General features: G+C 48.0%; 3 protein-coding genes across 3 annotated transcripts; all 3 read right to left on the reverse strand.

Moving 5' to 3' along the window:
• Positions 1 to 4,209: 4,209 nt before the first annotated feature.
• On the reverse strand, positions 4,210 to 5,542 carry HOXD1 (homeobox D1). The gene is made up of 2 exons (XM_036255074.1): positions 4,909 to 5,542; positions 4,210 to 4,523 (listed from the first exon to the last, which is right to left on the reverse strand). The coding sequence occupies exons 1-2, from the start codon at positions 5,540 to 5,542 to the stop codon at positions 4,210 to 4,212; spliced, it is 948 nt and encodes a 315-aa protein (XP_036110967.1).
• Positions 5,543 to 18,123: 12,581 nt separating this feature from the next.
• HOXD3 (homeobox D3) lies at positions 18,124 to 22,112 on the reverse strand. The gene is made up of 2 exons (XM_036254757.1): positions 21,489 to 22,112; positions 18,124 to 19,693 (listed from the first exon to the last, which is right to left on the reverse strand). The coding sequence occupies exons 1-2, from the start codon at positions 22,027 to 22,029 to the stop codon at positions 18,936 to 18,938; spliced, it is 1,299 nt and encodes a 432-aa protein (XP_036110650.1). The 5' UTR covers positions 22,030 to 22,112; the 3' UTR covers positions 18,124 to 18,935.
• Positions 22,113 to 37,109: 14,997 nt separating this feature from the next.
• Positions 37,110 to 38,948, reverse strand: HOXD4 (homeobox D4). Its single transcript, XM_036254706.1, has 2 exons — positions 38,284 to 38,948; positions 37,110 to 37,730 (listed from the first exon to the last, which is right to left on the reverse strand). The coding sequence occupies exons 1-2, from the start codon at positions 38,708 to 38,710 to the stop codon at positions 37,393 to 37,395; spliced, it is 765 nt and encodes a 254-aa protein (XP_036110599.1). The 5' UTR covers positions 38,711 to 38,948; the 3' UTR covers positions 37,110 to 37,392.
• Between the last annotated feature and the right edge of the window lie 14,219 nt (positions 38,949 to 53,167).

Here is a 53,167-nt window from a genome sequence, read left to right on the forward strand (position 1 = left end):
AGAAAAGGCCCACCAGGGAGAGAGGGCTTCCATTCCAAGGCAGTAAAGTAACTTGGCCATCAAGTAGCCCAAAGTGGGACTGAGATACTCAGATTGTAGGACAAAGCCCCAACCTGCCCTTGTCCACAATATCGATTTTGAATGCACTTGAAGATCAAACATAATTGTGACTCGAAGATGTTGGAGGAAATCGATCATTGTTACACTCTTACAGGCAGTGGCTGGGTAGTGGTTTTGGAGCAATGGTTTCAAGAAGGGGCAGAGATGAATTTACCATGAACCCAAAGAAACTTAAGTTTCACTAACTTGGGCCCTTCTAGATCCTAGGAGGTGCCCTAGCAAATTTGTATTTATGATTTTTGTTTCTTAAAGAGGACCCATCAAATTGTAGTTTAGCTTCTACACAGTCCCTAAGGATGGGATATGCCAAATAGTCCAGTGCCCTCTAGAAATGCCTAAACGTGTAAGTGACCTGCTTTATTAGTTATTTATAAGTCCAAATGTACACTCTTTGACCATTCTTTCCAAATTATATCAATAGCACTATTAGAAATGGAAGAGGTAATGTTTAAATCTTTACAATCTAAGTAATAGAATTCCTTTTCATATCGATATTTAGGATTTCTTTCCTCTTAGTGCATTATGGAATTTAGCCAGTTTCTATTGAGATTATATTTCTGAATAATAAGTATAACTTAAGCAGATACAAGTTAGATGTTAAATAAAACTATTTTTGTATATTTGTTGCATGTTCATGCCCCGGAAATATGCTATAAAAGTCAAACCTTGATTTCTATTTAGATGGAGATTTATCATTATTTGTGAGATATGTCCAGTATGGTTTCACTTTAAAACCACAAATAAAGTTTTAACAATGGGCATTTTTCTTGTTGAGAGGTCTGTGGTCAGACTAAACATCTCTGTGAAACTGATTAGGTCCTGAGGTTTTCAAATTCAATATTCAGCAAATATAGAGCATTTGTTTGGTCAGAAGAAATAATTAAGAACATCAGAGCTAATGCAACTCTCCTGCTCCTGCCCCCTCCTTTCTAATGACATGATAATCAGACATAACCTCTTCTGGTCTTGGGCCTTGCCATATATAAGATTGAGGCAGAATAAATCACATACAATTAATCTTTTGAGAATCTAGGTGACATCGCTTTGGGTTTTTACATCGACAAAACCTTTCTTTGCTACTATGCAAGTAATGGAAGTTTTATATGCTATTAAATACTTTATTTCTTTTTCCTCACTCCCAACTATCCTGAATGCAGAAAAATAGACACACGGTCATTCTGTCAAGACAAAAAGACATTGAATTACACAACAGCCAGAACTGTCCATTGTGTATTCATTCCCGTAATGGGTTGCTGGAGGGTGAATTAGCATGTTTCATTTAAAATCTTGTTAAATACAAATGGGATTGTTTTAGCAGTTGCACAATTTGAGTAGCAACCATCACATTTTATGGAAGATCTGACTCAAAATAACACAAGGTTCTGAATAATGAGAAGGGGACTGGTCTATAAACAATCCACATGGAATAGTTACCTCCACTGATGAGATGTATTTGATAATTTCTAAAGTCCACTTTTCCTGTATAAACACAGTATCATCATAATTCTGGGGATGGCATTTGCTTTCTTAGAACGAAATTCTCTTTCTTCCAATGATAGGCCTAAAATAAAATATGCAGAAGTCACTGAATTGTTTCTGTAGCATTTTCATATTGAAAGGGACCTCCAAAGGTCATCTAGTTCATCCCGATCTACAGCCAGGACTCTCCCTAATACTGAATATAGCTATATAGTGATCTACATTAAGAAAGCTTTTAAAGATCCCTAGGGTTGGTCAAAAAATAGGTAATATTGTCCTGATTCATGGAACAGCATTATACGTATGTCAAAATAGCCACCTTCATCAAGGAAGCCATCCATCAAGGCTAAGTGCTAGTAGTAGCTTTAAAAAAAAAAAAAAAAAAAAAAAAAAAGCTTCCTCAAAGAAAAAGGTGGTAGATTAAGGAACAAGAGTGTTGGTATTTTTTGTTTGTTTGTTTAGGTGTACACTTGAACTCTTATCAAAAAGGAAACATTGTCTTGTCAAAGCCCCACTGCAGGGGAAACTCAGAGTTGGCTGTAAACTGATCACAACTCCTTTAACATGTCCTTTCAAATAGCTACAGAGCTCAGAGGGGAGGCTGTTGTTTTCAAACAAGATCTGATTAGCATCAAGGTAGTGAAGGACAGATGGCAAAACATAAGAATAATATTGACAGATCTGCTTTCTAAGTGGTATCTTTTCCCCCTTACGAGCCGAGTTTGTTAGAGCTGATACTTTTATTTCAACTCCATTAAACTGTGAATGCAAAGGACAGGAATTGCATTATAATTTCAATCTTCTAAGACAATTAATCATATTACTGTTTTATAAGGAAAGTAATCCTCCACAATCATTAGACCTCTAAATTATTGGATTTGAGGCACTACTCTAGAATCTAGAAATCCTAGCCAAAAAAAGGAGAGCTGAGGTTCTTATCTGGATGATTTGAGCCTTTAAGTCTTTCAGTTGAATTATACAGAGAACTTAAAGATATAGCTATAGCTATCTATATAGGGAGGAAAATGACCTGCCCTGACAATTGTCCCAAGTATCTCCTTGATTTTGTGTTTTAACATTGCATTTTTTCAAATAATATTTCTGTAAAGTTACATAAAAGTTTGGTCAACCACAGGTGCCTTCATGATGGGAACTGGGGAACTGGGTAGAAATAAGGTTAGAGAAGAGGTTGTTTTTTTTTTTTACCACATACCCTCATGCCAACTTTCAAACTGTATACTGTACTTCTTCCTATGACTTCATTTGAAAGTATTTAATTTCAAAAACAGAAAGGCGCCTCTGTGCTATCTCTTATAAGGCCAGATGCTCAATCTGGGTTACAGAAAGTAGAAAGCTCTGACTACTGGCCTCTCCCAACCTCTTTATAATACTTGACTTTGGAAATGGGAATTTAGACATTTGAGAACTTTTGATGACCAGCTGCCTTTCTCAGAGAATACTAATCAACTAGGAAAGTCTTCAGGTGACCCTTCTTTTTTTTTTTTTTTTGTAAGACCAGGAGGCAAAAAAACAAAACACATCTCTCTTCAGTGTCTCCTTGGCTTTACAACATTCCCACAGTGCAGTCTACATATTTGCCATAAAACTAGAGCATTTAAGGTAAGGAAGTAATTCCTAGGTTACTCAGATATTTGACATAATAGTGTTATTTTTTTCTCCCTTAAACTGTTCAGATAATTGTCTCAAACTTGTGTACACAACCTGTAATAAGTGTTATTTTTTAAAGTTATCAACCTAAGCAAATTCCCATGACAGAATCATGAAATTCCAAATAGAAGAAACTGAATCAGCTTGAAAGGAAATCAAAATGAGAGTAAGGAAAAGCAGAGAGTAGCATATTCTGTCATTTTTATTATTAAAAAGTTCAAACATTTTACATGCTATGACATTAAATGTCATATAAGTTCATTTCAAGCAAACCTTTTTAAAAATATACATACTGTATATATTTACATTCAAGTTTGAGTAACTGGTATCAAGGTGTAGTTCAGGTTCTAACCTGTACCCACCTTGTGGATTTGTTCAGCTACTAACTAAACAGCGATTGTATCTTCACTCAGGCACACGGAGAGGTAGAAACTGCTTCTTAAAGAAAAACAAAACTGGAGTGCAAATGTGAAGATCACCATTGAAGCAGCTTAGCTACATCAAAGAGGCCCTAACTAGCTTTGGTCATCTCAAGAAGCTGAATACAGTAGCCTTGTCCTTTAAATTAAAACCAGAAAAACTTTGGGTAGATGCTCTTTTGAGCACATCAGGGGGTTGGCAGAGCTCTTCAACTAATGCACTGCAATTCTGCACCCAGGAATTGCATATTACTAAGGCAACATAGCAGCAGGGTTGGGCTGGCAGCTGGGTACCGTTTCCCTGATAAGACACAGATAATACACGTATGAGTGGCTTAAGAGGCCGCAAATTAATACCTACAGCCTGGAACTCAGAAGTCGACTGAGATACTTCCTTTCCCAAGTGAAACCTCGATTTCTGCCCAGGCCCACCTCCATCCCAAACCGAGCTAGTGAGTCTAGACAGGGGTGGGCTGGCCTATAACTTCTGCAGGCCAAGTTTCCTCAGCCTCCAGATTAAACCTCAGGAGGGCTCTTGGGCATGAGAAGGGCTCCCCGGGTTCTTGCCTGAGAGGGTAAGTTGGAGGGAAGCCACAGGGGTGGCGGGGGGCAAAAGTCCTTCTCGCTCCCTTTTCTTCTGTTTCATCCTGCGGTTCTGGAACCAGATTTTGACTTGGGTGTCATTCAGCTGCAAGGAGTTGGCTATCTCGATGCGTCGGGCTCTAGTTAAGTACTTATTGAAGTGAAACTCCTTCTCCAGTTCTGTCAGTTGCTTGGTGCTGAAATTCGTGCGGATCGCGCTGCAGGGGCTAGCAGCCCCACACTCCGAGAGTTTGCCTGCAACGTAAAGACAGAGCGTCAGAGAGGCCAGCGAACGCCGAGACCAAATACCCGCGAGCAGTGGGGCTACAGTTAAAATCACAGCCACACCGCAGCCCTCCTGGATCCCTATGAGCACAGTTGAACTTGGAGAAATGATCCATGGGAAGAGCCCCCCCCCCCCAATCTTCCTGCAATTTTCCCCATGCCTGGCACACGTTTCGGGCGTGTTTGGGGCACGGTCACTGGGATTCGCTTGCTTTAATAACACCTTGGAACGCGTTTCCTCCGTGGAACCCAAACTGCCGTCTAGAGGAACAGCTACAAGTGCTCCTAGCGCAATTCCTCGGAGCAGGCTCTGTCCCCAACCTCAGGAGCGTCTGTCCAAGACTCAAGTACTTACTTTTCTTAGTGGCGTTCCTCTTCACTTTCATCCACTCGAACGTGCTGAAAGCGGCGGGGAGGCCGGAGGCTGGGGAGGCGGACTTGGGGTAGGCGCCAGGGGCCGGGGACGCGGTTTGGAAGGCCCCGGAGTGGCCGTCGGCGGGCTCTTTGAGACACGCCGGGAAGGGGCCGGGCTCGCCAAAGGCCGCGTAATCCACCTGACCGCTGAGGAGCAAGGAGCTACCGCCCGAGAAGACGGCCGAGGTGGCGTAGTGGACGTGCGCCCCGCCATCGTCCGCCAGCCGCCCGAGCGCGCACGGGAAGTCGTACGCGGGTCCAGGCCCCAGGAAGGCGTAGTCTGCGCCCCCAGCCGCGGCAGGTGCGGTGCCCGGTTCGTAGGCACCTTCAAGAGTACACGGCACGTACGGTGGCGCGGCAGGGGGCGGCGCGGGGGTGGTCGGTGGTGAAGGCGCGGGTCCGGCGGCGGCCAGGGGCAGGCAGCTGACGAAGGCGCCGTCGCCACTGCCCAGTGGGAAGGCAGGCTGCAGGGCCACCGGCCGGGCATCGGCGTGGCGGAACTTGGGCGCGAAGCTGAGCAGGTCCCCAGCGCCTCCGGTGCTGCCGCAGGACACGTACTCCAGGTAGGAGCTCATGGTTCCAGCCCTCCCACCTGAGCGCGCGGGGTGCGGGGCTGCGGGGCTGCGGGCCCGCAAGACCGCCGCGCTCTGTGCTGCTCCGCCTTTCTTCTCTACCCTAGATGCCCTCACGGAGCCATGGCGAGCGAACCCGAGGTAAATAGTGGCCTAATATAGCGGCCGGAGTGGCCACGTGGCGCTGGCCGGCCAATGGGCGCCTTCCCCGCACGGCCTGGGACTCCCTCCACGCGCCTGCCCCACCGCCAACTTTGCCGAACCTGCGGGAGGCCGCCACCCAGTGGCCCCCGGCAGTGGGTAGAGCCGGCACGGCCCTGGGGCGGCCTGGGTAAGGGCGGGGTTAGGGCGCGGGGCGAGAGCCTGGGACGCCTGATCCCTGGACAGGTATTGGATGAGGTGTGAGGTGGAAGGTAGGACTGGCCTCTCTGGTGAGGATGAGAGGATGGAGGGGGCGACTTTTCTGGGTCATGGTTGGCTAGTCGCTCAGGTGCAGATTGTAGGTGTCGCATTATGGAAGGGCTTAAAAGGGAGCGCGGAGCTCAGCCGGTGGGGACTGGCCCTGGCCTTTCTCCAGGGAATGCAGTTATTCCTCTTTTTTTCTCTGTACGTTTGGTTTTCTTGGCCCTGATGGTGTTTCTCTCCTAAACCTGGAGCAGAAGTTTGATTTTTTTCCCCATTTCTCCGATTTACAGGACTACATTTTATACTGTAAATGTTGGATACCTGGGGAGGCACTACATGTTCACTTTTAGACTGGAATCTCACATTACTTCGCAGTATTCCCTTCAGCTTCTTCATTCCTTCCATTTGTGGCCACAAAAGTGCTAGTGTTGGAGTGACAGATTTTGATTTGGACAGAAGAAAGTTTCTGCCTTGTTCGGGAGTTTAACTCATTTCCCCCTCTGACTAGGTTGTGGAAATAAAGAACCTGCCCTTGTGGTGGAATGCTCATTGTGCTCCTATATGGGAGGTTGGCACACGCACTGGTGCTGGGCACGCTTTCTCCTGGGCACTTGGCTCAAGGGCGCAAAGGCTTCCTAGGGACGGGTCAGACCTCAGAGGTTTGCACAGGCTTGTATCACGAAGCAATTAAAGCTTCTGTTCCATCAGATAAGTGCTGCGTTGTCTCTTGCGAGTGAAATCTGAGGGCTTACAATGTTAATGGGCTCATATCTTTCCCTTGATAATATGGTTTTGTTTACTGAGTGTAGAGAGACGGGAAATAAAAGTGCAGTTGGCACAGGAAATGTGAAGAGTAGAAGGGTTACAAAGACAGGATTTACACTGACAAACTTTCCAACTTTCTTGAATATTTCTTTCAATGTTTCCCTCTTTCAGGTTGTAGGAAAATAACAAATTAAACAAATAAATGTTATTTACACACAGCAGTAATGAAAGAAGGCGTTTCCTAAAACTGTGTGAATCAAGAGTCTACTCTTGGCTTTTCAAGTGCCTTTGAGAACTTGATCTATTACAGCCTCTGAGTTATGGTGACCGAGGTTTTATTATTGTTTTACTGATCCACTTGTTATGAAAGAGCTATTGAGCCCTTGCCTAAAATTCCACTCTGAGGAAGTCTGGAAAATAGGAGACATTACAGTCCAGGGAGCCAGTTCCTTACAGGGATGTGAACTTGTGCATAAACAAAGCCACACCAAAAGGGTTACTGCTGGTGAGGCTGAAGTTGAGCCAAGCTAGGGGAGGGTTGAGTCATAGCGCAGAGTAGGTAGATAGAGAGGAACCAGCTCAAAGCTAAAGGGGTCTGGGATTCTTGCACTGCTGGAGTGCTTGAAAATAGAATCCTCAAAGCTAAAGGGGTCTGGGATTCTTGCACTGCTGGAGTGCTTGAAAATAGAATCCTATGCTCATAGAAAATACCCGTTCAAACTTGATGTTGCTACTTCAGTTTTCTCTTGTAGCCAATCAAATGACAAAGTTCCTAAATAGTTTTTAAAAAGAGAAAAATAAAGGCTTCTCTATCACCCTGGTTAGAAACTGCTAGCTCAGGCTTCAAATGTAGGTGCATTTCTTCACTGTCCTTCCTCTGCACCCTTAATGCAAAAGTATCAGCAAATCACATGCTGCCCAGTTCACAGTGCCCTCATAGCCACCTCTGTCTAGACTTTAATAACCAGTTCTTACCAGCATAATGTCCTAGCTCTTACACTCCTATCTCAAAACCATAAGGCCCTCTCTCAGTACATCCCTGTACTCATCAAATGACAACTGTTAGGCCCAGAGGCCCCAGGGGGTCAAGAAGGAAGGGTGGCTTTATAAACCTCTTTGAAGATGTCCAGATGGCTTCAACCCAGGATGAAGGACAGAAAACCTAGACTGACTGGCCAGTCTAACCAAAGTCTATCAAATTTAGAGCCTTTTCTCTAAGGTTTCAGGGAAAAACAAGCAGCCTAGGTGCTTTGGCAGCATTCCTTAAAACAATGACCAGGTTTTTGCTGCTAAGAACTTGGGGCAAAAGTTGGGTCCTCCCTCTCACAAGTAAACATTTATTTTGATGTATTCATGAGCTGTCCGCACTATTTCACTGAAGCAAAATTTTGAAGATTGAGCTTTGCTGAGAGAAAGGAATACCCTAAAAAAGAATGAGACTTTTAAAAATTGAGTTGTTTTGTTTTCACAACTGTGGGTGAGATGTTCACTATTTGTTCAGACTCCCTGCTAATTGCATACAGGGGGGTACATTTTGTTCATTCTTCCCTCTACCCCCTTTAATCTCCCAGTCTTTGGCATATTCTACATCTTGGGATTCAGAGTTGTCAACTCCACTCCTGGACTGGTTCTTGACTTACCCAGATTAGCAGTCAGAACTAATAATCTCAGTCTCAGATTCAACAAACATTTGCCAAAGACCTACTATGTTAGAATATTTTGTTAGGGGAGAATTAGGCTGAGGGGAAATATTCACAAACTAAAGGACCAAGGGATTCACTTCTGGCACAGGTCTTAGCTGTACTATAAATCTCCTCCAGAAGAATCTGTGTCTGTAGTTTTCTAAGGAGAAATTGGAAGATATTATTAGGGGAAATGTGTGTAGAGAGATGTGAATATAGAGTTTTGTGGAGTTTCTAAAGAGAAAAGGAGGGCGAGAGAGAAAAAAACATTGATGTAAGAGAAATACATCAACCCGTTGCCTCCTGTTCATGTCCTGACTGGGGATCGAACCCACATTCCAGGTGTGTGCCCTGACTGGGAATCAAACCTGTGACCTTCTGGTGCTTGGGATAATGCTCCATCCAACTGAGCCACACCAGCCAGGACAATATAGGGTATTTTGAACAACTTTAAAGTTTGTCTCCTAGATGTTTGCAGAGTATAGGAGAAATGTCTTACCGATTTTATTGCTTGTTCAAGTCATGAATTCCTGAGAGTCACTTGCCCTGCTGGGTCTTGGTGCTGAAAGTTCTCAGCAGGAGGTGAAAGCAGAGGGGCCTGATTGTCAGGTTGTGTTTGATGTAGGGATGCTTTGAAATCTTTCCCATCCTGCTCACAATAACAGCCACCCCCTGCTCACCTCCCATGACTACTTTTCCCTCCCATTCCAATGACAAGCTTCTTTTCTGCAGACAGAAGTGATGCAGGGTGGCAGTCTGGTCTTCTGTGTGTTTACAGTTGTTCCTAAGAAGCCTCTTGGCAACCTGTCTCCACAAGCCCCACCATGTTATCACGTGGAGACACATGAGCACATGCAAACTGTTGACTCCACAGCACCGAAGCATGCTTGTTGGAATAGAAGGGATGGGAGAATGGGGAGGGCTTTTCCCAGGGTGGAGGAAGAGATAAAAGGGATCCTAAGAACAGAAAGTTTAAACCTATCAGGAGTCTGATAACATGACCCTCCTCCTGGAAAGCAGTTTAGAGTTCTGTGCTATTCCCTGAGAACTTTGTGAATGAGAGGCTCATGGGCCAAGCTTGTGCCTAGCACACAGTAGGCATTCAGTAAATATGTGTTGGCCAGAAATAAAGAATAGCTAGAATGGTGTGTCTTCTCTGTGACTGATACTAGCTAAAGGATAGGTTTAGTTTATTTGCTCCCAAAATGACTTCATCTGGGTAGGAATCACCATAGAAGCTTGTTAAAAGTGCAGGTCCCTCAGCCTACCCACAGAGATTTTAATCCAAAAGTTCTGACTCAGGAGTCTATTTTTTTTTTTAATAAACCTCTTGGGTGACTCTAAAACAAGTTTTTTTGGAACCACACTTTGAGAATTTCTGCTTTAGGAGCTGGCTGAGGGAACTCTGTGGGGAGAGAGGTTTATTCTGTGAGAGGAGCCCTAAACCAGTAAGCTGAGAACTCATGGCTAGTTGGAGTGTGAGTATACCTGAAAAGGGTCCAGTATCGTGTTGGATAGTTGAGGCAAAGAAGTCAATGTTAAGGTCAAATTTAAGTCGAATTGGGCTGAAGTTCCAGAAAATATTCTTAAGAAGTAGCCAGTAGAAGTTTCCCAAGTTGTGCTGACAAAATAGTGCTTTGCAGATTGGACTCACTTCTGCTCCTGGCCACCCCTCTAAATTGGCTTTGATGATGCCAGTGGGGTAGAAAGCGAAAGGGATTTATCTCTCCTAGTTTCTTCAGAGAAAATTTAGAGTGGTTCTTAGGAGTGGGAATGGGAGTTTCAAGAGGGAGGAGCCAACCCTCATTTCTTTCCACCTCTCCCAAGTTGTCTGGAATGAGCATTTGAGCTTCAGGGGGCCAGAGAGGGTGACATGTCCCTTGGCCTAAGCTATAACTTTTTCTCTTGCTAAAGGCTTACCTTTCACAACCTAAGATATCCATGGTAGAAGGCCCCAAGAGATAAATGACATCAAACCCCTCATTTTAGAGAGAAAGTCACTTTACTCAGAGGTTAAAAGGCAAGCCATCCTGCAAAAACGAGGGAACCAACTTGAGTCTCTGACTCCCCACAGTCTGTTGCCTTTCCACAGTGTGCAAAAAGCAGGGAGTAAGGCAGCCCCTCCTCTGCACTGTGGCAACCTTGATGCTGAGCAAGCAGCACAGTGATCAAGGAGGCACCCTCATTTCTGGAAGACCACACCACCAGTGTGGCTGACTGGGAGGCCTACTGCCCTCCCTTTGCTAAACTTGGGCCCCACACTTCTGAGGCCTCACCTTGAGCTACTCCTGCAAGAGAGGGCAGGGCAGTGATGGACATAGATCTCTATGCACTCCATCACCAGGCAAGGGTAAAGGATCCACGCATTTCCTGCTGAACTTGACCAACATCAGGGTCCTGGGGGAACAAAACAAGAAGTGTCCCAAGATTAATGTAGCTGGATAGAGCAAGTACAAAGGATGGGTGTGAACACACAAGGTACACCCAGGTTAGTTACACTTGTACTGATATTTTTCCTTCTCATTTATTTATTAAATAGGTAATAAATTTAAATCTATGTGGTTCAAGTTGCAAAGGGTATGCAGTGAAAGTCTCCCAACCCTGTCCCCAGCCACTTAGTTCCCCTTCACAAAGGCAACCAATATTGAGTTTCTTATATATCATCTAGAGATACTTTATATATACCCTTTTTAACACTACAGTGCTATTAGTGCTCCTTACTCCAGGAACGTTTTGGCCACACCTCTATTACAGCATTTGTCACACAGTTTTAGGATTGGTTCTTTTTCTCCCCCCGGGCAGATAGAAGGATACTCACCATTAGCGACTCATCTTTGTATTTCAGAGGCCAGTACTGTGCACGTAGGAGATGTTCGGTCAGTATTGGTGAAAAGGCAAGGAGAGGGACAGGTACCAAGTACTTTAATTGCCCAGTGAGTTCAGAACACTGTGTAAGGTTTAATGTTTCAGCTTATATCCATATGAAGCAAAATGACAGTAGAACATTTCTCCAAAGCAAGCTAATTTCCACCCAAGAGGACGATGAGAGAGAAGAGGACTGAGGGAAGGGAGGAGAAAGCTGGGATTTTCTGTCCTTCAGAGGCTCCTTCCAACAGGCAGAGGCAACACATTTAACTTCAGAAAATTCTCACCTGATCTCACTCAGAAAAAGGTAAAAGAAGGGGTAACCTGGAACTTTCTTAGAATTTATAAGCAGGACATTATGTACCACTCAAGAGGGGTAGAAGAATGCTTCATCACCCACTCACCCAAGCCTCCTGCTGTGAACAGCTTTAATGCTAATGACTGCCCCCCAAACTTGGAGTCTGTCCCTTTATGGTGTTTCTAAAATGAACCTTAAAAAGCTGAAGTAAAAATACTCATACAGTGTGATGACTATAGTTAATAATACTGTATTGCCTATTTGAAAGTTGCTAAGAGACTAAATCTTAAAAGTTATCACAAGAAAAGTTTGTTCCTATATACGATGACATGTTAACTAAACTTATTGTGGTGGTCATCTTGTGGTGTATTCAAATGTACTCCTGAAACTAATACATTGTCATATATACCTCAATTAAAAGTTATTTGTAAATACTCAAGTCCTGCCCTCACATCAAAAAAAGACAGGAGAAGCATATCATTGTGGTTGGTGTTTTAAGTATATTTTTATTGTTTTCCTTAAATAGCATTCAAGTTTAGTTCCAAGTTCAACAGGAGTCTTATCCTGCTTCCTCCCACATAAATAAATACTCCTGCAGGTAAATAGAACTAAACTAGTTGAGACTTTCCCTTGAATTCTAGTCCCTGGGGATATCTTTTTGTTTTTTTTTAATCCTCACCCGAGGATATTTTTCCATTTTTTGTTCAGATAGAGCGGGAGGGAGAGAGAGAGAGAGAGAGAGAGAGAGAAACATCGATGTGAAGGGACACATCGAGTGGCTGCCACCCGCACTGCAACTGAGGTACGTGCCCTTAGCGGGAACCGAACCCGGGTCTCTCTGTACCACAGGCCGGACGCTCCAACCGCTGAGCCAAATCGGCCAGGGCGGGATATCTTTTTTAAAACTCTTAAATAAAAGTGTCTGCAAGAACCTTCTGACCCATTGAGATTTCTCTTGTCCTGTCATCTGAGATGGATTGGACCTTCTGGGGGGTAGAACAGTGTTTAAGGGTGTCACTTGGTCAAGCAGTGGGGGGAGGGGGGGTGAAGGGGATGCAGAAACACTGAGGGGCAGGGGCGGGTGTAGGGGCAGGCATGTTGGGAGGGCGCTGGGTACCCTGAATGGGCTGAGGGCAGAGCTGGAGGGAGGTAGTTTCCACCACTGTGTGAGGAAGTGACTGGCCAGTGCTTCTGTTGGGCCTGACACAGCAGAATTCTGGGCTGGCTTCGCTGCTCTGGGTACACGGGGTGGCAGGTCTTGCCCTCCGTTGGTGCTCACTCAGTGTGCCTGCGTCTCCTCCGCTTCTGGTCGGTCCCCAGCTGGCCCAGACTTGCTCTGAAGGAGGAGGAACCGCTGTCTAGCGAAAAAAGTGCACACCGGTGATTGATGAACTCTTAATAGGACTAACCTCTCCCACCCTCCCCCCACCCCCAACCCTAGACAAACACTGAGAAATCTTTCACCCCAGACCTCCTCCCTGGCCAGAAGGGGCTGGGACGCCAGCCTGTTGGGTGATTTAACTCACCGTTTGTCTTTCCAAAGTGTTCCAGGTGGATTCAGGAACACCCATCCACCACCCAGCCGCAGCACCCTGCTGCCCGCGCACGCACAGGCAGAAACCTGGAGCAAGTGCACATCGCATGTCACATGGTGGCACAACCAAAAAGGTTTTCGTGCTGCCTGATGACCGACTGCCTAACCACCCTGGGGAGGCAGGAGCTTTTGTTACCCACTGGGGAGGGAGGTGCTCAGATCCGGGTCCAGGCCAGTCTCCTACCCAGAGTGTCCCCAAGTCCCAGGACGGGCAGGGGGAGTTCCTTTGTGTGTTCTCTGCCTGCCCTGGAAATGGCATTCTTGCCAGCCCTAAGGGGCAACAGATTGGGGGAGGGAGAGTAGGGTGCCAGTTCTGCCACTTCCTGGAGTTCAGCTCATCGGATTCAGTTTCCTCACTCCTCCTTGCGGAGGAGTTGGGGAAGAATATGGTATTTGTAAGGCAATGCTTTGAACAATAGATCCATTAAAAAAAAAAACCTCCTTGTCTACTTAAAAGCCAGGGATGCTCTTCCCTCCTTCAAAAAGGCCCTGGTCCAACAGGTCCTCCCTCTAGGCCTGGTTTGAGACTTTCTTCCCTGGCAAAAACATTTCATTTGTACCAAGGTTCTCCATGAATCCTGATTTAAATTAAGATCTCCTCCTTGGGCTCTTACTAATGTTAATACCCTATTTTCATGATTTTCCAGATATTATTCTTCCATGAAAATGATCCTGTCTAGCTATAGGAACCAGTCAAGATATTTTGCCACAAGATCTAGGACAAGAGGACTTAAGCAATATCTCCCATCTTGCAGATTTCCTGGGGACCCCTCACCTGCTTCTGCTACTGCAAATGATTGGACATCCATTTACCTTGGCTCTTCCTTCATGTGTGGAAACCTTTTGTTCACCGTGCATCATGCTGAACCTGGCCTGAAAGTTGGTCTTTGGATTGGTTGTCTTTGTACCTTTCCAACTTGCCAATGTGGGTATGAGACTTGAGGGGAATGTTTAGGTACAGGCTTTAGGCCAAGTATATAAATACACTTGGCACCAACTCTGGGTCCCAAAGATAAAGGCATTTGTAGCTGGAGTAGAAGACAAAGGAACAATGAGAACTAAGGTTTTATTCTGTGTGATGATCCTCTCTGACACCAGCTAGCACCACCAAATGCAGTAAGTGCAGAGGATTCATCTACCCAACCCTTTTTCTCTCCTCCAGGCCTTCTGCAAGAGAGATTTAAATGAGCCAGTCCTCAGAGGTGGTGAGGGCATGGGTGTCAACTGTCTTGGCTTCTTGTGCCCAAAGTGTCTAGGGATAGAACTACTCTCCCTCTCTGGGAAGTGACAATGCCCTGAAGTGATCAGCCTTTAGACTTGTGGGGAACTAGAGCTTTCTGCTCCTCTTTATTTTTATTTAATACCACAAACTTCTGTTCATACTATTCTTTTCTTACAGTTTTTGAAAGAAGGATCAAAGTAATGCCGAGAACTCCCAGATGAAGAGGACCTTTCTAGATCTGTTACTGGGATTAATCAATTCCTAACTTCAGGAGGAAATTTCAACTAATTCTCAGGATAAGTCAAAACAGGCCTGTGACTGTCCTTTGAATACTGAAGGTGTAAACAAGCTTCTCCCTTCCCCAGCTCAAGCAGAAAAACACTTTTTAATAGAAGTTGGGTTCCTTCTTTGTTATTCAAACATACACCCACACCATCTTCTTCACCCTCCCTAAAGAAAACAGATGGAGAGCCTAGGCTCCCAAGCCTTCTGGCTGAGAAGATGCCTTTCACTCAAGGGTCAGTCAGCTGGTACAGAATGGGGGAGGGAGAAGGGAGTAGCCAGTATAGGTAATCACTATCTTTTAAAACTCTGTTCAGCAAGGTTAGCAGCCTCTGGGTTCTGGGAAACCAATTTGGCTGATGTGTCTCTGATAGGGACTAGGCTTGGGGCTGTACCAAGTGGAAAGTACTAGCTCTATATTCTACCCCTATCTCGTATTGGAAAGCTTGTACAAAGAAATGGTACAAATGGTTGGTTAACTTAATGATTACATCAGAGGCATATTTTTCTCTGTCAGGTCCCTGGATGAAGCTGAGAGCTGAAAGCCAGGAGGCAGAATATGTATTTAATCGCCCTTTCTTACTTCCTTTCCAGGGGCCAGGACTACTCTTCAAGCCTTTCTTCTGCACCTTCCCCACCCCCATGGCTAGCTCAGTTGGGTCTCTTCCCCATCACTCCAGGCTGGGTCCTGAGTTTCTTTTGGTAGCCAGGGCTGCTTAAATGTCTACCCCTACTGCCACCTCCCATTTTGCAGTGGGCTGTTCCTGCTGCCTCACCTCTAGCTTGCTTTAACTCACACCTAATTGAAAAGAACGACTGCCACTTCCCATCCATGGGCCAGGCATGAGGCCCTAACCCCTTTCAGGCCTCGGGAAGATCCCTCACAACCTCCTTGATCGCCCACCTCTCCCAAAGCGGTCTCTGCAGAAAAAAAGAAGAGCTGGTCAAGGCCTGAGCCACAGAGCCATTTCCTCTCCGTGAGCAAACGAAATGAACCTCCCAGAGACCAAGGCCCAGAGCTAGGCTAGGCCCTTCCCCACCTCCAGTCGTCAGCCCCCACGTTGCCTTTGTGTAGCCTTCCCCGCCTCTGCAGAGCCCGTGGGGAAGCTGTGCACACAATGGTGCAGCCGCTCCCGGAAGACCCTCCGCTCTGGGCGCGCTCAACCCTGCGCCCGACGGCAGCGGCAAGGGCCAGCAGCCTCGAGGCCTTGGTGCGTTCTCTCTTGTCCCCGTGCGCGCCAGTCACGGGCTAGGGTGGAGGTTTGCTTCCCTGCCAACTTGCCCCTTCCCGCTGCAGATCCTCCCCGGGAGTAGAAGCCTAAATCCAGAACGCCATTGCCAGGCCCAGGCTCCCCTCCCCCACTCTTCTTTCTCTGCTTCTGGCAGGGGGCGGGGGAGTGCCTCCGTGGATAGAGCAGCTATTGTGACCTTCCCTCGAAGAGTGGGAACCCAGCCGAGTATGTACCGCCGGCGGGGGATGGAAGGGAGGAGGAGATTGTATGTGCAAACCTCGGGGTGCGGAGGAGAAATAAAACTTTGCAACCTCGGGCAGTTGGGCCTTTCAGAGGGCGTTTGGTTGTGCTTAGACTCTGGTGCTTCCTAACACTAATTGCAGGCTCAAAAGGAGCAGAATTTATGGTGAAGGCCAAGGCAGCTTGTTTATAATTTATGAAGTTTTAAATGGCTGTGTCGCAGGCCTCGCTCTCGTCCTGGCCTGTGGCTACACGGGGAAACGCCCTCCCCAGACTTCCCACCCGCGCCAGGAGCAACTCACTGTGGCCCATCTGAGCCATTCTTAGAAGCCTAGGGGATCCTTTCTCCAGGAAGTGAGAGGGAGCCCTAGATTTGTCCCAAGAGAACTCCCCCACCCCACTAGAGAAGGTTCCTTGGCGACTGTGGCTGCCTGGGGAGGGAGTCCCTAACCTCGCAGGTCTTCGGAGCTTGAGTGTGAGAGGAAGCTGATGTCAGCCTGGCTAGACACCGTTAAAGTCTGATCCATGAAACCCTAAGCCGCAGATGACACTTGGGGCCTTGCAGACACCCGCAGACTCAGCAGATACTCCTGCGGTAACAGACCGCACTGGAAAACGCCTGGAGCCATGATGCATTATGTATTTTTATTATTACTTATGGTAGGAAGAAGAGAGGAGGGAAAACCGGGCTGAATCTAAACAGCCGAACAATTCATCTATTTAATATTTAGCCAGTTAAGAAAGGTGGTTGTTATCCCTGCAAGGCAGCAAGCTCTTCTTTGATTTCCCTAATAATTTTTAAAATAATTCCTTACAAGACAATTAGAAATTCTGTCTATGGACGCAAATTTCATAGAAAACAATGTTAAGCCTTGAAAGTGGGTAAACTACCCCTTCGGTTGAAGTCATTTATTCTTGCTGATACACTTCTACAACATGTATACTTTAAACCTGCTCGGAAAAGATGAAATTTAGCAAAAGGATAACTCCCTCCCACCCCCAATCTAACATGCCATTTTTAAAACAGCACAAAAGAACAAGGAAACTAAATATTTTTGAGCCATCATTATTTAGCGAAACACAAACATCCAAATAGAAACGATTGTTATTCCACCAGATTAGAAGTTAAATTATTTCCACACAATAGGAATTTCACCTCATGTCACCCGGGATGTAGTAGGAGTTGCATTATTTGTCAAACCAAATAGAGATGTGTGGGCCGACTTTGCTGAAATACAAAGAATTGAACCTTATCTGAAGGCGTTTTCCAAGTACCTCCTCCCAGAGAAGTGGGTGGAAGTTGTCCACCCCAAGCTAAAGCCAGGCTATTATTTACAAAATGTTTATAAATCCTTGGAGACGTGTTTTGCCCATTTAGTACAAAGGAACAGGAGTAAACAAGGTGTTTATACTTATGTTCCATTAATGAAACTTTTATTACTTTACATCTTGGGGAATGTTTGTTTTCTTTAGAAATGAACCACCAACCACTATAAAGGAAAAAGTCATTTCCTAGAGAAAAGGCTTAGGTGCGTGTCTCTGAATGATCATTTCTTTTTCTGCACCTTAGCTTTTTCGTAGCTCATTTCTTCTTTCGACTTCTCTTGTGTCTTTTCTTTGATTGTCAGTTTTCTTAAAAAATTTATTTTTTATTACTTAACACAGAAAAGTGAGCTCTGGCCTCCCCAATGTAAATGCAATCTAAAAAAGTCTATTTGTGTCTAGAAAGATTGGGGTAGAAACAGCAAAGCAGGCACAGCCCAAAGCCCTACCTAAATCACCCTGCCCAGAACATTTCTAGGTTTGCATCCTCAGATTCTCCCCCCCCCCCATGTCAATAGATGGGATGCAATAAAGTGTCCCAGAACCAACGTGTGTACTAGATTCCAAACACATGAAAAAATATTTCAGCTTATTTGGGGCCTTCCATCGAGATTATGGGAAAGATAAAGGCAGTGATCTACTTGCAAGTGTGTGTGATTAACACAGATACTCTTCCGACTGAGAAATTTTTTATTCTAAATGTTTGTTCAAATAGTACCAGGCGATTTGAAATCAATAAACTGTGTCGAGTTGGAGGGCTGCGGCTGTTGAGAAATGAGTAAGGGGTGTCGTCTGACTCTACCCGTGAAGGACAATTTACGGTCTTAATCCTTTACATCAACTACAAACACCAGCCACGGTTACAACTGTTCAAAACTACTCTCTCAACTAGTTCAGACCAAGGGGACTAAAGAGGTGAAATGTGGACCCTGAGGCCTGGGAGCATGTTCCTAAGCTGGCTGGAGAATTCTACAAATACACACATAAATACATTAAGACGAGGATAAATAATCAGAGAAACGAAATGACTCGCTTCAAATAATAAATACAGATTGTTGAGTCCGATTCAATCCTTACAGGACGAGAAGGAGCATATAAATTAAGGTCTCCGCAACTAGGCTAGACACGGGCCAGGCCCAGAGCTCTCCAGGCTCTGGTCCCTCTGCAGAGTGCTCTGCCGGTGAATCTCAGACTTACCTTCGGGACACCATTACCAGATTAGAGCCCTTCGGTCCGCGGTATACGGCACTGTCAGGCTTACAGAGGAGAATCCTCGCGGCTGATTTATGGCAAGTCACCCAAAGGAAGACGCGCCTGGAGGCGAGGCCCAGTCGCCTGAGCCTCGGCCGCTGTTGGCCCGAAACCTGGGAGGCAGCGACCGGGACAGGGCGAGGGAGAGGTCACCAGCTGCCCCGCGGGCCCCGCCCGCCACCCCCGCCACCAAAGCAAACGAGGTAATTGCGCCACAAGTTCGGGCATTGGCGGCCGCTACAGATGCGTCAGTTTGGGGGCCTCAGGCAGGCGTCCCTGAGACGAGTGGTGGGCCGAGAGATCTGTGTAAGTGGGATGAGGGTCGCACGGTCCATGGTGGTGGTTGCCAGGAATCTGCGCGGAGCAACTGTAGTCCACGCTAGCGGAAGACGGATGTGAGAGGTGACCCAGGTTGAAGACCGGCCCGGATGCGGGTGCCATGGAGTCGACGAAGTTACCGCCCACATACACCGGGCTGCCCTGCAGGTTGGCGCTGGCGAAGCCACCGCCGTTGCTCGCCATGGGGTGGGGCTCGAACTCGGGCGCCGCGTAACGCTTCTGCTGTGGCAGGCAGCTGCTGAGCGGCGCCGTGTAGGCGGCCAGGCCGTACATGTTGGGCTGAGATTTAGCGAAGGCGGGAGGGGACGGCGCGTCGTAGGCTAGGCCGTGCACGGGTGGCAGCTGGCCTGAGTAAGCCACGTGGCCCGCGGAGCCTCCAAGCGGCGGGCTGCGCTCCGGGGACTGACCCGCTGGCGAGTGCAGGATGCCCTTGGCCTTCTGGTCCTTCTTGTACTTCATGCGTCGGTTCTGGAACCAGATCTTGATTTGGCGCTCGGTGAGATTCAGCAGGTTGGCCATCTCCACGCGGCGTGGCCGGCACAAGTAGCGGTTGAAGTGGAATTCCTTCTCCAGCTCCACCAGCTGTGCACTCGTGTACGCAGTGCGCACCCGCTTGGACGCTGGGCCCGGCGGGCTCTTGTCCTCGCAGCTCTCTCCTGGGCAGGGAAGGAAAGAGAGGGGACGCTGAGAGGGAGAGGTGGGACATCCGGAGCTGGAAAGGGGTGCTTCCCTCCTCTTCCCCCCACCCCCCTCACTTTAATCTGGCTGGAATAGGGGAGGCCGTTAGAGAGGTGAGATTCTATGGAGAAACTCACCGGCCCCAGGCCTACCAATCAGTCGCACCTGAAACCCCCATCTGCCGTCAGAGGTTTGATTCCTTCTGCCCAACCCCTCCCCTCCAGCCTAGTCCATCATCCCGTCCCAAAGGCCGGAGTTTAATGGGAAACTAGTAGCAGCTGGTAAGGCCTCCCCTCTTTCAAAGAAGGACCAGTCTTCTTTGAACACTCCTCCTAGCCTCTGCTGGGGGAGGGGAGAAGGGAACAGCCCCAGCCTGCCTTGCTCAGGGGCTGGCTTCTGGGCAAAGCACCCAGGAAGCATGGACTGAGGGTGGAGATCTTAGCAACTCACTCCAGCCCAGCTGCACCCAAGAGCTCTGCATCCAAATGCAGCAAAGTGATAAACCATAAAAATACTGCCCCAGGGTTTTGGGGAACCCAAGGCCAGGCTGAGAGCATTTTTAGTATTGCAGTGCTAGGACCAGCAGCCCCAACACTGGTTTCCACCACCCCTGCCACCTCTCAGCAGCTTGTCCACTCCCTCACTGGGAAGACAAATGGATTTCTCATGGGAGGGAGGGCCTGCGCCTGCAACTGGGAAGGAGGGGCAGGAGAAGGAGTTTACAGGCTGGAAGATCCTTTCCTCCTAGGAGCAGCAGTCCCAGAGAGCAGCAGGCAAACCAGAGACCTGGTTTGCTAACAAGCTAGTTACATCCCAGGCTTCAGACTGGCCCTGAACCTGCAAGCAGGTTCATCTACTTGAAGATAAACCACATCTGAGAACACAAAGCCAAAAATTTCAGGAACCAAGCAGGCTGAGAAGAGAGAGGAAGCAGGCCTCAGAGCTCCTGTGCTCTTCTTTCACACACCCTGAATGGACCTACAGAAGATCTCAACTCTAGGATCTCCCTTTCCAGCGAGAGGAACACAAGGCTGCTCCTGTTTCAGAACATATCCTCTTCCCCTAGAATATATTCCTCCCTATATTATGGATTTGCTGGGATGGGGAGAATTGGACTGGGGTGGGCCAAACAGAGTCTCATGGTTATGCCTTGGAGGCTCTGGTGAGATTCAAGTGCACCATTTTGTTATGTTATGGTCTTGGGCAAGTCACTTATCATCTCTAACAGTTTTCTTATCTATAAATGGGGATATTATCATATACCTACCTCAAAGAGTTCTTTGACAAATTAAATAATACTTGCAAAGCACTTAGCATGGTTCTTAATATAGCACTCCATAGACTTTAGTTCTTATTAACTCAAGAAACAGGGATTCATGTGATAGGGACTATAAAACCACCTGGGCTTAGGGACCATACCTGTCTTCAAGTTTTGAAGAGCTGTTGGACGCAAAAAAGAAGCTGTTATGACCAGCAGCCCAGGAAAGCGGATATTAGGTCAGTATAAAGAAGAGCTGTCTATTAATAACTATGAGACTTGCCCAGCAATGGCACCAACAGCCTGGAATGGTAGTGAGACCCTGTCACTGTAAGGGTATAACCCGCAATCAGGGATACTAAAAAGAAGGGACATTTCTGTATCAGTTGGAGTTTAGACATATGGCCTCCAAGGTTGCACTTCCAGCCAGAGTCTCTTGGTTCCTAGGTGAGCTAGCTTCTTGGGGTCAGTGTGGAGGGGACTTAGCCCAGGGGTAAGCTCCCTCAAAGGGCTACCTGCAGTGGCACAGCTGTTCTTCTGCTTGGAGTTCTGTCGGGACTCTTTCATCCAGGGGAAGATCTGCTTGCTGATGGTGGCTGAAGAGCCAGAAGCATTGGGCCCACCCTTGGCCTTCTTGGCAGGCACTCCACCTCCAGGATTGGTGGGCGAGGATGGGGGCAGGGTCGGTGGTGGAGGAGGGGGCTGTGGTGGCTGCTGCTCTGAATTCAGACCAGGAGGCTGGCTGCCACTACCCACACCCTGGCTGTTCCCAGTACCAGGCCTCATACAGCTGCCATTGAGTTCAGCCCCCTTGTGGGCTGGTGCTCGCAGAGGTGCAGAGCTCTGGATGGAGCAGGCAGAACCTGGGTAATCAGTGTCCATGGAGTTGGCAGCAGCAGGGGGTGGATAAGGCTGATGGGGGGCACTGTAGCCATATGTGTCAGTGGCTTTGCTGTAGCCATAGCCTCCAAAGAGTCCTGGATTTTCATAGTAAGCAGCCTTCTGCATCGTGCACTCAGGAAGCTCCAGGGCCTGCTGACCCTGCTCAAATAACATTGACCACCAATGTCTCCTTCACTGCCACCTCCAGTGTCTGCCAAATCCTGAGAGAGCTGGGGCAGCCCCAGGCTCCAGGTGACCTGCAGAGAAGAAAAGTGAGAGGCCCAGCAGCACTGTCAGTGGCAAGACCAATCAATATAGAGGAACTAGCTTAGGCTCTCTGCCTCTCACCCACTTAATAGTGGGGGATCTGTAATTTTATGAAATTCAACTTATATGAACCCTTGGAAAAGTAAAAAGGAATTCCTCATAAACATAAGAATATAATTTTCTTTCTCTTTAGCTACATCCAAGGGAAGGGTTTTATTTATTTATTTATTTATTTATTTATTTATTAGATACAATTTCTTTCTCCAAGAGTGTCAATATAGCATTTAAAACTGCATAGAAAAACACATGGCCTCATACATTTTAATGGCTGATTCTCCCACTTGACTTTGAGCTCCTTGCAGGCAGGGACTGTGTCTTACTCATTTATATATTCCTAACATTTAGCCCAGTGCCCCACATGTAGTAAGTGTTGAATGAGTGAGTGAATGAATAAATGGATCAATCAACTATGGGGCCATCTTTTTGATGGGCAAAAGAGAGCCATATAACACACTCAGAACAGCCAGAGCTCTGGAAAAAAGTATCTCCCCCACCTGGTTTCAAAATCACAGCATCCTTCATGAAGACCCAGATAGTCCACTTCCCGGTGACAGGGTGAGAATCAGCCCAGTGAGCTCTGTGGGTCAGCACAGTGTAATCCACTAGGAGATAAAAACCAAGAAGAAGGCTTAAAGACTCCCATACTTATTTTGAGGCTAGAAAATGTTTCTTCTTTTTCATCTACATAGTTTTAGACTCTTAGCTTTGTTCTCCACTACTTTTAAATGGACACTACTGAAAATGAGTGAAGAGATTTAGAATTTAAAATGCATGGAGTGCAGGTGAAGGGCCGACAGTTTACATTATAATTATCATTTTTATCCTGCATCTATTGTATTGATATTATTATTGACCTCTGCTCTTGATCCTCCCTTCTACCACCACCAGTCAACTCACAACCAGTGAGAGAGCCTCTTTTGGCATGATGAATTAGAAGAGAAAAAAAAAAAAACTAAGAAAAATTCTTTTGTGTTCTCTGATTCGTGATGGGGGGTTCCCTTCTCACCCACCCACCCCTTCTCCTGAAAGGCTCCTAAGGAGTTAAAGTATAACTACTACCATTCAACCACGTTTGTCTGCTTGATAAAGAAAACTCATAGGTCAGCTCCCTGGTTTCTAATTCTTGATCTCTTCTTTCAGGCAACTTTTCTTTCCTACAACTCCCTGGCTTACATCATGATCATCATGATGGACCACATTATCTAGACAATTTCTGGTAGTCTAATGGTACCAAAATCACTCCTCCAGTCACTCATTTCCCCTCTACTTTCACCAAAAAGCCTAACCCAATTTTAAAAAATGATTCATACTACCCTTTATTTGGTAGTATTATTGCTTATTCTTGTTTTAAAATATAAGTGAATATGCCATTTATCTTGATAAGAGGCCCTTCTGAAAGGGATAATAGAATACTAGGATGTTATATTTTAGAAATTGTTTCTACTATTATTAAATGTATGCAATTAGGATATCCAATAAAGCTGGTCTTTATTTTTCTTTCAATTCATTTTCTATATCATCATCTGACTCTCAAAGTTACTGAATATCAAATAGACAGCTACCTCCTCATCTATGACTGGTATTTACATGTGTATGTCTCCAGGCAAAAGCACCAGGTACTCCGGGTTTTCCTTAAGTTTTGGTACTTTTCTGGGACCCTGCTTCCAATCTTAAAGTTTGCACCCTCTGGATGTCGAAATGGTCACATTTGACACTGAGACCACCAGAATTCCCTGCTGCTTCTGTCATTCCATTCACAACTGTGGAAGCAAAACATCCCCCTCTTGCCTCCCAGGTTGACCAAGTTTATCTTGATAGGTGGACCAGCCACATTAAAACAGCTTCTTTAGAAACTGACCCGGTCTTTGAGACAGATGGTTTTACATATGTATTTGTTCCTATGGCATATTCCTAGAAAACACTGTGTATACAGACGTCAAAAGTGCAAATACTGGGAAGCTTCATGAATAACCACAGAGTCTGTTCTCTGTTTTCATTGTATTAAGAAATTTCAAGGCCCACACAAAGATGATTGCCACCCCAATGTCCATTTCCCCCAGAAGCCAGGGCAATAAACTTCTCCAAAATGAGAACGATTTGCAGCCTCCCCCCTCCCCCCAAAATATATAGTGCTCTAAAGAAAATACCTCTCCTTAAACAGAACCTGAGAATATTGTTACAAAACTGTTTTTTTTTTTTTTTTCCCTAAAGCTTATTTCTCTCCAGAAATCCCTACTCCTTGTGAACTCTGCTTGAACCTAAAAAGCAGGAATGGGTCATAAATCACTTGGACAATGGTCAACTGTTCAGTGGCTCATCTTTTTGATCACCCCCCCCCCCTTTTCTTTAGGGCTTTCTTTTCTCGCCCTTTGGTACCTCTGCTCCTTTGGGCTCTGGGACCCAAATGCCTTGGGGTGAAGACAAGCCCTGTAGGGGGAGGGGACATCTTCCAAGTACTCAGCTGCCCTTTCCTCTCACTCCTCCTCCCTTCTTCCCCCAGACTAAAGAACCAGCGGGGCAGCCTCCCCAGAACCCTGCCGGCGCCATCCTCGGCCCCTCCTGGGGAAGGGGCGCCAAACGAAGATCTATCTCGCCCTTTCTTCAGGTCCCTGGAAGTTGCCTAACATAGCTCTGGGGCCCAACCACAGGCGGGGCCAATGGGTCTCCAGCCGGAAGGAAAGCGGCCTCTGAGGGACCACCGCAGGCCAGCACCCCAGGCCGGTTGGCTGGGGGCATCCACCGCGCCTCCAAAACAGCTGAATCCAGATACTTTGTTCACTGCACTTAATTCTGCCCGGGATCAATACCTAATATGATACCGAATAAATAAAAGGCGCTCACAGCGGCCAGGGGACGGGGTTATTAAGCAGCTGGAGCTCTCACGGTGCATATCAATGCACCTGTCATTGTGGTTTGTAACAAAATTTATGACTGCGAGCACCGCGGCAGTAAACGCTTCAGTAAGGAATGAAAAGAAAAACACTTCCCCAGGCCCGGCACTTTTCAGAAGTGGAAAACAGTCTCAGCGTAGGAGGAAGCGCAGCAAAAGAATGCCCTACTCCGCACTTTTCCCGGGGCCCCCAGCCCCGGAGCAGGGTGATTATATAAAGTGCCCGGAGCCACCTCTTGGAGCAGCTCTGCTGTGCGGCCGGACGCCGGAAGGGACGCGCGCAGCCTCTCCGGGGCCGAAGACTTGCTGCCCGCCACGGCGTGGGGACGCCAGGAGGCGAGCCGGACGAGCGGAGATCGGCCCAGCGCTTGTGGGCTGCTGTGGGCCGGGGAAAGGCCAAGGAGCTTGGGGAGGGAGGGAGCCGCTGTCTCCGGGTGTGACTAGCGCTCTGCGGTCGTAAATCAGGATGAGTAGAGTCGGTCTGAGCAAATTGAAGGAAAAGGGGGAGACGATGGTGTGCTGCTTGCTTCAGTTAGTCTCAGATTTTTCTAAGGTTCGAGTTGCCCTCGCCTCTCTCCCTGTTTTGCCTAAACCAGGGCCTCGGAAGCCCGCAGATCTTTCTGGCAGACCCGACTCTTGCTGGGTATCCCTATTAATTCACTGGAACCGAGCAATGATTCACCCCTCCTGTTGGCTTTGCTACTTCGGGATTTTGCAACTACTCCTTTTCAGGTTTGCCCAGGTGGGGATATATTTACCATACAGCTTTCTGCTCAAGTTCTCCTGATCTCTCAGCCTGAGCCTCTTCTACCCTATGGGGAGCTCTGGATGGGCCTTCTAAATCACCCTTATTTAGCCCAGCTAACTCGGTATGTAATACACCCTGCATTTAAGGCACTGGGCTCACCCCATTAAAGCGCCATAAATTTGAAGGCGGATGATCAGTTACCAAAGCGGCCCTTTTGTTTTGTCTTGATGTATGGATCCTGAGATGGCTACCTTGAGTTGCCGGACAGATGGAAATGTAGTGGAAATTATTTTTTTAAATCATGCCACTCACCACAATTGTGTGTATGAGTGTGTTTATGTGTTTGTTTGTTTGTTTTCTCAAATTTTGTCTCTAACTCTTTTTGTAGGCTCTTCAGGTTCCTTTTGATATTCTGTTCAGGTGGATCTGGAACAAAATGGAAAACTCTCAGTGGCAGCCGGTTCTTACAAACACTTACATGTTGAGAGGCTTTATCATCCCCCCCCCCCCTTAAGGGTGTCATAATCAGTGTGACTATTGTGCCTGCAGCCATTCTGGGCGCCTTCTCTCAGGTAGAAAAGAGACTCGGTTGGCCCCTGGGGAGTAAGTAGCCTTTAACACTAAAATCCTTGGCTGAATGGCAGAAGGGGGATTTGGACCTTAGAAAAGGACCACACCCTTGGGCAGGGAGTTGGCCAAGTGGGTCAGAGGTGCAGGGAAACCAGTTCCTCTTTTCCTGCTCCAACCAAGCTCTAAATGCTCCAGGTTTCCCAATCCCCCAGGCCAAGTCCACCCTTCTAAAAGCAGAAGCGGGGGGGGGGGGGGGGGGGTGTCTGACAGAGTTGGAGTGGAAGGGAGGCTATGGCATAGTACCAGAAAAGGACAGTAAATATGTAAATGGACCTGGGTGAGTCCCAGTTAACAGCTGCCAAAGCAACCCCAGTGAAGAGGGAATTGGGTGGTTTCCCTGAATTTATTTTATTTCAGTAAGTACCCACCCCACTCCTGGCCTGGGTTGCCCATACACCTGGTTAGGGATCAGGCAGCAAATCGCCTAAGAAACAAACATCCCTTCCACCTTTAGCCCAAAACAGACCGAGCTGCCCACCACTGCCGCGTTCAGCGGGTACTCGGTGTGGTCAGGTGAAAGTAAAGACACAATCCCCCCTCTTGCATCTGCCCTGTGCAATTTGTCGTACTCAGTAGTTTGAAAACACTAAACCGCGCTGGGAAAGCCCCACACAAAGCGTTTTGGGCCCTTCTAAAGACCAGAGCGCGAAGCCATAAGCCTTTGAAGTGACCTTTGGCTCACGCGGCAATAACTCACCCTTAATGAACACCCAACGGAAGCGCCTCGGAGAGATCCCGGCCCTGTACAGATCCTAACATCAAGCCTCGACTTCAGCTCCACAGCCAGCCGGGATCCAGGGGTTCCACACGCTGGGCCAGCCCCGAGGGTTTAGCGATGGAGGCGCGATGTACCCTGGCCCACTGACTGGGCCAGAGAATCCCCAAGTCTCTTTATATGATACATTCACGTGGGCGGACGTCCACTTTCGCCGCTTGATTGTTTTTTGTTTTTGTTTTTGTTTTTGAAAATATGGTTCTTTAAAAGCAGGAGCTTCCCCTCCGAAGAAGAGCTAAATTTGGGAGACCTACCAGGGCCATGATCCCCGGACCCAGGTAGCTAGATTTTGTTTTCTCAGCAGCGGAGAAACAGGGTAAGTTTGCGCCTAGGCTTCTCGGGTTCGCTTTGCGCTCTGGGCACAAGTGCCTTGGGGAAAGTAAAGAAGTCCCAAAGGTGACCAAAGGTGGCCTCTCAGAGTCCCCACCACCTTCTCCTGCGCTCCCTCCCCAAACCACCCACCTTTCAGCACTGACGGACTTCAACCTCCTGCTTGTCCAGAATCGAAGGCTTAAAACGGCTGGCTCTGGGCCACCAGCTCAAGTACCCTTTTCCACAGCCAGAAACTGGGGGAGCCAGAGGAAACTCCGTCTGAGAGCTGTCAAGGAGGAGTTAGTCCCAGATAGGCCCGGTCCTATACCCTATCCCTTACTAGTACTTCGGAAAAGTCTTTAGGATAGGATGCGGATTATTGAAAATTTCGGGAAGTTATAAGTGAGTGTTCCGTGGGGCCAAATGAAATGCTGCTCGTAGTAATTGGATTCAGCTGACTAAGTTGGCAGGCACGCAGCTCCAAGGCAGCAAGCGAAGAAAAATGTCCAGTGACTTTAAGTTCTGATGGAGCCCACCACAGGCGAATGACAAAACAACTTTACTACTCTCCTTTGATGGTGATGCCCCTGGAAGTCAGTCCCTCTCCTGCTGGTGCCAGTCACAACCTAGAGGAAGGGAGTGCTCCTTGCTTTCTAGGTACCTTCCCTACAGAAGCCCAGTCTGATTTAGCCCCTTGGTTTCCCAGGAGCATGGAGCCCTTCACTGGGATTCAGGTTGCTGCTTCCTCAGGCTTTGGCCCCAGTAGGTTGGATTGTCCTGTCCTCCCCCAGCAAACAGCCACCGGACATAGTAAACAAAAGGATAAATGGGATGCTAGAGTCAAAATACAATTTAGCTTTTATTCCTGGTTCTTTGGGGAAAAGGACGCAGAAGCTCTAAACCTTTTCTCAGCCGCTCTTGCAGTCAAAACCTCGGATTAGTGAGGGTGGCATGTGCAGGAGATACCCAAACTCTTCTGGGTAGTTTGGGGGTTCTCCTGAATTTGGGGAGAGAACCTTGAGTGGCACTTCAACATTCCAAGAAAAAGGAAAAAAAAAAAAACACAAAAAACTAAGACAAGAGCAAGAGATAAAGGCATAGGTATATGGAACTAGCTCCCAGAACAATGCAGGGAGCTGGCTGGCCAGAGTTTATTTTAAATACATATAAATCAAACCTGCCTGTGCCTGGCCCGGGCAGCCCAAGACACAGAATTAATACGATGCTCCATCTTACTTTGGCAGTGACAGTGTAAAAAAAAGTTTGTTTTTATTCATTTTCAGCCCATTCTCATAACTGCACATTTATCCCCGAAATACTTCCTTCAACCCCCAGCCCCCTCACTGACCTTCTCGTCAAATTGCCACGTTCCTCTCCCCCACCAGCCACCCTCCAAGTCTGGCAAGGTAGTGTGTCCTCCTAACCTTTGGGTAGGCAGGGAGCATTCCCAGAAAGCGCGTCTTGTTACGATTAATCACCGTCCTCGATGTATATGTGGAAGTGTATCTAGGTCTACGCGGGCTGCCTCACCAATTGGCAATAATCAAGATCACAGATTACGCAAAATAAATCATATTTAGTATCCCGCTCTGGGCAGCAAGCAGCCCTGTACCCAAAGATTTTCATTTTGTCATGCAAGTGCTTACCTGGATCCCAATTTATCATAAACCCGGTGTCCTCGGCCTCAGAATGGGCGCCAGTGGGGGGCAGAGCTAGCCTTCCCCCTTTGTCTGCAGACAACACTGTCCCAACCCTGGTCTTGCGTGCTCGCTGACGCGGCCATATACCCAAGCACACGGAATTCCCGGTAGAACGGAACCAGGCTGAGGTTCAACTACCAATAAACGCAGGAGGAACGAGTTCTTAGTCCCCGAGCTGGCTTTGCTGGCTCTGCGCGCCCTTCCATCCACCCGCCCGCCTGTCCGTTCCCAGGCCCAGAGCAGTGGCCACCGGTGCCCCCACCCACTTCTGGGTTCCTGCCCAGCCCTCCCAGGCCCCCCAGAGCTCGGGGTTTGTTTTGCTTTCGGAATATGGTCCTTTCTGTATTTGGAGAGAGCCCCGGAAATCCCCTCATAGTCCGCAAATACAGACGCTGCCTTCAAATGCGAGCATATTTGTTCACGTGACCCCGAGAGAAGATTGTACTGATTGAGGCTGAAACTTTCACACCATCCAGCTCCGGAGCGCAGCCAGGCCTGGGGAGGAGGGGCAGGAGGCGTGGGATCTGGCCCCCTTCCCTGGGGCTGACATGGGTGGGTATGAGGATGAAGGAAAGCTCTCATCTCCCTGCTCGGGACCTAGTCCCAGCCTGGACGCCAGCAGTGGATTGGGGGCACTGGGAGTCTCTCCTATGATCTCTGACCCTGGCCTGGCCTTCTATCAGGATGGTCTTAGCGTGGAAATTTTAGAGGCCTGTCTTAGAGACTTCTCTGTAGGCAGCTGCGGAGCATTAGCTGCTCCGGGTTCCCTTGGCTCCCCTCCGGGTCTGCGCCCAATTCCCACATCCTCACTCACCCAGTCAAGGCGCCCTCCTAAGCCGACCCACCATTCTCCCCTTTCCCTGGTGAGATGATTATGTTGTGGCACAGCGCAGGCTCTGGTCCTAAGGTAGGAGCCTACAGCTCACAGACCAGGCTGGTCACCTCACCACAACCACCTCATCACCACTGCTTGCGGCCTTGGCTCAGCCCCTGGACGCAGCAGATGCGCTGCCGCTTCTGAGAGCCAGAACAGTCATACGCAGCCGACCAGGATCTGGAGCCATCTCCGCTCTGCACCTTGCTCACTCCACCCGGGTCCTCTGCCGGCCAAAGCAGGCCGAGGTGCTGAGCTGCCATTTACGGTGACCTGTGCGCCTCCAGATTTGGGCAGGGCCCACAGATCCCACAGGCCCAGCGACTGCCAGGCTATGCCTTCCCGCTTCCTGCGGTGCCTCCAAGAAGGCACAGGCCGGGTTTATCTGGGAGAGGAGGCCACTATAGTTCAGAAACATTAAATCAGGACAGGTTCCCAACACTCTGCCAGTGGTCAGGTGAAATCTATGGTAACAATCAATTCTGCATGTGGTCAGGAGAGTTAAGCTCCCAGGCGACCTGGAGCCCACCGCTGGCCTCCAGCTCCTGGCCTCAGGCAACCCCCCCTTCCCCCCATCCTCCCCCAGCCCAACCTGCACCACAGAATCCCATCCCATACGGAGTTCTCCACCCCTTTCTTGAAATTTCTGCTTCTCTGAAGCAATAGGCACAGTGCAGATGCCCCGTCGCCCCGTGCAAGGTCTCTCCAACCGGCGGCGAAGGCGAATGTGCTCTCGGCAGCCGGCAGCCGAAGAAGAGCCGGGAATAAGGGGGTAAGGTCCTTCACATCCCCATCCCAGAGGCCTGGGAAAGTCCCAGAGAGCCAGAGGAGGCTCAAGCCCCCATACTTATCAGTGGACCCCTCCTTTTGTTCACCTGGCCAGGCCTGGCTGGAGGCCCACTCAGGATGCCTCTTGGAGCCAGACCATCGGGTGCCCCTTTCCACCCACCCCCCACCCGGAGAACCCCGCCCCCTAGCCTCCCACCAGGGGCGGCAGCGGGCCTGCAGCAAGTGTTAATCTCCAGCCAAAGAGGGGGGCCCCTTTTCGGGAATTTGTCTTCAGGAAAGGATCTAAGCCTTCTTCAATCGGAGCATATGTTCATAGAGCAATAAACCGGAAAGATTTACAGTCCTCGCCGGCCCCCAACAGCCTCGCACCCTTTCAGGAATTACTTACGATGATTTATCACACCAACCCGGGCAATTGTCACACTGATAAAATAGCCCAGGCCGGTGCCCGCCAAGCCTGGGCCTTGGGAGGCTGTTGGCTGCCAGGCTGCCAGCGGGGCTAGAGAGGCTTTTTTTTTTTTTTTTTTTTTTTTGTGGGTTCCTCTCTGGGCCTACCAAGAGATGTGGAGGTGGGTTAGAGTGGGTGGGGTTGGGGGTGGAGGGGAGCCAACTCTCATTGAGAAAAAAGCGAACAACTCAGAGAAAGCCCCCAGAATCTGCGACGGAGTCACTTGCAAAGCACATAAACATTTGTCATCTTTGAATAATTGAATTAATGTGTTATTGTTTGAATGTATAATTCATAACGGAGGAAACTTTGTCTCTGTCTGACGGGGAAATATACACACACCAAAAAAGAAATCAAAACACACACAATCCCCAAACAACCGCGGAAAGCAGCCAGCCTCCCTCCACTCACGGAAATCATCCTCAAAGCCACCGAGAGTGAAGGAGGTAAATAAAGAGCCTGTCCTCCCAGCATCCTGGTGGGAATTTCAAACTAAAGAAGAGTGCCTGATGCCCCCAACCCAGATCTCCTGCAAGCTAGGAATGGGCTGGAGTGGGATGGGAGCGGAGTTGGTCTGGGACCACCAATCTCCTCAAAGTGCAGAAGGAAGAAGGCTGAAATGGGAGCAAGAGATACAGCCTTTGCGTCTGCCCGGGCCTCTTTTGCATATCCCTTCCCCCACGTTTCTGCTCGCCCCAGGGTCTCCCACTCCGGAGGCAAAGACTTCTCCCCCATGCCTTTATTTTAGATCTTCCCTGCAAATTATAAATACAAAAATAAAGGGGAACAAGGGAAAACTCATTGCTGAAATGACAGAAGCAGCGGAGCCTGGGTGGGGAAGAAGGGCAGTGGGAGAAGCAACTCGGAAATCATTATCTGTTGGTTAAAAACTGCCTGGGGTAAAATTGCAACTCGATTTTATAGCCTCCTATTATGACGAAAAGAAAAATTTACGACCCTCGCTTGAAAAGAGGGCTTGGGCCTTTTCTCACCGGTTTAAGAATAGGCAGCAGATGCCGTGACAGCGACCATTGTTCCCGGTAGACACAGGCGACCGGGCAACCTCGGCCCCGCGTGCGCCAGGCGGGTCCCCCAGCCTGGCGGGTTTTTACAACTCCTGTTGTCTCAGAGCAGCCCGTGCGCACCCTCGCCCCCTTGTCCCCTCGCCCACCCTCTCTGCGCGGTTTTTCTCTCTCTCTCTCTCTCTCTCTCTCTCTCTCTCTCTCTCTCTCTGCCGCACTGAGTAATTTTTCATAAGTGCAAACCTTTGCTGAACCAAAGGTCACCATCCAAGCCACTAACAACTTCTCGCCAGTGCAGTTCCAAATCAGGAAGCAAAGGGAACTATTTGTCAGCGGCCCTGACAGCTAAATTCATTAAGGATTTAAATCTGAAGAAATAAAAGTCGCCAAAATATTTACCTGCCTGCTGCGCTCCGCTCCGGTGCCCTCCAAGGGCTGTGGGTGGAGGCCGGGGGCACCGAGCAGGGCCCCCTTGGGCGGGTGATATTCTTGGGATCCCTGCACTTTCCAAGTCGAAGAGAGCCCTTTGCGTGGCAGATTAATGACGACTCCGTGTTTCTTAAGGGACGTGCTGAATTAATTATTTCACCAATCACGTGGTCGGGACTTGTAGAAATCTATTCTTATCATCTTCCTCGCACTTTGAAAATTCTCCGGGTTATGAAAGGCCCTCCCCCAGCAGCCTGCGAGCCCGGGCTGCCAGCCCAGCATGGGGGGCAGGGAGGGCTCCCCAACATGGCGGGCGAGAAGCTCGGTCTGCCTGCCGAAGGGCCCGATTTACTGTACTGTACTCAAGCTGCTGGGCTATGGACTCGCTTCCTCTTCATCCCAGCCCGTGATTCAATACATACAGCCGTATTGATGTATTGGTGGGCACAGGAGGAGCCATTAGCCAGAAGACAGGCAAAGAACAATCATAAAATGTGTCTGAATATTTAAACGTCTGTCTGCGCACTTATAAATACACATGTCCACGCGTCTGAGGCGAGCGCTTCCATATATTAAGGACACATGTCTGATTTTATGAATTCTGCTAATTTCCTGAGCAAGTGCCCCCACCCCCATCTACTTCGGAACTGCTGTTTTGGCCCCTTTCTAGGCGAGGCCAAAACCTGAAACCGCCCTCATGATAAAAATAGCACAGGACACTTTTTATAGTGGGGAATGGTTATTGGAGAGCGAGGGGGCGCGGGGGGGGGGGGGCAAGGAGAGGCAAGTGCTGGAGGTTCCCTGGGGCTGAGCTGCATGGGAAAAGTAGAAGGAACCCAAGATTGGAGGCCAGAGGGGTCAGGCCTGTGCAGCCCCAGCTTGGCCCAAAATTCAGCACCATACAACCTCTCTTAGAGTTGGAGTTGGGGAGAGATCTCTCACCCACGTATGTCACAGAAGCTGAAGGGGTCTGGGGCTGACTGGGGCCATGGAGAAAGCCAACCTGGAGCTTCCTTTTAGACCAGCAACTTGTTTTCCTTTCAAAAATAATACCCACCACCCAGCAGCCTGAATTCAACCCCAGGCTTCCCAATGCTCACAAAATATGGTGTTCAAATTGGCAGTATGTATGTAAGGGGAGGGTGTAATGATAGAATCACTAAGCTTTACACAGTTTAACCTTCATATGCAGGCACATTGAAGAAAATAAAAAATAGTTTATATTGCATGTTAACTTTCAGAAGACTCAATGAAGAATGCTTCTGTGGAGGCACCAAAAAGGAGGGAGATTTCACTATACTTTTTATTTCAAATATAGATCAATGAATTACATCCAAACTACAGGCAACAATTAGTATAAATAATACTTTAATCAGTGGCAGCAGAACATTGGTCAATTCTATTTAAAAAGCATCTTCTGTGAACAAACACCATGGGCTGACTGACAATGTAGTCTCTCAACAAAAGGCTGCAATGGATAAAGTGAGTTGGGTGACTGAGGAGCAATATCCTCAGCAAACACTTCATTCCCCCTAGTCACAACCCCAACACAGCTTAAAAAACAAAACAAAACAAAACACCAAAACAAACACTTCTGGCTCATATTTGGGTGAACAAATTGGAAACAAATAAAGCAAATGGGCACTGAGCCTTTCCACATCTAGCTTTCTCCAGAGCACGTTCCCAAATGGAAACTCATCTCCTTCCCTGCCAGAGGTGGTTGGGAGGCTCTGCTTCTTCCCTGCCCCACTCCTGTGGGCCCAAAAGGACGCTGGGGTCTAGTTGGGACCTCAGGGTAGTGGGCTGCCCTCTGAGCCATCCAGGCTCCATTAACATTTCAAAAGACAATCCCTGGAAGCTGAGGAGAGCTGAAGACTTATAAACAAAGAAGCTGTTTCTCTGATTAAGTTACTTTCCTAAGTAATGGGTCTATGTTTGAGAATGAGCTTTGATTTTCTTCATGAAAACACACCTCTTGGGTTTCTACTGGGGCAGGGGTGACGGCGGTTAAGTACTTTTGGCATTTGGTCTAAAGCTGGGGTAAGTAACCCGAATTTCTGGGAAGGGGGGAAATCTATATAATAATCTCTATAACATTCAGAATTGGGCAAAAGTAGGTTTACAGTTGTGAGCATGCAAAGCAGAATTTATCCTTGTATTATTAATTATTGTATTATTTATTTATATTACCTGTAAACCTACTTTTGCCCACTCCTGTATAGTAGTTGGATGTTGTGAAAATATATACTTCCCCACAGCCAAGGAGAAGTTAAATGTATTCACAGATTTGTGTTTTAAGAAAGAACCTTAACAACTTTCCAACTTGCCTAAGGATAACTGCTCTTTTCAAATGCTACATCCAAAGACTGCTCTCCATGTTAGAGGGGAAAAAAAAGAAGAGAAGGGTAGTTAGAGTCCAAAAGGTTAAGGGTTTAGAGGTCAGTCCTCCCGGCTGAAATACAGCTAATCGAATAGAAAATTTGTCCTCTGGATGAACCTGATTCTGCAATTTAGCCCCGAACTTCAGTAAAATACCTTTTCAGCTTCTCAACGTGAGGGCATCAGAAAAAAGACATCTTGACTATGTATGAACTCTGTGCTTTTTGTCATAGAAACAATGATGTGAATAATGCAGGAATATCCATCTTTAATATCCCGACGTGCCGATATTCAAGTATTACCATGTGCAAGTCTGAGAGCCAGGCTCACCCCAAGGAAGAACAAAGAGCTGTCCCCAGGGTCTAATACAAAAGACCAAGGCTTCGAAGATACTTTAGAGAAGTGGAATTTCAGTCTAGGAACTCCAGTGAATACCTGCCCTCAGCTCTGAGAAACACTGAACCAAAGAACACGGCTGCAGAGAAAATCCTTTCTTTCCCCTATCATTAAATGTATTTTTAATTACCACTGAAACCTTCTAAAGTGTTCTGAAACACTGAAAAAATAACCCCAATTCTGAGTCTCTCTTTCAAACTTACCCTTTCTCCCTCCCTCCTTTTGTCACTTTTCCATAGCTACAACCTGGGGTTTCTTTTTGGAGCCTGAGGCTTTGGGGTTTAAGCCTTGTTTCATTTGAGTTTATGAACTCTGGTCATTACCTTTGACTCTTTCCCCCTTATCCCTAAGGGTCAGCATTTTAGAAAAATGAGCTTTGAACCCCTCCCAGGCAAAGGCATAAGAAAAATGACTAATGAACATCTCTCCTGTTGTTTGAGAGTGACTCTTTTAAACCACTATTCTCAAGGCAAGAAAGAGGGCCTGAAAACTTTTGTACTTTTTCAATTTCTTCTTCTAACTAATGGGTTGAGAAAAACTTCCTTAAGATTTGTTTTAAAAATAAAAACTTCAGGGAAAAACCCCTAAGACCAACTTTTGTGGATTTCTAGATTCAATTAGTTTTTTCTTTCCTTTTTAGAGTAAGACTTTCTATACTTCCAACTTTCTCCCCACTGAACACCACCTCTCCCATATAGGCCATACACCATTTCCTATAAAATATTGCTATATGGGCTATTTGGGTATTTGGAATCCAGTTGGAACAGAAATTTTGGTTATTATCAAATGACCCAGAACATAGAGGTTTTGTTTTCTTTCCTCAGAAGGAAAATGTTGGACCATTTGTTTCTTTCCTTTAACAACCTTTAATACTGGTTGTAGCACAGTGCTGAAAAAAGCACATGTGAAAATATATTTTCAAGAACACAACTCAGAGTAGACCCTTTGCTTCCCTCTAGAAGGGTTAAGGGCTCTTTCACACATTTCCAGGGAATGGGGAGGAGGTAAGATTCAAAATGCTGGTTACACCCAGAAGTAAGTCCACACATCTCTGATTCTGCTCCCTGAAACTTGGCCCCTTTCACCATCCTAAGGTTTTTGGCATTAAGATGTCAGTTATTTCTGTACCCCATTCCCCAGCAAATAAATATTTAAGCAAATATAATCTAAACATAAAATAACCCGTTTCCACTTCCTTCTTAGACTCATTTCTTTGGGCATGGAGCCAGTGGGAACTACACACACACACACACACACACACACACGTGTGTGTGTGTGTGTGTGTGTGTGTGTGTGTTTCTTCATACTGTTAATTATATAGACAACCCAGAAAGTTCACAAATCCTGGCCCAGCTCTCCTGCTTCCACTGAAAGCACCTACCATAGGGGTGGCTAACCTGCTGCCTTAACTCCCCCACATTATTAAACCACAAGGATCCCTGGAGGGGTGGGGTGGGGGAGGATGTTCAAATTCACACTGGGATAAATTATGCATACAACCTTCATTTTGCAAATTCAAAATCCAACAGCAGAGATTTTCATGAGTTTAATGACTCACCAAGGTTTTATGTTCTCAGTAGCTCCTGCCATATGATAATATACTTAGAGAGAGAATCCCGCCCCCCTCCCACCCCCATACCCGCTCCAGGTAGGGGGCTGCCCTCGGGCAGGATGCTAACCTAGTCCGAGGGCGGCCTGCTGTTCCAGGTCCACCCTACAGTACCTTAGAGCCCAGCGAGGTGACAGCAGGCCCGGCCTGCCCTCGCAACTTCGGCTCAGCCGGGAGCGCAGGGAGGGATGGGCCCAGGGTCCCCACTTCTATAAGGTCGTCAGGTCCGTATGGTGGTCCTTGGCCAATGGCTGCAAATGTTGGCCGGGGGCAGCTGAGGACGAGCAGGAGGAGGAAGAGGAAGAGGACGACGAGGACCTGCCTTTGGTGTTGGGCAGCTTGTGGTCTTTTTTCCACTTCATCCTCCGGTTCTGGAACCAGATCTTGATCTGGCGCTCGGACAGACACAGGGTGTGAGCGATTTCAATCCGACGGCGCCGCGTCAGATACCTGTTAAAATGAAATTCCTTTTCCAGTTCTAGGACTTGCTGCCGGGTGTAGGCCGTCCGGGACCGCTTGGGCTCCCCGCCGGTGTAGTTGGGGTTCACTGAGAGATAAAACAGACATCACCGTCAGGTCACCGCCTGGCCACTAGTCAGGCCCCTGGCCAGCGCTCTCACTTCCTGGCGCGCCGGAGGCCCTCGGCCCTCGGCCCTCCCAGCGCTCCACGCCGGCTCTCCCTCCCCTCCCGCCCTCTCCCGGAGCACACATTCACTCCTACCCACATCCTCACACCAACTCACTCCCCAACGCTGGCAGGCAGGGATCCCCAACTGTGCTCTCAGCCCCCCACCTCCCCCGGCCCACCGAAAGCTCCGGAATTTCCAAGCATTTTGGAAAGCCCCTTTCCTCCACCTTGTACCCTCAGTTCTGAAAATGGAGTCCTCCCCCACCCCACCCCCATCTCCACCCCTTTTTTTGCCCACAGACAAGCAGCCAGCCGCGTGGTCCCAGCCTGCTCCCTCAGGTATAAAAATTTATGGAGAGAGTAACTGAGTGACCACTAAAGCCCCACACGCCCCCCAAGCACTCACAACCCCTCCCGGGGCCCAGGCCACTGGGCTAGAGTGAGGGCTAAGGTCGCTGGGCCCGCGCCTTACCAGAATTCACGTGCACCTTCTTCATCCATGGGTAGACCACAGCCGGCTGCTTGAGTGCCGTTCCCGGTGGCGGCTGCTTGGGGCCACCCGGCTGGCTGCAGGCCCGGGTGCCTGGCAGGGGCGCGGGTGGGGGCGCAGGGGGCGCTGGGCAGGGCTCTCCCGGGGCGCCGTAGTGGCCTCCAGGTTCCTGCGCGTGACCCCGCGTGGGCAGCACCGAGCCCGGACCAGGGCCGCCGCCTCCGAAGGTCTGCTCACCGAAGTCAGGCCGAGGGTAGAGCCCCGGGGGCTGGAAGTCAGCACCCTGTGCTCCGCTGCTGTAGTAGTCGGCTCCCTGCTCGCCTAGGTAGCCGCCCTGTAAATATTCCTCACACGGAGGGAACTTGGGGTCCACATACTTGGAGTTCACCATATACGAACTCATGGCCATTAATTTCAGAAGGTAGAAAATACTAATTTTTCTCGTGTTGTCTTTTTTTCTCCTTCCATTGGGCCCTCCTACTTGCTGTCAACTGAATAAAGTTGGCGGCCATGTGACCAGGCCAGCCAATAGCAAGGGAGCGAGTTTATCACCGGGTTGGTGAGCATCACATAATTTTCACAAATTTAACTAAATAACATACGTGTGATCAAGTGGCACATTCGAGGGTCCCCACGAGATGTTAATGCATTTCTAACCCCCAGCTTCCTCATTTCCCTGCAGATAATTCCAGCTTTTGTCTGACACTGACTTTGCTAACCTTGAGTGCCCTCTCCACTCATCTACCGGCCTGAAAACAGCCCCCCAAAGTGGGCACAGCTCAAGGGGGAATGAATCGCTGTTTTTGTTGGGGTGTAGGCACCAAACGGCAGGTGGGTGAGGCAGTTTCTGGCTTGGGCAGAGTACCCCAGCAGGCAGAGCTCCCGCCAGCCCAGCCGCGGGAACGGGGACTCTACCATACAAAGGCCGAGCCTGGCTTTGTCTTCGTCAGGGTCACCCAAAAGTTATCACAATCTGGCTGGCCTGAATCAATTTAGGCAATGAGTAACCGCCAAGCTTTCTGTGAGTGCCCAAGCTGGGGTGTTCCTAGCCAAAGCCGGGCCTTGCATGTTATGACAAGAGGTCCCCACTGCCTCAGCCCATGCAGCTGAGGGGTGTGCCAGGAAGATGGTGAGGGCACCCCACCCCACCCAAATGGACTCCAAAGGACTCTACACTCCTTTCCAGTTCACTTCCTTCTCACAGGACAGTCAAAGGCCAATGAGCCTCACTGGACACCTTCCAACCTCGTGCTCCTTGACAGCAGAGCTGGGGATACTTGGCCTCCCACCTCACTCCCCAGTTCCCCAAACCTAGCCCTTTGACCCTGAAATCATGCAACCAATTAGGGATTTACACAGGAGCCTCTGTATAAAGGTGAGGGGCTTCTTGAAGAAAAGGGTGCTTTGTGTAATCAGGCTCAGTCTATCCTCCTGGAATTCAATGGAATACAAGAGAAAGAGGCGACTGACCTACCCCGCTGCTTCCAGCCTCTCCTTCCGACTCAGGCTATTTTGGAGAAAAGTGAAGTTTTTGCATCGACCATATATTCCCCTAGAATCGAATCTGTGACTATGTGGATACCACACAAATTCGGTTCTACAGGGTATATATAGACAACGTTACTACTTCCAAGTTTCATCCAGATTGGGTACCCAGACCGCTGCCAGCCTTGGCCTTTTCTTCGGAGCCACCACCAGCCCGACATAGCCACGGGCATTTTCAGAGATGGTTCAGGTAGCTGGAAGGGCTTGGTAGCAATTTGCAGCAACGAGTTCCCCATCCTTGTACCAGGGCCCGGGTTACCAAGCAGCCAAGGGGCCAGGACAGTTTTCTTAGGGAAGAAAAAATAATTCATCCCAAAAATGGCGGCTTTATTATTCCCTCTTCTTCAAATCCAAATATCACCCCCCACCCTTATCAAGTGGTATTTTCCAGAAAGGAGCAAATGCCCTTGGTGGCAGAAGAAAGGCAAGAGGGGAATATCCTCCATCCATTATTTTTCCCACTGCCGGGGCAAGCCTCGCGTTTACCTTCCTGGGCCCTGAGCCCGGCTGGCCTCTCCATCCTGCTGTTGCTGCTGCAGACCCCCAAGGCAGTCGCTGCTTGCAGGCACCGAGCTGCCCTAGGTTGGGGCCAGTGCACTAATGGGGCAGGGCAGGGCGAGGGGTCATTTGAAATCATTTACAAACATATCACAAAGTTTCATTATTTTTGCTTTGCCGACAGCAGCACACAGGAGTACAAAAGTTCACGAATTGCGTGCCCGCCCCAGCGCTTCAGCACTGTCTGGGGCTCACCCCTCCGTTCAGGGCACCAAAAGCACAGCGCACTCAAGGCAGGGAAGAATTTCAGGGGCAGAGGGATGCCCGGGCTCTGGGATCCCTGACCATAGGTCAGAGGTATTAAAATGTTTTTTGGTTGTTTTGATTTTCCCCTCATGATTCAAAAATTAGTTTTGGCCTGGTGGGGCGGAACAGGGAGACTCCCCTCTGCCCCCCAGCCTGGCCAAATGGGCTGCCTGCTTCTACAATATACTTTGTACACTCACCCCACCCCATGCGTTGGTTCCAGTGCTTTGGCAATTTCGTAGGGATTTTCTGGTGCCAATTTTAACAAGAGTTCTGAGGCTGCCCTAAACCCCGTCCCTTGTCCCAGGGAGGCTCCCCCCAACTTCCCTTAATGCCAAGTGAGCCCACACACTTGCCATCTTGGGGACACTGGACCTAGGCTTTATCCAGACAAATTGGGGGAGCCTGCTGGGCCAGGTGGGGACACCACACAGTAAGAGTACACATTTTCATATTTGTTAGACGCTGTGACCTGCATTTCACCTTATTGCTCCACTTGTTCAGACAGGTCAAAGCCAATGAGTTATTGATGAACAAAAGCGTTAAATATTCACCTCCTGCACAACTGCTCATACAAATGCTTTTGATCTCTCCAGTTTTTGTGTTGTATTCAGCTACAGGGTGCCGAATGTGGGGTTTTCAAATAAGATGTATCAGCAGAGATAAGCACCCAAGAGCCAGGGCAGCGGCAGAAAGGGAGCAAGACAAGAGGGTCCTGGGAATACCAGATTTTCCAGCCTGGAGCCCAGAGCCCGGCTCACTTGAGCCAGCCTGGTTTGTAGAGGGAAACTATGTACTGGGTGAAATTTCCACTTCTTGGGGTAAGTGCAACCTCCAGGGAGTCGGCTAGACTGCCCTGCCTGGAGGGCAAAGAAACCTGGCCCAGAGTCAAGTCCCAGCTTCTCCGACACTAGAGAGAGGGCGTCTGTCTCATCAGAGAGGGAGGGTGCCTGATTCCTACAGCTCCCGCATATTCTATTCTCATTAAAATAAAAACCAACTCCGTTTTGCAATGAGGGAGGGAGGGGCCACTTTTTTTCCTTGACTCTCCCACCACTACCTTCATCTTAATGAGACAATCTTCCTGAAACTTCACAGGGACTCCTCAGATATGTACCTTTCTTCCCTGACACATACAACTCAGAAAGATCCAACTTCCCAGCTGAGCCCAGGACCCCAAGAATTTATGCTCCCACTTCACTCCCTCCCAACCCCCCCCAATATTTTCCTGCAACATCAGGGGTTCTAGCACAGAAATTCTCCAACTGAAGCTACAGAGAAGCAGAGGTGAAAGAAAAGGGCCCTATTCCTCCCTCCTCGTTCAGCCGGTGTCCCCAGCCCAGATCCCAAACCGCTGAGGCTGGGACGGGGGGGGAGGCAAGGAGGGACTTCCACTTTTATAAAGCTCGAAATTCGCAGCCCTTCCTGGAAGCATGCCCACTCAACACACCCTCTGTAGAGTGTTTTTTTTTTTTTTCGTCTCTTTTTCTTTCTTTTTATAAAAAATAAGAGAGGGTTGGGGCAGACAGGACCCGGTTAAGCTGGGCTGGGCTGCAGAGGGAGATGGCTTTGCCTTGGTGTTTGGCAGGTTAGTTCTAGCAGAAGGCGCAGCTATCGGCAACTTCATGGGGCGGGCTGCTAATTAACTGCAAGCTCTTAACAGAAGCGTACTCCGCAGCAGAGCTGCACCTGTGCGAGCTGGGACCCCGGGAAGGCCCGGAATGTCGGATGAGGCCCAAGAAGACACGGGTAAAAGTCCGCGGCACGTTCCCTTAGTTAGGTGACTGTGAACTAGGCCCCAAAAATCTTTCCAGGAGTTCAGCTTAGAGCCTCCACCTCCAAAGCAAAGCGAACTCCTCTCCCATCGCTAGGCCAGGGGAGGCAGGGCCTTTCTTTCACCCGCCCACTCCCCGGGCGCGGCCCTTGCCCACCACCTCTCCAGCTATCAACACCGCCTCTTGGCGATTCGGAAGAAATGGGAAGGTACTTACAGCGGCGGTCTCTCCTGGTCCTGAACCTGTTGCAATGAAAACGGGGGTCACTTAAATTCCACAGGATAATAAAGCAGAGATAGATGATACACAGAAAAATGACAAGGCCCAGACACCCCACCAATACCCAGACCTCCCTGCTTCGGGTGCCCGCCCCCAGGAACTGCGCCAAGTTCTCCGCGGAACGCAGAGCGGAGATCGCAGTCCTCAAGGACAGGCCCACGGAGTAGGAGACTATGGCCCACGTCACCTCCCCCACTCCTCGGACCCTTGGGCAAAACCTTACTGGTAGCTTGGCCCTATTCAGGCTGCTTGTAACAGGGTCTCCCCAGTGGGAACACGGGAAGCCAGGAGAAAATGGGCCTTTGTGTGTTTCCTTATGCAGAATCGGCTGGGTGGGAGCAAGTCCACTGGGGAGGGGGCAGTTGCTGCATCTGTCCCCAGCCCCAGCTTCCTGTCTGTCTGGCGCTGGGAGCAATTCAGCCCCCTTTTCCAGTTTCAGATTGGTTTCAAACTCCCCAACCCCAAACTAGTACCCCCAAAACCTGTCTTCTTCCCAACGAAGGACCAGGCAATGCTGGGATTTGCCTTCCCACCTATATGCTCCAATTCAAAACAAAGAGCAATTTCCAAGGGAAATGAGAACCCAAATGATAACCTAGGAGGAGGAAGAAAATCAATGGATTTCAAAGTAAATGCAATACTTTAGATTGTTATCCAGCTCTATGGATATGGCACTGTTTTGTCAGCATTGCTGCTGGAGAAACCACAAAGCAATCCTACAAAGCAGTGGTCCTCACAGAGACTAGTGTCCACCTTTTATTTTTCAGTCTCCTCTAGTCTTATTATAGGATGGCAGTCTTCTCTGAGAAATCTCAGAGGCCAAGCCATCTCCATCCTCATTCTTTCTTTTTCCACCTAGACTACCACTGCCTTATTTCACTTCTAAAACAGATGCTTCATATGGAGAAGAAAGAGACAGTAAGACCTTCTTGTGAAGTGGGAACCCTCAATTCCTAACTTTCTGTGTCCAGAGGGAGGGGAGAAAACCCAGATTCCCCTTCTATATGTTATTTTAGGTTTAGGTTAAAATTAAAATTAACTTTGATGGAACTTCTTCCCACCCCAGGAGGAAAAGAAAGGCAGAGAAATCCCCCACCCCTGGAGTTGTCCTGGAAAAAGTAGTAAATTACTTACTGGTTTTCTCTCCTAGTGGGCAGGGGAGCTGGGAGTAGAACTGCTCCTTCTGAACCCGGCGCTAGCTGGAGCCTCTCACTTTCCTATCGCTGCTCCAGGAACCAAGCATCTGCACTTGTATGCTCTTAACCTAATTTATGGTGGGAATTATATTTTGGCTTGTCAACTCTCAAGCCATAAAACAAAGTTTATTGGAATCACGTGCTCGTAAATAGCCATTCAGGTCCCATCTCTGTAGAACCATAAATAACCTTTGGCTTTAAACTTTTATTCACTAAATAAAGGTTCACTGCAACTGTTCCCTCAAATTTAAATAGTTCCAAATATCCAGAATGCAAGGGGGTTATATTCATATCAATATCCCAGGCTTTTCAAATAGCATCTTTTCAGAGACCTCTGTTTAAGTTGGGAGATAGTACTATGGAAAAGGCTGGTTGGTGGGCATGTCTTATAATTCTTTCGCTGCATTCGCTGTGAGTACCTTCCACTCCTTTATTTCAATCATTTTCAGCTAGCTCTAGATATGGTAAATAAATAAAGAGGAAAATCAAAGGTCACTTTTTACTTGCTTATACCAGAAATTATTTGAGATTTTGTTCAAGCTTCAATAGAAAAAAAAAAAAAGGTGGTTGGGAGAGACTGGGTGGGCTTGGGGGTGGGGTGGCAGTTGGGAGTTAACACTTGGTTCTGTATTGTTGTGGATGGGCTCAACAAACTTGATGGTAGACACATGCCTAGAAGTTTCTATAATTTGCTTAGATCTGAAAGGAAAGCCTTTGCAAGTGACCAAACTGCTTAAAACAGCAAGACTTGGGGTTTGGTAAAGTGAGAAAGTGGAAAATAGCCCCATCGGAATCTTTGGCAACTGAAGCTCTAAAGAAGGTTATAAAACAATAAAACAGCCCTGGTGTGAAGGGGAGAGGGTGTGAGGAAGCAAATGAGGCTCTCAAGGAACCCAAGCCCAGGAAGTCAGATGTCCCCACTCCCACAGTGCCCCAACCACAGGGCTCAGTCCCGGACCCAAACCTGGATGGCTCCTCTCCCCCACTTCCTGAACTGCCACTCCCACCATAGAGAGCACCTAAGAGAGCAGGGGGGGAGCATGCTCTCCTGCTGAGAAAGCCCGGAAGAGGAGCTTGGGCCTGAGGGCTGCTCTACTGGAGAGTGTGACATTCTATGCTTGGGGGAGGTGGGGTGGGCAGCTCCCACCAACAGAAGTAAATACAAAGAACTGATCCCCAGAATCCTTCCATAGCCTGCCAGAGTGGCCACCAAGCAGTGTAAAAACATGTGTGATTTTTACAATTCTGATTAAAAGAATAGGTGTTTGTGTAGATTTGTAGAACACACACATATATAATTTCTAAATCAAATTCATTTGCAAAAGTTCTCATCAGCAAGTCCCATCAAGCACATGAAAGAGATCCCTCTCTACAAAGATCGCTTTGCATCGTAATTTCCACCCATTCTCCATGCATATCTAAACCTATTTGCTGATTTGACTTTCATTAGCTAGAAAGCAGGGGGGTTGTTAGTCTAGACTGTATAGCACCCACTCCCCCACCCATTAACTACTTAGGAGGATCTTTCCTTTTACCGTCGGTAGCATCTGTTTTTAAAATGAGTAAAGACTGACTCTTTAAAAATGATTTCTGATTCTGTTAGCACTAGGTGAGCAGCTTCAAAATTAGTCCCTGTTAAACCACTGTGAAAAATAATCAAAGTTTGAGGGGGTGGAAAGCCTTCTTTATTTTTTCTTAATAAAACAGAATTAATCAAAGGATGTGTGACTTTCTAGGCAAATGTGATAAAGTTTTTATAGGGGTGGGGTGAGGAGAAGACCAGGCTGAGGAGGTGGTGTTTGAAACAATGCCTGGCACCTAGCTAGTTGGAGTTTAGTAGATATTTTTTCGAAAGTATGATGATGGAGGATGGTGATTGGGACTTGCTTGCAGTCTTTATGGTGGCATACAGAAAATGAGTAAAATTAAACAACCCATTTTGTGTATTTAGATAATAACAGGAAAGTAGCACTAGAGACATAGGGGAAGGGAGGAAAGAGGAAAGTGAAGCAAACACCTTCAATTACTTTTTAATCTTAGAAGATCCAGGAAACATGATTAAGGAAAGAGTGTCCACCTTCCTACAATATTTCTTTGCCCCTCCTCCCCAACACTCAGTGTCCTGGGCTTCTGTAATAAATGAAAGAGTGGGGATGGAAAAGAGCAAACTCCATCTAGTAAGAACTTTGAGTACTAGGTGGGACAACAGACTAGCTTGGGCTAATTTGTTGGGGTTCTCCCAAGGACTTTCAGTGATGGTGGTAGTGGTAATGAAAGAGAAGAAAGGAGAGGAGAGGTTGCAGCCTTCTTAAAAACCTGCAAGTAAAGTGAGACTGTAGACACCATCCCTCCCCATTTGGCTAGAAAGAGCCAGTTCTGAATTCCTCCCAGAGAGGTTCCATAAGGTAGAGTCCCTACAGGGCTGCTCCCAACTTAGAAGCCAGAACAGCTCCCAGGAAGAAGGAGAGTATGAAGGAGAGCTACACTCCAAATGTAATAAGGTCCACCTTCTTCCCACCCTAAGGACCCCTGCTATGTTACCCCAGGAAAGAGTATTCTGATCTACTTTTAAGTTTTCTTGACCAGAGGTGGTATTACACTTTCCCCTTAAACTAAACATCTGCAGAACCAGAATAGGTATGGATGAGACCTTGGATGAACTCCCTAGGTCAGGGACAGAAGGAGAAAGGAGACTGCCAAGGCCTGGCACTTACTGGACACATACTGGGGGTGGAGTCAGAGAAGGGCTGATCAGGAAGTCCCAAGCAGGAGAGAAATATGATTCCATATTCCTGGCACTGTGCTCTATCACTGAAAGAGGAATACTTCTCCTGTCACCCCCACCTTTATCCCCTTCAATGGAATCTACTCACTGGAACTTTGGCTTGGTGTTCTCTGAGATGAAAGGTGACTGCAGAAGAAAATTTCAATAGTGAGAAATGAGATCCAAAAGAATGGACCCTGGGACAGAACCTCTGACAGTGAGGTCAGGGGCTGAAAAAGGCTCCATTGGTCTCAAGGACAGGGTCTGGAATAGCCATCCAAGGCCTTTGAGAACCAAGAATGAAGGTTATATGGCACAGAAGTTGGGATGGCTAGAGGGCTACAGCACTGCCCTATGCCATGGGCAAAACTCCACCTGACATGGTTGATAGCAGAAGAGCCTATGAGTGTTTTGAGAGAAAATATGACCAAGGTTTAAATCCTGGTTAAACCAAGAGAAGTATCATAGCCAAGGGCTGTGGAGGCCCTAACAGGAAAAGTCTATAGGCAGAAGTCACGGAAGCAAGTCACTAAGGTGATGGAACCTGATTGCAGGGCGTGCATGCATGTGTGTGTGTGTTGTAGCCTGAGGTAGTATTTACATAACTGGTTTTATTTTTATTATTTTGTTGTTGTTGTTAATCCTCATCTCAGGATATTTTTCCATTGATTTTCAGATAGAGTGGAAGGGAAGGAGGGAGGGAGGAAGAAAAGGAGAGAGAGAGAGAGAGAGAGAGAGAGAGAGAGAGAAATATGGATGTGAGAGAGACACATCAGTTGGTTGCCACCCACAAGACCCCAACCAGGGCCAGGGATCGAACCTGCAACCCAGGTACGTACCCTTGATTGGGAAGCAAACCCACGACCCTTTGGTCTGTGGGCCAACACTCTAACTGAGCCAAACTGGCCAGGGATACATAACTGTTTTTTAAAAAAATAAGAAACCTTGGCTGGTTGCTCAGTGGTTAGTGTTGGCCCATGGACCAAAGGGTCACAAGTTCGATTCCCAGTCAAAAGCACATACCAGGGTTGCAGGTTCAATTCCCAACCCCAGGGTCATGCAGGAGGCAACCAATGTGTCTCTCACATTGATGTTTCTCTCTCTCTCCCCACTCCCTCCATTCCACTCTATCTAAAAGTTAATGGAAAAGTATGCTCAGGTGAGGATTAACAACGACATCAACAAAAGATATAAGGAATCTCAAAAATTTGGAAGGGCTGATGGAGTTTTTGAGGATACAACCTCTCAAAGACACACCTCATTATAACTATGGCCCAAGTTGGGAGCTATGGCTCAGCCATGTTCCTGGAGCCCAGACTTTGGAACACAAGCAGATTAAGAAGGCATGGGACACTCCTGGCCTCCCCGGCCTTTTGTTTTTCTACCCTGCCCAAGATTTCATGAGATTGAAAAAAGGGTATTTGCCCTGGGGCTGAAAAAGAGGATTCTTGCTCTGGTAGGTGTGATTGATATAGGTAGTGGTAGAGAAAGAGACATCAGGAAGTGCAGAGTGAGGCCTGCTCTCTGGAAAGGCCTGAAGCCCTTTGTTGGAGTATCTATGTGGTTGTGAGGCCTTCCTTATCTGACATCTGCCCACTGAGGAACTAGGGGTACTTTCTTTCTGGGTGTGGCTCTGAGGTATACCTGTAGACAGGTGCCAGACAGAGACCCAAGGGGGCAGGGCCTATGAGGCCCACTATAGCAATAAAAAAGCCCCTAAGTTATGTGTTCCTGGGTCTGCCACTTCTTGTATGACCAAGCCTAGACCTGTCTTCTCCTCTGTAGAATTCAAGGATTGCGTGAGTGAATCCAGTCTCTTTCAGCTCTAAAAGTCTAGACCTGATTGCTGAGCAGAATAGGGATAGTGATGACAAAAAAACGCATATTGAATGTTACATGCTAAAACACTATTTTAAGTATTTAACCAGTGAGGTAATGTATGTAAAGCAGTTAGAATAGTGTTTAACACATAGTAGTGCTATGTAAGTAAAAATCCTCCTAATACTTCAAAGTATTTTCATTAATCCTACTCTTCAAATGAGGAAATAGGCCCTACTTGCCTAAAGCCACACAGTCGGTTAAGTGGTAAAGATTTGAACCAAAGCAGTCTGAACCTACTCACTTCTTTGAAATCTCCAAGTTAGCAAAGGATCAATGTCCCTTTTCTTAAATGTGAGCAATTATTCAACCTATGGTATAGTGACATTAGAAAACCCAATTAGGGAGTGAGCACCAGGAACTATGGGGATTCCTGAGTGGTAGAGGGAATTTGACCCCTGGAGACAGAATAACCATAAAAGAAGCAGGAGAGCCATTGGCCAAGTGGTTCTCAGACATAAGTGTGCATCCTAATTGCCCTGGAAGAAAAGTATTTACAAATGTAGGCCCCAGATATTATGATTTAATAAGAAAGCTGGTGTGAGACCCAGGAACTTGTATTATAAACAAGATTTGAATGCAGGCCCTTGTTAAGAATCATTGCCCTAAAATAAGAAAAAAAGGGTGAAAAACTGCATGGCAGTTTTACAATGGAGGATCAGTGGTGTTGTATTAGAGCCGGCTGTTAAAATTGGGTGCCACTCCTGGTGCAAGAAACGCCCTACGAACCTACCTACCGAATGCCCGAAATGGGAGCAATGGTGAAAGAAGGGTGTGTGGGTGGTGTGGAAAAGGGTAGAGACAGGCATCTGCAGCGTTCTCAAGCCTAAAAGTCTGTAAATTTTGCCCTAGCTCTCAGAGGGAGCCCCGGGGGAATCCCAGGACCCAGCCCTTGCTGTAGGTGAGCCAGGGCAAGACTTGTCAGCCTGCATGAGGAGGAAAGGAAAACTGTGCTTTCACAGGCCGCCCATTCTGGGTACCAGGGATCTTAGGAAGGTCAAGTGTCAAGAACAGCATAAGGGGGCTCCTTGGGACCCCGTGGATTGGGCGCGGCTTGCGCTACCACGGAACCCAAGTTTCCTGCTCTTAAAAGCCAAGTGCGTGAAAATCACGCCCCCTCCGGGGAGGCCAAGAAAGTGAGGTAACCTGCCTTCGGGTTCCGGGGCCTAGAGGCAGTCTCAGCGGCAGGTTCAGAGAAGCCGTCCCCCCCACCCCCCCGGAGTGGGCGTAGGGTCGCCGAACCTCCTCGGAGGCAGAAAGCACTTTTGTGAACCGAGGTGGAGAGCGGTTAGGAGGAGGCTCGGGTCACGTGTCTTCCCCTCCCCCACCTCCCCCGCCCTCCCTCCCCAGGCAACTTCAACACGGCTGCAGCTGCGAGACGCTTGTCCTACAGCGCCTCCTCCTGGATAAGGTGCCAGACAGCTGAGCAGAGGGAATGCACCGTCCCGGATACTACAAGCTTGATTCTCTTCTCGTGCGCGGAGGTCTCCCCGCAACAAAGGCTGTGAGCTCATCTTGCGGTATATCCCGTGGCCGCCAGAGGACTGGAGAGTTTTGAGGCCGCCTCCTGTCGCACCCTCTCCAGCACTGACAACAGGCTAGTGGCTCGGGAGCATGCATCCCCATTAATTATGCAAGGCCAGGCGGAAAATCCTCCAGTTTTTCTGTTCATTTATTTATTTGACCGCTTTCTGCTGAGCCGCTGCCCCCCGCAGAGCCTTCGCATGTGTTGCGCTGGCGTAACAAGATCCGGGTAACGGTCCGGCTGAGGGATTGGCCTGAAGTTTGGTGGTTTGAACAGGCGCCAAAAGGAAAAGCCTTTTCCCAAAACAGAAGCATCAGGTTGAAAAAATCTATACACTTCCCTGAGGGCCACATACATAAAATCTTCTTTTAAGGTGTTAAATATACATATGTTTGTGTGTTTTAACACCTTGAAAGAAGATTTGGTTTCCCTTTGGCCACTAGGTCGTATTTGCAGACTGTTTCAAAATATAGATTTAAATTGGGATGGTGTGGTGAGTTAAGATGTTAAATAACGTAGGCGAGGGCAAGATGTTCAGCTATATTTAGACTGAAGTCTGGAATAAGACAGAGAAGAGTAGCGAATCCTGGGGGAGGGAGGAGTGATCCGGTTATATTTTCCTGCTGAGTCCACTCTCCCCATCCCCTCCCCCCTTCCGTGCTTTGCTGGTTGGAGCCCCAGGCTGGGCTTTTTCACTGCACATGCGCCAGACGCTGGTCGAGCGTGCGTGGCAGGCGTTTTGGCGCTGTGCAGGCGGTGTGCGGCACCGTGCACTGCTTCAGCGCTCAACTGCAGGGGCGCTTAGACGCCTTATATCATACAGGCAGGAAACATACTTTTCTTTTGCAGGAAAACCTGTATTAAAAGCGTCAACCTTCCTTTCTGATTTGCAAGCCCTGTTCTGCCGACCCAGCACAATCGCCATGTTGCCAAAGAATACTCTCAAGGTTGTCATTAGGATCAGCAATTGCACATCTAGTATACGGCATCTCCTGAGTGGTTAATGACGGCAGGGGGAAAAAAACACTCTACGTTCAGAGAGCACTTCTTCATTCTGCACAACTATCAAGTCTAAGGGACCAGTTCCTAGAAAGAGGGTATCTATTCACACCAATCCCGGAAAAGTGGCCCTAAATTGGACTTAAATCGGAATTCCGAGTTCTTGGTGGCTTCTCCCCAGCTTCCTGTGCCCCCGCGTGCCCTGCCGGGCGGCCGCACTGCGGCAAGGCCGTAAATACCTCTAACAGCTGCCTGCCAGCCCAGAGTGAAATACTGTCTTTGTTCCGATTTCCCCTGCTTCTTAAGCTCAGAAAACAAAATTCTGACTAAATATATTTATTTGAAGGAGAATCTGACAGGAAAACGCGTTTGGTTTTCAGCCCCGGTGCTTAGCCACATTTATAATAGCGAGCTTTTCTGTTTATCCTGGTCTCGAGAGCGCAAGCCCAGCTCGCAGCCTAACCCGTAGACACCAAGGCCTGGACGTGCATGGGTTCCCTAACGTATAAACGAATAGAGGTTCAGGCCAAGGACCCTGGGAGTTACACTCCCCAGCTTGTGAGCTCTAAGGGTTCAAGTGCTTTTTATTTCGTTTAAGTTTTTGTATTGGGTTAACAGGGACAATTGGGGGATTTCCGGCAGTGGCAAAAGCGTTAACTAATCTCTACGCGGATCTAAGTGGCCCGAATTCAAATGTGATTTGCAGTTTATTCCCTTAGATGCAATCGGCCATTTAGTTCCAATATATTCTTAATGCTACCACCTGGGCTTACAAAGAGCCCTTCAGTCCTCCATATCTATCTGCCCATGACATCACCCTCTGCTGCATCGTAATTGGACCTGCAGCCCGCCCAGGTTCCTAGTCACTTGGGCGCGCTTATCCACAGAACCCAAAGAAAAGGGACTGAACACCCGAACTTGCTCGTCATGGGCTCAGCTCCTCCCCACCCCCACCGTGGTCGCAGCCAACCTAGGGGCTCCTTAGACTCTGGAGCTGCCAGTGGAGGGCCTAAGTGTCCCCGACCAGGGCCCTAATTTTCAATACATAATGCTTTTTACCAGTATGAAACACTAATTTCAACAGCCATTGTACCATAGTTTAGAAATACAATAGTTAAACAAAATATGGACACTCCAAGTTAAAAAATCACTCGGAGTTTCTTATTTGTGAGTGATCATAGTGATCCACGACAATTCCGCAGACGTCAACTGGCTACAAATCGTGACCCTCCATTTTGAAACTATCGTGAATCCATTGTTAATTACATCTTTCTGTAAATAAGTCATTTATTGTTTAGAAATGCTTTTACGGCCAACACGGTTATACTGGAATATCTAGGGAAACATTAAGTTAGATTTGCCACTGGGTGCTTTGGAGATCATACTCCTCCATGCGCAGGTCCACGCCATGCGCAATGCGGCAGATTGTCCAAAGGCTTTAATATTTCACAAGGTGTCCATGAGTAAATTGGCAATTGGATTTGAGAACTACGTTCTCACGTACAGTTCAAATCGGTGGGAGAAAACAGCATTCTTTTTTTTTCTGCAAAGACTCTCTTTTGCCTCACAATGTTTTGGCTCAGTAATTTTGCAGTAGAGGGGAAAATGTTACTATAGAATATTGATTTGTAGGCAACGAACAAACAAAACACCACAACACGACAGTACATCTAGAGAGCAAAATATCTACCCTTTTCCTATTCTGGCAAATAAGAAACACACGCGATGGATGTCTGAACATACACATACTTCGCATTTCTGAGATGTCTGATTGATTTTCTACCCAAGCCCTGCACCAGATTTCCTGATACTACAACTTCCCCCAAAATGCATCCATTTTGTGACATAAAATAATCCAAATTCACCTTTCAAATTATTGGGTGTGGGAGGAACCTTTCTTGAGTTGTTACAATAATTCACTAAGAACTACAAAACAGTTTAAAATATTTAAAATTCCATCCCATACACAAGGCCCAATAAACCATAAACCCCAGAAATTAGCATCACCCACCAAAAGCCTAGATTAACAAACCAAGCACATCCTAGGTACACAGAATTCAACCCACCCCCACTCCAAGCCCCAACCCTCAAAAAACACCTG

Source organism: Molossus molossus, unplaced genomic scaffold (assembly GCF_014108415.1).
Source record: "Molossus molossus isolate mMolMol1 unplaced genomic scaffold, mMolMol1.p scaffold_m16_p_11, whole genome shotgun sequence".
Taxonomy (NCBI): Eukaryota; Metazoa; Chordata; class Mammalia; order Chiroptera; family Molossidae; genus Molossus; species Molossus molossus.

Bases quoted from the DNA above. Each gene is read 5' to 3' on its own strand.
- HOXD3 (XM_036254757.1), bottom strand. From the start codon at position 22,029: ATGTTATTTGAGCAGGGTCAGCAGGCCCTGGAGCTTCCTGAGTGCACG. The intron at 19,694-21,488 runs GTAGCCCTTTGA...TTCCCTGCCCAG, and splicing joins GAACAGCTGTGCCACTGCAG to GAGAGAGCTGCGAGGACAAG.
- HOXD1 (XM_036255074.1), bottom strand. From the start codon at position 5,542: ATGAGCTCCTACCTGGAGTACGTGTCCTGCGGCAGCACCGGAGGCGCT. The intron at 4,524-4,908 runs GTAAGTACTTGA...TTTACGTTGCAG, and splicing joins GAGGAACGCCACTAAGAAAA to GCAAACTCTCGGAGTGTGGG.
- HOXD4 (XM_036254706.1), bottom strand. From the start codon at position 38,710: ATGGCCATGAGTTCGTATATGGTGAACTCCAAGTATGTGGACCCCAAG. The intron at 37,731-38,283 runs GTAAGGCGCGGG...TTTATCTCTCAG, and splicing joins GAAGGTGCACGTGAATTCTG to TGAACCCCAACTACACCGGC.